General features: G+C 49.9%; 1 protein-coding gene across 1 annotated transcript; it reads left to right on the plus strand.

The window, feature by feature from the left end:
* Positions 1–36570: 36570 nt before the first annotated feature.
* Positions 36571–47832, plus strand: LOC133344819 (homeobox protein Hox-A10-like). The gene is made up of 2 exons (XM_061555036.1): positions 36571–37657; positions 43630–47832. Exons 1-2 carry the CDS (start codon positions 36589–36591, stop codon positions 43950–43952), a joined length of 1392 nt encoding a protein of 463 aa, XP_061411020.1. The 5' UTR covers positions 36571–36588; the 3' UTR covers positions 43953–47832.
* The last annotated feature ends 24257 nt before the right edge of the window (positions 47833–72089 follow it).

Genomic DNA, 72089 nt, shown 5'->3' on the forward strand with positions numbered 1-72089 from the left:
AGTCGGGCGCGTATTATTTGAGATATATATATGAATATATACCTGTTGCAAGGGGCCTCTCAATAGATAGACAGATAGAGAGATCATATACTTTATAGTTCGTCTTAGGCAGGAATATAATAAGTCCAGTAAATATCTCCCCTGAGGTGCACGTCTCGTGCGCAAGATTGTGGGGGTGCTTTTCTGACAAGAACGGCAAAGCAGAAAAAAAGCCTCCGCGAAAATTTCTCGTTTGTTGATAAAGTCAGAAGAGGTAGCAGATGAATGTGGCGCGCGAGAGCGATGGAACGCATGGGATTCAGCTTGTGGAATATGTCCACACGCGCAGCCCTTTTGCTGTATAGCCCATGGATACAAGCCTACAAGGCCGCGTGCCCTGCGCGTGCTGTCTGACACGAGTTCGATGCCATGATCAGCTGGTCACCTCCAGCCCCTTTTCTGTCAATCCACTGCTGGATGGGGGTTTGCCCACGCCGCGTGGGTAGTGGGGTTGTTTCACCATACTTCACCGCGACGTTTGCTAATGTTCCGCACCTCCGGTTAGCACGGTTGGCTACGTACGGTGCGAAAGAAGTTCAACGTGTATGTACTGCACATATAAATATGTCAACGGAAAATAAAGATGTCAATGTACGAAATGTTACGAAGAGGTGTAATATTTGTTATAACGTGCAACGTTGTACCCACGGCAATAGCACGGGAAGGATGAGTGCAGAGGCACGGATGCAATGAATGGGAAAATAAAAATGGAACAGGAAAGGGAAAAACGAAGAGAAAGGTTGGGAAATGAGAGGCAAATAGTTGGGAAAGGGACGGAGAAACGGGGACAAGGTGTTCGGAGAGAGATGAGAGTCGTGGGGTAGAAGCTACACGAGGTCCTCGACGCTTCTGCAGCACGGAGGAGCAGCGTCTGTTTCCACAGGGGGCGGGGACAGGGGTCGGATTCACAGTGGGTGGGAGTGGCCACATGGAAATCACGTGGTTTACTAGGGGCTTGAGCTAATTTTGAAATAGAGATGTTAGACGCTCACGAAGAATACTCTTAGGTTTTTCGGTAAAGTCACGTAGGTAAAAATTAAAATTAATAAAAGTAAAATAAAATAAAAATCACGACGTTTCGGAGGCAACACAAGCTTCCGTCTTCAGGTCGAACCGTTACAGCACGCTTGCTGTATCAAGTACATTTTATTTTTTATTTTATTTTACTTTTATTAATTTTATTTTTTTACCTACGTGACTTTACCGAAAACAACCTAAGAGTATGAATCCTTGCAGTCACGAAAGCTTCAAATCTAGAATAGCTCACGAAGAAGTTACGTAACACTGTGGATATATTGCGATTGCTTTTATTTTTGAAGTATCAAGATGGCGTTCATCTAACACCGGGTGAGATTCTGTTGAGCAATGACGTTGGCTCATGTGCAGCAACTAGAAGATTGCTCCATCGTGAGAACGAAGGGTTTGGGAGGCCTTCATCCAGCAGTGTACAGATCGTGACCGTTCATGATGAGGATGACAGCCAATTGAGTCAAAGGGCCGTATGCTTCACGACTCGGCTCTGGCTTTGCCTCCTACGCGGCTCCGTGCAGGGTTGAGTGAGCCATGAGCGGCTCAGTCAGAACTCGACTCAGAAGATCCTGAGCGTGCCTGGTGTTACCATACCCCAAGTGAAGCCTGCACTTGAGCCGGCTCACTTGACCCAGGGCCAAGTCTGAGCCAAGCCGCGAAGCCCGGGTCCCTCGTTTTAAAGGGGAATTTTTGGCTTTCAAATATAGTGTTGCTCAACACATCTATACACACAGGGACAATAAAGCAGTGCAAAACATACTAAAATAGTTATTATTATTAATAACTAGAAGCCAGCGCGTCCTTTAGAGTTGTCCATCCGTCCCTCCTTGCCTCCATATTTCTCGCCAGCCAGCCAGCGAGTGCAACTGTATTCAAATAATATCGTGGTACGGCGAGTACAGGTGGCCCATCAAACCCTGCCTTTTCCTTTCTCCGTGTCTCCTCAACCTGTCTCACGCTGTCTCGCTCCCGATCTGTCTCTCGTCGTGTCTGTTGCGTGTTTCTTCTTCGTCTGAGTCTCTCGACGTCTGTCGCTCTCCGTGTGTCTGTCTGTCTCTATCTACATCCAGGTTGAATGTTTTTTCAGCTATCGTGATCTTGGCGATTCTTATGGTTGTTTTGAATCCCGATCATCACCACCGTTGTCGTCAGCCATGGTCAATCCACTGCTGGATGAAGCACCTTTCCGCAGCCCTCGCCATCCCACGGTTGCGCCATCTCGAGTCAAATTGAAGAATCTGATTCTGATCTAAAATGTCTTACAGACTGCGGGATCAGCCATGGCTTTTGCTCAGATGTGGAATTGTCTAAAACTCACTAAGAACGGGTATTTGTGTCTCTCGCTCCTGGACGAGTGTGTGTCTTACTCTGTCTCTGTCTCTCTCTCTCTCTGTCTCTCTCGGTCATCTCTTCCCCTGTCTTTATTCTTAATCGATCTCTGTCCGTCACATGAAGAAGAATTACACTCACGGACCTTTTGTAAATCCCTTGCTGGATGAGTGCTTCCCCACCACCGTGCAACGCATTCGGTGAGGGGGGTGCGGGGGTTATTTAACCATACTTCACCACAATGGTCATTGTCGCTTGGCGAAAAGGGGGAGCATAGACGTTGGAGCATTGAAGTACAGTGAAACAACAGATATCGCTGCACTACCAGCGGTTGCCCACTGCACTCAGCCTCGAAGCCTATAACACCTGGTATGCACGGTGGCCGCCCCATCCCAAGCACTATCCAGGCCTAGCTCTGCTTAGCTTCCGAGATCTGACGATATTCCGGGCGACTTTTGGTTATATAGACGCACACAAACTTTCCGCTTAACCGCAATGCTTCCTATAACCGTGACAACAACAACATAAAATCTGCAACGGTACAGTCAGCAAGCAATTGCAGGGCCGCGCCTTTACCTATTGTCATAACAAAGACACGCGTGACAAAAGCAATAGTTTATAGTTCGCTCTCGCTTATTTATATATATATATATATATTATTTATCGAGTGTACAGGTGTGCGGCACAGGTACGTATATAGATCATCAATTCCAGGTGCTCGCTGTGTTTCGGTCTGCAGCAGCAGCAGCAGTCCCATCACGGACCGTCGCTTTTGCAGAAGCTGATTTTATACGAGGGTGTAACATTTCATAGCGGCAGTGTAAAAAACTATAAATCTTTTCAATAAAAATGAGAGAGAAACTGTCACACTACACGCGGCCACCTATATCTCATTTCAATATGTGAGGTGTCCATTACAGCGGGGCCGCGACTGCCATTCAACAAAGACAAATATCCCCCGTATAGCCTTTAACAGACTGCTGGGGCAAGTGCTGTTAGCGAACACCTATGAAGGCCGGCAAGACACACGAAGGGGTGGGTGGGCCAGCACAACGCTCGACCGCCTTTGTCTCCCGAGTAGCGATGTTGAAACACACCATACTAATATGAGGCTGAGTCGGCCTAGGGGAGGCCCAGGACGGGTTCAAATAATCGTCACTGTTGTTGGCCGTGAGCGGGAATCGAACTCGAGTCGCTGGGTTCGTAGTGCAGCGCGCTAACCACTACACCACCGCTCCCCTACATTCAACACACACACACCATTGCCCGTCTAATGTATTCAGGTGTGGATGATATATTTAATGTATATATAATTGGCAAAAACAAAAATGAAATAAATAAGAATGTCTATTATGTTGGTGTTTTATGGTTCTACCCGAAATGGCAGTTCTTTTTTTATTGGCGGTCTCTATTTTATGTCTGGTCGTGGTGGCAAGGAGGTGGGGATTAGAGTAATCACAACGAGCGGTGATCTCTTTACGTTTTGTAATTGTTATTTCCGTATTATTTTTCGGTAGCGCGGCCATTTGAGGCGAACTACTTGGTTAATTATTAGTGCGTAATTGATTTATAATACTATATATTTTTTTAAGTGGTCAGAACGCCGCGTGAGTAAAATGCTAACGTGTGCCGTATGTCCCTCCTCCACCCAACGCAATCACAACGCAATCACAACGTTGTCACGTGAACGAACGCACCCAATGTTTATACCGAATACAAACTTCACCCGTATAGCCTTAACAGACTGTTGGGGCAAGCGCTGTTAGCGAGCACCTATTAAGGTCGGAACGGTACATGAGGGGGTGGGTGGCCGGGCAACCACGCCCGACCGCCTTCGTCTCCCTATTTACACACGACACCAGGCCTGGAGGAGGCCCAGGACCGGTTCAAATAATCGTCACCGGTATTGGCCGGGAGCGGGAATCGAACTCGGGTCCCCGGAGTTCGTAGCGCAGCGAGCGAACCGTTACACCACCGACCTCCCCACGGGTTTGTATCGAGCACACGGACACACATTGCCATTTCTGCTGACGTGTCGATCTGAATCAATCGTGAGTCAAACCATTGGTCGCTCAAGGCCGCACGCGTGCGGGTCCACTGTTGTGATTGCCTCAGCCTGAGACAATCAGAAGACTGGACCCGAACGACTCCAAGCGATGTGGAATCTTCTGCCTGAAATCTGCTTTATGAGTTCAACCAATATTAATTGTTACGGGCTCACGTTTAACATTTTACATGTTGATTTGCTCTACTTAATAACGTCAACTGGGCAAACAGATACTGTACAGTTAAATGTAAACAATATCGGTATACCATATATTTACCAAATTCCAGCTACTATGTAAAACTTCGTTAGAATTTACATCCAGAAAGTGAAAATCGTGCCTATATGCGAAGTCGATCATATTGCGCATAGAATATGCGCATTAAATCTATTTAACAATGTGCCGATGTAATATTCGTATAAATCGCCCGTTGTATAAATTACACATTCGTGGTAGCTGAGTTGAGATATAATATCGTTGTGAGCAACCTCGGCACATCGGAGTTATAGTCTATCTTGTGTGAAAACGCGTACAGGCACACACACACACAGACACGCTTGCCAGCTAATTATGTGCACGTACATACGTGTAACATACATGGCACCACGGTTTAATGCTAGCCAGCCGAGCCTGGGAGATAAATACAAGAGAAAATCCGCACTCGGCATACCACATCGAGTATAAATGTATCAATGCCTGTGGCCACTCTGTCTCCTGTCCTGTCTCCTGGTCTCCTGCATGCAGTCTTCGCCAGCAAGCCGGGACACAGTGAGTAATGTAGGCCGACTTGTCAATACGATTGGAGAACCAGGCTTTGTATAAAAGCACAATCGTATATACGTTGTGCCTATAAATAATGTACGGATTATTTTATTTGAACTGACTTCCTCTAATCAATCCACTGCCGGTTGAAGGCCTTGCCCCACCAGGTATACACGTTGTGTGTGTGTATATATATATATACGGTAAATACATATTACATACGGCAATACGTGTTGTAGGCAATATTTAATATACTGTATTTTAAAAATAAAAAAACACGTACATTACGCAAATAATGTAACGTGTGATATTGTAGGCCGAATAATTAGCAACCCATTTGACGAGGGCCTTCCGCACGATGTCTCCGTCACGTGGGTTGTGAAGCCATACTTCACCACGCTGGTCAGTGTGCACGCGTCGGGTTGGGGCAGAACGATGTCACCCCAACTCGACACTTTTATATATATGTCTCTACATAACTATTTCTATAAATATTAATTTCTTATCATTCATATACAGCGGTCAATTCCTACATATAGTCATGATATACAGTCATTATATATAAGTAGCACGGTTGGCTACGTACGGTGCGGAAGAAGTTCAACATTATATACTGTATGTGTAGACTGTAATGGACCGAGAGCATGGAGGCACAGCGCGGTGGTTTATGCGCCGTTGCCGTACAGACGAAAAAATTAAAATTGTCACCCGGGCAGAGAGAGCCTCGCTGAGTCTCGTGAGCCTTATTCAGGAGGGTCCTGCCACGGTTTAGCAGTCTCGGGGACATTATTTCCAAGTGGAGTATCCTGCAGCTGCGTAATTTGCGCGACAGGTAACGTTCAACTTTGGTTCGTGACGCCGGCACACGATGGCTTAACTCTTGCAAATGACCTCACGGGATTCGTAACGACCGCTCGTGAAGCAGACGGCGCGTAGTTATCTTGTTCAAACGATTAAATATACCCGCGGTGTTAATCAGGGCGTCTACTCGAATTCGAACCGCGACGGTTAAACTTCGACGACGTAACTAGCTCCGGTCCGAAACCCATCGCATGAATTCATGGCGAGTTCCCCGTCCTCTTCATGAGATATGGTCAACATTTGTTTTGTGCCGATAATCGGACGAAAATGAACACTCACCGCTTATTGAATCGCATCGATGAGGATGTGTCAGAAATATTTGGTGGCGAAATTAGTTGCGTATAAATGGTTGCGGTGGGCACATTTAGCGTTGTAGATTAACTGTGAATCTGACGTTTTAAAGTACTTTGTAGTCAATGTTTGTATTGGCTGTGGAGGGGTGGCGCAGCGGTTAGCGCACTGCGCTGTTATGAACCCTGCACCAAACCCGACGACCTGAGTTAGACTACCCGGTCACGGCTAACATCGGTAGTGAGTGGTTTCTTTATATCAGAGGCCTTCATCCAGCAGTGGAATGACTGGGAAAGGCCTGTAACAATTAGTGCACAATGGTGCGAATGGAATGCGCTTTAAACATTATCGCCAAATTAGTTGTTAGCATGCATTATATGTATACTCTATGCTCTACATATAAAGTATGGAATAACAAAAACATGTACGTATAAACTCGAAACATCGAATAATAACTATCCCCGAAGTAATGTTACATCCTTAGTTTATTTGAACGCGTTATTGCATTGTATCTTTTAATTCATCCGTTTTGCCTGAACCCTTAGATGAATACGAATTATATAAATAACCTTTGATTGAATACAAAAGTTCCGCACAACACCCATATTAAATACATTTTCAATTCAACATTAGCTCGCAATATTAGACTGCTGGGATTGGTGGATCGCACCGAGATGGAGCCGTCGCTTGCCCTCGTGACACGCCCATCTGACAACGAGGCGCCTCTAGGATGCAGTACAGCAAGTGGGTTGTGTGTCTATACACATTTGACACTACACTTTCATCATATCTCCCGAGTGTGTGCTTTTCCTGTGATTCACACATTTCCTCCCGGACGCACTTAAAAAAAACCCAACCAACTCTTAAAGCGAACCAACTGGGCCAACAAAACACCAAATCGCCGCCACGCAGTCCCCTTCCTGAAGATCAGTCTCGAGGGTCCTGCGCGAGGCTTCGTGCCGGGCAAAGTGGATCCAAATTTCGATTTAAAGCTTTCGTGACTGCAGGGATTCATCTTCTTGGTTCTTTCGGTATAGTCACGTAGAAGCGAAATAATAAAATAATAATAGTGAGAATTATTTTAGTAAATTACATTATTTTATAGTACTTTATTATGTTTTATTTTTATTATTTTATTATTTCCCTTCTACGTGACTTTACCGAAAGAACCAAGAAGATGAAAGTGGATCCAGTGGAGCGTAAAACCATTTACGTCCCGTCACTTCGTGTCATCCACCACGCGTTTTGTCTTCGCGTCCGCAAAGGGGGCCGAACCCAGTGGTTTGCTGGTACACAACGTACACACGTGCACGCTCCATTACCCCGTACTTTCCAATCAGAGCCTTTAATTGCAGCCAGTGATAATTACAGCCCAAACGGCACGCTGTGGCGAGACATATTTTGGCCTCGCCACATCCTGCCTCGAGTTGTTGTTGTTGTTGTCCTAGCTGTATGCACACAGCATCCCTATAAACTCTGTTCATAGGATTCTAGGAATTTATAGCGTATAAGAATGTAGGATTGTTATGGATAGGCCGTTTTCTTGTATTTTAGTGGTAGTGCCTTACGCCGGCAATCTCCACACTCCAAGCCAGCCTGAGCAGCGTTCCAGAAAATGTCGAGTCAAGGCATGTCCATGCCACACCGACCATGGTGTGGGGGGGCGGGGTGTTTGTTTTACATACTTCAACGCACTGGTCAACGTGGGTTAGTGAAGTTGGGGGGGGGGGGGCAAGTCCGGTTCTGATAGATTTTGCTACTGATGTTATCCAAGGCCGATAATCGAACTCAGGTCGTCTGGTTTCTAGCGCAGCGTGTTAACCACTGTACCACCACTCCACCCTTTCACCCCCATATATACGGCATATGTATAATGTGGGAAAACGAGCCCCGCTTACAACTATTATAACATAAAACCTGCAAGTATTATGCCCCAATATACCTGACTTTAATATCTGAAGACATCTCATAATAATAATAACCATGATCATGAGTGACAGTCATTATCTATCCACTGCTGATTCAGGCCTCCCCATGCTGTCACCATCCCTCGTTACAAAAAATCCCTTCTACTCACACAGGAAGGCGTCACTGAGTCTCACTTCTACTCACACAGGAAGGCGTCACCGAGTCTCACTTCTACTCACACAGGAAGGCGTCACTGAGTCTCACTTCTACTGACACAGGAAGGTGTCACTGAGTCTCACTTCTACTCACACAGGAAGTCGTCACTGAGTCTCACTTCTACTCACACAGGAAGGCGTCACTGAGTCTCACTTCTACTCACACAGGAAGGCGTCACTGAGTCTCACTTTTTCTCACACAGGAAGTCGTCACTGAGTCTCACTTCTACTCACACAGGAAGTCGTCACTGAGTCTCACTTCTACTCACACAGGAAGTCGTCACTGAGTCTCACTTCTACTCACACAGGAAGTCGTCACTGAGTCTCACTTCTACTCACCCAGGAAGTCGTCACTGAGTCTCACTTCTACTCACACAGGAAGGCGTCACTGAGTCTCACTTCTACTCACAAAGGAAGGTGTCATTGAGTCTCACTTCTACTGACGCAGGAAGGTGTCACTGAGTCTCACTTCTACTCACACAGGAAGGCGTTACTGAATCTCAGTTCTACTCACACAGGAAGGCGTCACTGAGTCTCACTTCTACTCACACAGGAAGGCGTCACTGAGTCTCACTTCTACTCACACAGGAAGTCGTCACTGAGTCTCACTTCTACTCACACAGGAAGTCATCACTGAGTCTCACTTCTACTGACACCGGAAGGCGTCACTGAGTCTCACTTCTACTCACACAGGAAGGTGTCATTGAGTCTCACTTCTACTCACACAGGAAGGTGTCACTGAGTCTCACTTCTACTCACACAGGAAGTCATCACTGAGTCTCACTTCTACTGACACCGGAAGGCGTCACTGAGTCTCACTTCTACTCACACAGGAAGTCGTCACTGAGTCTCACTTCTACTCACACAGGAAGTCGTCACTGAGTCTCACTTCTACTCACACAGGAAGTCATCACTGAGTCTCACTTCTACTGACACAGGAAAGCGTCACTGAGTCTCACTTGTACTCACACAGGAAGGCGTCACTGAGTCTCACTTGTACTCACACAGGAAGGTGTCACCGAGTCTCACTTCTACTCACACAGGAAGGCGTCACTGAGTCTCACTTGTACTCACACAGGAAGGTGTCACTGAGTCTCACTTCTACTCACACAGGAAGTCATCACTGAGTCTCACTTCTACTGACACAGGAAGGCGTCACTGAGTCTCACTTCTACTCACACAGGAAGTCATCACTGAGTCTCACTTCTACTCACACAGGAAGGCGTCACTGAGTCTCACTTGTACTCACACAGGAAGGTGTCACCGAGTCTCAAGACTGTTTCAGGAGAGTCCAATTCCGTTTACTTCACTTTGGATTCATGTTGGAGGAACCCGGAGATTCGTAAAATGGAGCGGTGAAACTCAGCACTACCGTGTCCTGGGCACACCTCGCAAGCCCCAAGTTTACAACGGTGGCTAGTAGATGTTAACTACCTCGCCTGGTCTACAGGATGTCGTGTGTTAGATCATGTCCCTGTAGAGATGTTAACTACCTCGCCTGGTCTACAGGATGTCGTGTGTTAGATAATGTCCCTGTAAAGATGTTAACTACCTCGCCTGGTCTACAGGATGTCGTGTGTTAGATCATGTCCCTGTAGAGATGTTAACTACCTCGCCTGGTATACAGGAGGTCGTGGGTTCAATCCCGACCCTGACGCCTGCTGCTGTGTATTTGGAGTTTGCGGTGTTCTCTCCGTGGTCGCGTAGATTTTTCTCCAGATCCTGCAGTTTTTCCCACCACATCTACAAACGTGCGTTTAGAGTGTTTGGTTGGTATAAACTTCCGCATGATAAGCTACTTCGTTGAGCTATCATTTGTGGCCATGTCGCTTCTGATAAAAGAGAAATATAACTCAGTGGGCCTTACCTGGTAAAATAAAACAAATAGTTTAGTTTAGAACACAAGGCAAGCCTCAGTAGTCACTATTCTAAGGACTAACAAGGCTCAACCCTGGTGAGCTTCCGAGATCTGACGAAATCTGGTGATTAGGAAGTAGGCATTGAAATAACATATGTATCATACGTAATCATCTCCATCAGCCATGATCAATAGACTGCTGGATGAAGGCCTTCCCAAGCCGCTGTAATCTCTCACGATCCTGCGAAGTAGGACAATCTACCTAGTGCCTGCACACGAGCTGATTTCATCGCTCCATCTCCACGGTGGGCATCCTCTCAAGCGCGCGCTCTGCTTTGGCTGTCACTCTGTGGTTAGTCTCGACCACAGATACTCCGTCATTCCCAGTCACGTGTTCGACCAAAGCCAACTTTTCTCAACAGTCAATACGGATTCCTGTACTTGATATACATATAGCTATTACTATATATGTGTAACGGGTTCCGGAGACACTTGTAGAGGTAACTTCTTTATTACGATACAACACTCCAACACTCCAACTCTCCAACAGTCCTAATACTCTGTTACAGCCTAGGTACACAGCCTAGGTACACAGCCTAGATACTCTACTCTGGCTACGCTCTGGAACTCGCCCTCACAAGGTCGTAGAATCGGGAGTTCCAGAGTCCCACCTCTGGCTCTCACAGCATCCCAGGGTCTTCAGATGGCTGGTCGTGGGTCTTGGGTCTTGAGTTACAACTGGGCCCTGATCGTCCAGGGAGCTATCCTTTTATGCCTGGTCCAACGAGAGGTGGGGCCGTGTGCGCCACCAGACATCCCACAGAGCACACACAGCCCCCCCCCCCGTTGGTGGCGCCCAGAGGCTTAAGCGTCTGGATCCCCTGGGAACCCAACGCCCGGCGCCCAGAGGCTTAAGCGTCTGGACCCGCCCGGGAACCCAGATCCCCCAGCAGCCCCTCCCTTCTTATGTCACTACATATGCATTACTCTACATGTGTAGCGTGTTGTATCGAGACACACACTGCAGTTGGAGGCAACACGTTTATTCCAAAACCCCAACAGGGCTAACCACATAAACGTACACTGGGTTAACATCTAAGTGATAGCTACACCAATTTACTATGTGAGTAGCGGATTAACGCCACGTACGGGTCAGCCAGGGTACATGCTGCCTGACCCACGGTGCCGAGCGAAGACCGAAGACCCGGGACGACGACGACGAGACGCGGGACCCCAAGATGATCCTGCAGACGAGCCCCGATCCCTCTCGGGGCTTCCCCCTTTATCTCCCTGGCCGCGGCCTCGGCCACGCCCCCTTCTGGATCATGCCAGAAGCTCTCGGCTCCCTGTCACGTGTCCCTCGAGCCCCCTATGGTACCGCTTGCGACCCTATCTCCAGGACTATGCTCCCTAGGGCCTGCTCGCATGCCACACTCACTCCGCCCCCCCCCCCCCCCGAGAGAGGTTGCGGGTGCCCAGCCGCACTCCTGGAGTAGTGCTGGCGCTAATTGTCTCGTGACATCATTAACGTCACGACACATGTGTTGCCTTGTGTATGCGAACATATGCGCAACAATGTTTGATCTCGACAGGCCCCACGTTGTTCGTGGAGAGCTCTTGCCAATAACATCGGACAACTCGGCAGAATTTGTTTTAACCGGCCGCAACCATGTTGATGAGACTTAGAAAAGTTGAAACCGGTCGTGGGTTGTTTGAAGCGAAGGCAAAGATCCCCCACGTGTGTGCATAGCTTAGGTTGTTAGGCTGTCGGGACAGGTTCTGTTAGCGACTGTCTATGAAGGCCAGAACACCGAGACGATGGGCCTAGTGTGACCAGTACCAAGGTCGGTCACCTCTGTCGATGTTTAACAATAATTTTAGGCTGAGCCGACTTAGATGAGGCCCGGCAGCAGTTTAGATATCACTCGCGTGACCTGATCAGAATCGGAATTAGGAAGGTTTTATTCGCCATGAAAGTTTGCACAGACAAGAAATTTACTATGGCAGGAAGGTGCATACATTCAACATGTAGGAATCTTAAAACTTAAATAAGTGGTATACAGTCTAACTATACTAAACTTACAAAGTCTAACTAATACTAAGGGGCTAAAGTATCTAAAATTGTGAATAAGTGTACAATATAAAATGTAAACTAGCCGTAATATGCAAGCTTAAAAAAATGTTGTAAATATGGCAAGGTGTAATTTTGTAGATAAAATGTTAAAGTAAGTGTAAAAGTCATTTTAAGCCCTTGGCCTTGCTGAAGAGGCCAACAGCGGATGGGAAGAAACTGTTTTTATGACGTGAGGTTTTGTTCCTGATGGAACGCAGCCTTCTGCCGGAGGGGAGTAGCTGGAATAGAGAGTTTCCAGGGTGAGAGGAATCGGCCACAATCTTCCTCGCTCGCCTCAGGGTCCTCGAGGTGTGCAGGTCCTCAAGGGTTGGTAGATTGCAGCCAATCACCTTCTCAGCAGTGCGAATGATACCCTGCAGTCTGCTCTTGTCCTTGGCAGTGGCAGCAGCGTACCAGATGGTGATGGAGGAGGTGAGGATGGAGTCAATGATGGCTGTATATAAGCGCACCATCATTGTCTTTGGCAGGTTAAATTTCTTCAGCTGCCGTAGGAAGTACATCCTCTGTTGGACTCTCTTGATAAGGGAGCTGATGTTCAGTTCCCACTTGAGGTACTGGGAAAGAATAGTGCCCAGGAAGCAGAAGGACTCCACATTGTTGACTGGGGAGTCGCACAAGGTGATGGGGGTGACTGGGGCTATATTCTTCCTGAAGTCCACAACCATCTCCACGGTCTTAAAAGCATTAAGTTCCAGGTTGTTCTGGCTACACCAGGTCACCAGGTTGTCAGCTTCCCACCTATAGGCAGACTCTTCCCCATCAGAGATGAGCCCAATGAGGGTGTTAGCCCGCGGCCGGGAAATCGAGCTCCGAATGCCGGATACATAGCGTAGTTGCGCTAACCGCTATGCCACCGCTGCAAATACAAAGACAAAGATCCCCCGTGTGGTCTTAACAAGCCCTTGGAGCAACAGCACATGTGCTGTTAGACTGTACCTTGTCTCTCTCTCAAATTTAGCAATCTTTGGAAGAACGTAATCAACCAGATAGGGTGTTGATTGTTATGTTAGCCGACTATCTGTTTTGTATTGCATTACATTTCTAAGTTCACTAGGTTTGTTTTCTCATGCATTCGTACCTGATGATGATGATTGCATGTGTTGCAATCGAAACGTCATATGCTATTATTTAATTCATTTTAATTTCTACGTGGCTTTACCGAAAGAACCAAAGAGTAATTTATGCAGTCACGAAAGCTCCAAATCAAGTTTAGACTGTACCTGTGAAGGCCGATACCGCAAAGAGGGGGTGGGTGGCCAGCACAACGCCCGGCCCACCTTTGTTAACCTATTGGCCATGCTTACACATTACACCTGATACTCATTTGAGGCTGAGTCGACCTAGGAGAGGCCCAGGACCGGTTCAGATCATTGTCACCGGTGTGGTCCGTGAGAGGGAACTGAACTTGGATTGCTGGGTTCGTAGCGCATCGCGCTGACCGCTACACTACAGCTTCCTCTGTGTTCTTGTTAAAAAATACAAAGGCAAATATCCCCCGTATAGCCTTAACATAATTTTGGGGCAAGTGCTGTTCGTTAGCACCGAAACGCACACACTTACACTCACACGATCATTAGCCAAACATCCCAATGCAGGACGCTCATTCAACAACAGCCTTGATATTAAGAGATGATTTCCGTAATAAATAAAACATCCTCTATTATGTCCTTGTTGCATTGTAATTCAGACACTCTAATTAGGGCAATTGTACGAGTTTGTGTAAATAATGACCACTGCTCTCAGCGGGCTATTATTGGCCGGCAAAAAGAGAACTCGTATCTACCACTGGACCCGTGCTTAATCTCCCTCTCTCTCTCCCTCTTGTATCTCGTTTTGTTATCGTCTCGTCTGCATTATTGTCTCGTCACTTTGGGCCTTGTTTGGCTCGTGTCCCTGGCTCCCGTAACCTGAATGTCGAACTTCGATACCATTCGCGATATAAATCGAAAATAAATGTGTTAAATAAATCGGTTACCACGCGCTACCATTCTTCTCACGTGTCGTGACTCGGCGTCGGTGCAAAAAAGCTTCACAGCTCATCGGATTCCTCCAAGGATAAGTCAAGATTCTGTTTCTGAAATGTGAATTATGAATCTATGAATCCACGCGTTGCCACGTGTCTCATTGGCGCGAGTGTTCCAACGTGAAATGCAGCCTCCCAACTATTCATACGCCCATTCGGAACACACGAAAAAGCTGGTCAGTAGAAAACATTGCGAAGATGGAATTCTCATCAGACCCCTGTGGTGTCAACAAATGCAATCTCCCAACTCGTTTCATCCGCTGCATATTTTTGGCCTCTCTTTGCACGTGGTATGAAGAGAGTTATTTCGCGAAAGGCCGCCTGATATATATTGTTTTTATTTATTTTAAGGACAGAGTGTTGTCGGGTATTTTGTTGTTCCTTCATTGTGTTTGTGCACCACTGCAAACGCAGCCGGAGCAGCAAATATTTCGTATACTCGAAAAAAATATCCGATGGAATCTCAATCGCGATGGGGTTTCCAGGATAGATGATAAATAAATGACACAACCATCATCATCATCGCCGGGCTACTGCCGTGCGTGGTGTACAGAGGGTTGCCATCCAGAGATAGATCACCGGTTCGATTTCCCGGCTCGGCGAATGAAAGTGGTGCACGTTTATTAAATCCCCTCGCGTCTGTGTGTGTGTCCACGCAGGACGAATGGGTTCACCATAGTTGGTGGTGAGATGTTAACTCCTTCGCCTGGTATGCAGGAGGTCGTGGGTTCGACCCTGCCCCTGACGCCTGCTGTCTATTTGGAGTTTGCGGTGTCTCTCACCCCGTGGACGCGTGAATTTTTCTGCGGTTTTTCCTTCCACATTAAGAATCATACTTTTATAGGATTTGGCTGCTATACATTTCCGCATGATAAGCCACTTCGTTGAGCTACCATTTGTGGTTAGGTCTCTTCTGAAAAAGAGCTATGTAGCTCAGTGGGCCTTGCCTGGCACAATAAAAATAGTTTTAGTTGATCTTCTTGGTTCTTTCGGTAAAGTCACGTAGAAGGGAAGTAATAAAATAATAAAAAAACATAATAAAATAATTCTCACGACGTTTCGGCCACAACGCAAGCAGCAGTCCTCACCTGAATTATTTTATTATGTTTTATTTTTATTATTTCATTACTTCCCTTCTACGTGACTTTACCGAAAGAACCAAGAAGATGAATCCGTGCAGTCACGAAAGCTTTAAATCGAAGTTTTAGTTGAGTTGAGACTGGCATGTCACGCGTGCGGTGGGGTAACGTAGGGCTACACCCAACTTCTTTCGGACCCGTCTGTCCAGCGTAGAAGAGCAGACCCAACGAATGCCCTACCCAAGGAGTTTTTAGCAGAGGCCCCTTTCGCCAACAGCGGCGTGAACGACGCGACTGCAGCGCTGCGCCTTGAAACCTCATCACGAGCAGCCGCGGCGATGATCAATCAGCGTCGCGTGCGACCGCGTGGATTTTCGCTTCGAACGTCGTCCGCCACCGCGGGAGGTCGCGGGGCCCTCCTGCACGCGAGCAACGAACTCGCAAATACTTTGGCCTCCCTGGCGCGAGAGGCCAGGAGTACGGCCCGTTTTGTTCTGATTATTCCTCTTCCATCACCCCCTCCCCCACCACCCCCTCCCCCACCACCAACCCCAACCACCCCCCTCCCCAACCACCTCCCCCACCACCTCACTGGCCAGTCTCGCTGTCGACATCAGCCGCAGGAATGTCGCTCCCTAATGAAGAATCGGGCAACTGGCCCCCGCCGAGGGCTCAATGCGTGGAGCTCGCTCAATGCGCGCTTCTGTCCACAAGACGGCGCGGTGGTTTTTTTTCTTTCTATTTTAAGGTTCGCGTGCGCGGGGCTCTGTTCACCGCTCATTCAAGTTCACGTTGAGTCTCGCTCGCAAACGGACTGATACATACAGTCTATTAAATACGTGCGGAGCGCGTGTGTGTGTGCGCGTGTGTGTGTTTATATGCCCTCGCGTGCGTAAATCACGGCGTAATGGATTTTTTTTTTCTGTCTCCCACCTGGATATAAATACAAGTTCCATTCATGCGTTGTTTTTTTATATCTGAGTATACCGTATATATATATACATATCGCGTGTCAAGCTATAAAACGGGTTTCTTTTTTTATTCCCCCAAGTTGAAATATGACAAGGCACATCTGTACCCCATTACAAACTATCGTGGTTTTTGGTGCGGTGGTGCGGCGGGGGGGTGAGAGGAAGCGAGCAAGGGCTGTTGTGAGACTTTAAAACGGAACGTCGAGGAGACGTTACGCACAGTCGAGGCCTCTGCAAGTCCGCTGGAGGTGGCTTTGCTCCCTCGCTTCAGTCGCGGCTCACAACCGGCGCACTCACTCGGTCACGTGTGTCAACAGCTGAAACGTTTTACGGGGTATTTTATTTTTTATATATTAATACTATTACGGTTACATAAATTACATAAATTGCACTTAATTTGGGACGATAATTTTGCGTGTTTAAACAAGCGTGCATGGTTATATTTTATATGCAGTATATATATATTAATAAACACACAAATGTGTCTTCTCCTGTAATCATAGGAGACGGGAATAGAATGTGCCCGCGGCGTTATTCAGACTTCGTCGAGCGTCAACGCGCGTTGTTTAAAAACAGTGGGGCCCACCTCGCTTGCCGCCGTGTCGCTGTGCTGGTTGTGGATTCAGGTCGAACGTCGCACACAAACGACGTCGGCCCACCACAACGCCCTCTGCCAATTTCACACGTGCAGCGCCAGTCACGTAATTACGCCACGCACACATATATAATAACAATAATGCATGTGTGCTTGCAAATACATATGCGCATGCGCGTGTTAGCGTGTGCACACACACGCGCGCGCGCACACTTAAAGATCTCGCTGGGTACGTACTAGAGAGACTGTTGGGGTAGCGCGTTTAAAGAACATGACTTTCACATGAGGGTTGGTGCGGGCTATGCCACGGCCCTGTCCCCTCCCACGGTGCTCAAGGAGGTATCCTCCTACTCGTCCATGGGGTTGATTCGACGCATGGCAGGGTCGTAACCGGTTGCGATATAAAATCGCCGCTGATGTTAGGCCGTGGTCAGGGAATTAAACTCGGATTGGCCTGGTTCGTAGCTGAGTGTGCATCGCCACTTTGCTCACCTGTCAAAGACAAAGATCCCCCGTATAGCCTTGACGTTTGTTGGGGGCAAGTCCTGTTAGCTCGGCACGGCGTACAAGCGCGCGTGTGGCACAGCACTACGGCCGTCCGCCTTTGTCTCCCTCGTGCCGATGTTTTTTTTTTGTCACACCGCTCCAGGTACCCAATTTTAGGCTGAGTCGACCTAGGGGAGGCACAGGACCGGTTCAGATAATTGTTCACCGGTGTTGGTCGTGCAAGGAAATCGAACTCGGCTCCGCCGGGTTTCGCGGCGTGGTGCCAGAACCACCAAACTCCAGCTCCCCATCAGCTCTCTCTCTCTCTCCGACTCCCTCGCTCGCTCAGAGGCTCACACCTACAGCAAGCAGCCAGGAATATACACACGCGCTGTCGCGCACGTGGCGTCGTCTGGACAGAGGTGCACACTTGCCGCAGAATTTACAATAATTAGATAGCTACTGGCGGCATAAATAAGAGCAGTTTCTCTGTTTTTATTCTTTTTTGAGCGCAGTATTCACTTTAACTCAGCCTTTAACGAGTGCTGTATATTAGCCGAATTTGCTTCTGGCTCGTATATTGCCAGAGCGTGCCCCTATCTGTGTGCTTGTATGTATGCATTTATATATGTGGTTCTGGGCCTAGCCTAGGTCGGCTCAGCCTCAGATGACTACCCAGTGTAAGTGTACAGATATCTAGATTTGAAGTTTTCGTGACTGCAATGATTCACATGCTCTTTGGTGTTTTCGGTTACGGTTCCACCTGAAGACGGAAGCTTGTGTTGCCTCCAAAACGTCGTGATTTAATTTAGTTGTTTTTCATTTATTTATTTTTTACCTACGTGACTTTACCGAAAAAAACAAAGAGTATGTAACAGATATCACCATGGGTGGGGAGAGACAAAGGCGGCCGGGCGTGGTTCCGGCCAAGACACCTCCGCGTGCCGTGGCGGCCTTCATAGGTGCTGCTCGCTTACAGCACTTGTCCCTACAGTCTGTGAAGGCTATACGGGGGATCTTTATCAGTGTATGTATTCATACTGTACGTGTGTAATATGTGAAGTATGTATTATCTATGTCTGTGTGTACGTGCTTGTCCTAACATTATACGTCGGCTACAAGGGGTTCATTTTGCCTGTACGTATCGGTATATGTATGATTCATAGGGCCTACGTATCTTTTAGTATATGCTTGTGTGTATTAACATTTGTACGTGCACATGTATTCATGTCTTCGTATATATGCTTTACTATACTTACGTGTAATGTAGATGTGCATGTACGCCGCAAATAGATGGACTGTATGTGCATATAGTACATGTATACTGCACATCATGTATGGCATGTATCTGACTGTAGGTATATGATTTATTGTGTAGTGCAGAAGGGCATTGCGCTACGAACTCGGCGACCCGAGTTCGATTCCCGCTCGCGGCCAACAACAATGAGGAATATCTGAACCGGTCCTAGCCCTCCCCTAGATCGACTCGGCCTTAAACGAGTACCCGTTCCGGTGGGTAAACATGAGCGCTCTTGGAGACAAAGGCGGTCAGGCGTGGTGCTGACCCATTCGTGGGCCGTTCCGGCCTTAATAGGTGCTCGCTGACTGCACTCGCTCCAACAGCCTTTGATTAACGTGCTCCTCCGATGAGCGCGGTTGGCTACGTACGATGCGAAAGAAGTTCGGCATATATACATCAACACGCTTAGATTGTGTTAGTGTCCATACGCAGAGTGTAGCTTAGTTGGCATGACGAGAGGCACATAAAACGTACGCGCGCGTGTGTATGTTATGTAAAAAAGTGTGGAGCGGTGATGTAGTGGTTAGCGCGTTGTGCTACGAACCTGGCAACCCGAGTTAGATTCCCGCTCACGGCCAACACCAGTGACGATTATCTGAACAGGTCCTGGGGCTTCCCCTAGGTCGACTCAGCTTTAAATTAGGACCTAGTATGGTGTGTTTCAACATCGATACTAGGGAGACAAAGGCGGTCGGGCGTGGTGATGGCCACCTACCCCCTCGTGTGCCGTGCCTGCCTTCATAGTTGCTCGCTAACGGCACTTGCCCCAAATGTCTGTTCAGGCTATACGGGTGATCTTTGTCTTTGCAAGACGGTAATCATGGCCAGTGTCGGCGATTCCACCACTGCTCGCCATCGCTTCCTTCCTTCTGCTAGAATTCACCGTCGTTGCGTGTCGCCCTGTAGTCGTTGGTGTTTGGTCGTCTCCGCAGCGTTACCTCTAAAGTACCACTTATTCCAAGTTACGTCTCCCCCTTTCACGTCGTTTCACAAAATGCGTCGTCACTTTATTCACACCGCTACCTGATGTGCGTCGCCTCAACCCCACACTTACGTCGCTGACAGCAACATCCGTCCCACACTTACGTCGCTGACAGCATCATCCGTCTCACACCTACGTCGCTGACAGCAACATCCGTCCCACCCTTACGTTGTTGACAGCAACATCCGTCCCACACCTACGTCGCTGACAGCATCATCCGTCCCACAATTACGTCGCTGACAGCATCATCCGTCCCACACTTACGTCGCTGACAGCATCATCCGTCCCACACTTACGTCGCTGACAGCATCATCCGTCCCACAATTACGTCGCTGACAGCATCATCCGTCCCACACTTACGTCGCTGACAGCATCATCCGTCCCACACTTACGTCGCTGACAGCAACATCCGTCTCACACCTACGTCGCTGACAGCATCATCCGTCCCACAATTACGTCGCTGACAGCATCATCCGTCCCACACCTACGTCGCTGACAGCCACATCCGTCCCACACCTACGTCGCTGACAGCAACATCCGTCTCACACCTACGTCGCTGACAGCAACATTCGTCCCACACTTACGTCGCTGACAGCATCATCCGTCCCACACTTACGTCGCTGACAGCAACATCCGTCCCACACTTACGTCGCTGACAGCATCATCCGTCCTACACCTACGTCGCTGACAGCAACATCCGTCCCACACTTACGTCGCTGACAGCATCATCCGTCCTACACCTACGTCGCTGACAGCAACATCCGTCCCACACTTACGTCGCTGACAGCATCATCCGTCCTACACCTACGTCGCTGACAGCAACATCCGTCCCACACTTACGTCGCTGACAGCATCATCCGTCCTACACCTACGTCGCTGACAGCAACATCTGTCCCACACTTACGTCGCTGACAGCAACATCCGTCCCACACTTACGTCGCTGACAGCAACATCCGTCCCACACCTACGTCGCTGACAGCAACATCCGTCCCACACTTACGTCGCTGACAGCATCATCCGTCCCACACTTACGTCGCTGACAGCCACATCCGTCCCACACCTACGTCGCTGACAGCAACATCCGTCCCACACTTACGTCGCTGACAGCAACATCCGTCCCACACTTACGTCGCTGACAGCATCATCCGTCCCACACTTACGTCGCTGACAGCAACATCTGTCCCACACTTACGTCGCTGACAGCCACATCCGTCCCACACCTACGTCGCTGACAGCAACATCCGTCCCACACTTACGTCGCTGACAGCAACATCCGTCCCACACTTACGTCGCTGACAGCAACATCTGTCCCACACTTACGTCGCTGACAGCAACATCCGTCCCACACTTACGTCGCTGACAGCAACATCCGTCCCACACTTACGTCGCTGACAGCAACATCCGTCCCACACTTACGTCGCTGACAGCAACATCTGTCCCACACCTACGTCGCTGACAGCAACATCCGTCCCACACTTACGTCGCTGACAGTCACATCCGTCCCACACTTACGTCGCTGACAGCAACATTCGTCCCACACTTACGTCGCTGACAGTCACATCCGTCCCACACCTACGTCGCTGACAGCAACATTCGTCCCACACTTACGTCGCTGACAGCAACATCCGTCCTATCCCGTATCCGTCGCCTCTCAGCCTTCGCCTCCACCTACCACCCTGTAAATTGCTCAAAACAATTACGTCGTTTCGATATTCGTCGACGAACCTTTCAGGAACGCATCCCCGACGTAAACCGGGATATGTCTGTACTTCTCTCTGACACTGCGCTGGTGTCACTGCTACTGCTGGAGGGGAATCTCCTTTGTCAGCGCTACGACTGGCCACGATCCGGTGTACTATCATGTCGATGCACGATACATACCCGTCTATATATATTCAACAGTGTCCATCTACTCCTGGATTAAAAGACCTCGCCAACGCTTTGTCGGCGGTACAAGGTTTGTTTGGCCATACCTCACCGCGCTGGTCAATGCGAGTTGGTGGTGAAGTATGGGGAAGGCTAAGGGACTGGCTTGGGTTTCACTCGCCACTGATGCTTAGCCGTGGCCGGTGCTCGAACTCAGATTACCGGTTCAGGGACGAGATGGGATAACCGATGCGTCCCACCGCTCCACCGCATGTCACCAAATATATATTTTGAGAATTGTACCGCATCCAATGAGGTCACCGCATGTGATGTTCACCGCGGGTCTGGGATGTTTAAAGACGAAGCAGTGCTCGCCTTCTTCACACGCGTGCGTGTCTTTTCGAGCGTTACAATCGCAGAGACTGCGGAACTCGCCGTGTTTATATTTTTCCACGGAAAATGTCAAGATCAACATTTCTTCACGAAGTTATTTACGTTTGCCCGAACGCAGCGAGTGGGTAAAACATGCACGAGCAATGTTTAACTCATCGCCCTACCACCACCATCACCGCCAGCACCATCATCGTGAGCAGCTGTGGCAGCAGCAGAATTCTTAAATATAGGTTTTTGGGTCAGATCGTGTTATTTATAAATGTGTCGTAATCCTCCACCACCCGACAGGGCCAAACAGTAAAACATGTGTCACGTTTTTCAAAGGACAAAATAATTCACTTATTTAGCCCACCGGTCTGCTGATGAGAGAATCAACAGCGTTTTAAAATTGAGTAGTACAACGTTTTGCTGATAATTACAATCAGCTTCATCGGGCAAGAATGGTGAAGCTCTCCTGTTGCTTCTGGTTTTAAATAGAGCAGCAGCAGGGTGACGTCATCATTTAATTCAATTCAATCTGGTGCAGTGATTCGAGGCAAAGAGGGGGAGGCTATTGTAATTATATAGATTGGTAATCATTCAATTGTTATTCATTGGTGTTTGTTTCTCTTATAAAGAATTGTAATTGCATTTATTTAATAATACGCTTCCAGGCCGCACTAAGGGCTACGACACATTTATAAATAACGCGATCTGACCCAAAAACCTATATTATGAATAATATTGGTCGCGAAAGCCTCACACGTGTTAAAAATCAGCAGATTTCAGTTATCATCTATCCACTGCTGGATTAAAGTCGACACCCATCGCCGTCCGCTGCGAAGCCACGAGGGTTCGTCTCACTGCTGCACATCAGCTGATCTCGAATCTGCAACTCGGCAGCAGCGGTCGTCCTCTATTTGCGAGTATTCTCTCTCTCCCTTCCTCAGGTGCCACTCAAGTCACCAGTTCCGTCCGTCGGCCAGCGACCTACCGGGGCAGGACGTTGTCCCGCACAGGGCCACTGAAACCTTTCCTGATTCCGACGTCAAAATCGACGCCTCCGATTCGTGCCCGTTGCTTGATCCGTGGCCCGCTGGTCTCCGTCTATCAATTCCGAGGGTGCATCATCTCTCCACGCTTCGCCCACGCTCCGTTTTCCTCGCCGGTGTCCATGCCTCTGAGCAAGAGGTCACAGCTGGCAGTAGGCACCGGTTGAAACATTTCCTCTTCGGACACATTGGGGAAAGTATTATGTTCCGATTCGCACGGTTGGCCACGTACGGTCCGAAATGAGTTCAGCATACACACGTAACATTTTCATTGTCATGAGCAACTTTCCCAAGCCCCCCAATCCTGCTGCTGTTACTATTAGCGAAATAAAATGCGCGATTGCGTTTCTGAAAGTCTATTTACAGCACAAATCACTGCTACCATAGGCACACTTCCCGTGAACTGCACCCATTGAATTCCTCCTCCCATGTTGAGGAATCTATTTACCAGACTGACTATTTCGTCTCATCCACGCTGCGTTCAAACGCCACACTGTAGGTCACAACAACAGGCTCACCAACTAACTCACCCACTCGCTCGCCCAATCGCTCGCCCACTCGCTCACCCACTCGCTCACCCACTCGCTCACCCACTCGCTCATCCACTCACTCATCCACTCACTCAACCAAAAGACAAAGATCCCCCGTATAGCCTTCACAGACTTTTGGAGCAAGTGCTGTTATCTCTCCGGCACAGCACGCGAGGGGGTGGGTGGACCAGAACCACGTTCACGGCCACCTTTGTCTCTCTAGCGGCGATTCTTACGCACGGCACCAGGTACTCATTTGAGGCTGAGTTGAGCTAGGGGAGGAACCCAGCACCGGTTCAGATATTCGCCACTGTCATTGGTCTTGAGCGGGAACCGAACTCGGATCGGCGGATTCGTAGTGCAGCACGCTAACTACTGCGACACCCCCCTCTTCCCACACACACACACACATGTGTACGTACACACACGCGCGCGCGCGCTTACAAAGATCGACTATAGGGCAGAAGCGAGCAATCCTGCAAAGGACATTAATGCGTCTCCCCCAGCGTTAATGCGCGGCGCGTGATGCATATTCAAGCCACGCGTCAGAGCGCCGGTGAGCCCGAGTCGAGGCATCGCCGCGTCGGACCCATAATACATCGCTCGAAATATCTCTCTATTTCGTTGATTTAGAAGAATTCATTTGTATTCCGCGGGAGCGTGGGCCGGCCGGCAGGAGCGTCGTAAAACAAAACAAAAAAACACACGACACACAGTCTGCGTGCGTTCAGAGCGAGCGAGACGTGCGGTAAGCCACTGGCTCTCGGCATGCACGCGCGCGCGAGCACATGGACGCGAGCGGACACGCCGCATGTTTGTCTCGTGTGTGTCGTGTATGATATCAAAGGTCCCCCGTATAGCCTTAACAGACTGTAGGGGCAAGTGCTGTTAGCGAGCACCTATGAAGGCCGCAACGGTACACGAGGGGGTGGGTGGCCAGCACTACGCCCGACCGCCTTTGTCTCCCTAGCGGCGATGTTTACACACCGCACCAGGTACTCATTTAAGTCTGAGTCGACCTAGGGGAGGCCCAGGACCGGTTCAGATAATCGTCACTGGTGTTTGCCGTGAGCGGGAATCGAACCCGGGTCACTAGGTTCGTAGTGCAGCGCGCTTATGGGGGATCTTTGTGTATGATATGAAAGATGAAATCCATTGCAGGCGTTGCTCTATCCACTGTCGGATGAAGGGCAGTGCTTCGTTTGAGGGCGGAACAGGCCCGGACGCAGTCACTCGCATTCATCTCGCCGTGGTTGGGAATCTTGGGTATACCAATAACAGGATTGTTATGGATTGTTGCAATGTGTACTCTGGTGGTAGTGCCTTACGCCGATAATGCGTACTCCAAGCCAGCCTTAGGCGCGTTCGGGAAAACATCGAGTAAAAGGCATCCCCATGTTACGTCGGCTATGGGGTGCTTGTCCATACTTCACCGCGCTGGTCAACGTCGGTTGGTGAAGTTGGGGGGGAAGGCAAGACCGGTTCTGATGTCTTGCCACTGATGTTAGCCGTGGCCTAGAATCGAACTCCGGTCGCCTGGTTTCTAGCGCAGCGTGCTAACAACGGTATCACTGCTTCACCCCTTCACCTTTACATATATAATCATATGTAGCATGTGTTTATACACATAACGTTATTGCACTCCGGGCCATCGTGTTGTAAGCTGGTGTCAGATGGCACTCATTAAGTCGCGGAGTAATCATAACACGTTGAACCCCCTGGCGCACCACGGGAAAGGGGAGCACGGCAAGTCCGCGTTCCGTTATAACGCGGAACGTGCACCGCTATAATGCGGTTTCTGAGCGGTTGCCGACGAACATCCTTCCTGAGCTGCGCGGCTGAGCGGGTACGATACAGGACGTGGAATGATTGAGTGACGTGGCGGCGTGGCCTCAGTGATCTGTCCCACCATCTCACTTCTGGGCGACCGGATCGCGTCTCGCCAAACGTCATCGTCACATTGATTTGCGAGGAAATGGGTTTTCGCCGAGCGCGTTTTGTTCGCTTAACACCGCACGTTCCAGGAACGCACCTGCAGCGTTTAGCGAGGACTTACTCTCGAGTCAAGGATGCAATGCACGGGTGGGGGTGGGGGGAGGAGAGAAAGGAACGGGAAGGGAAAGAAGTAGCATGGGAAAAAAGAGGAAAAGGAACCGAAAAAATAAACCAAAAGATTCGCAGGAAATGACTGGAGCAAAGTGTCGGTGGTGAGAGGGTGGTAATGATGAGAGGGGAGGCACGAGAGGGAAAATAGAGAGAAAGAGTGAGCAGAAGTTTTCTGTACGGAGTCGGTTTTCAAAGGGGGCGGGGATTGTGACTAAAATCAGAGGGGGGAGCGGGGGAGGTGGCACGCACACGAGTCACGTGATTTGCAGGAGGCTTGGGCTCATTTAAATACAGGCAGACCTCGCTTAGCGCTCAAGATGCGTTCCTGGAGAAGTGAGCGCTATAACGAATCGACGCTCTACGAGGTCTGCCTGCACATCCATATGAGAGCTAGGGCTTGCACAGTGATGGTGAGGGTGACAGTTTCTTTCAGCGCAGTCAAAAGAAACACACGCGTGAACACACATTGGGGGATTTATTCTATTTAATCTCATTGCGCCTTGCGTGGCTGAATTATCATGGTAGGTAAAAGCACGAGTGAGCGGACCTCCGTTCTCTAGGTGACGAGAAACCCAATGGAAACGTTTGCAGAGGTGCGTCATTGTTGTGGTCACGAGGCACGAATATGAGTCTCCATGGTGTGGAAGTGCGGTCCATACAATGTAAGAGGCTCTCGACGGCAGCCTTGGCAGCAGTGAGCATCGATGGGCGTACTGATGAGCCCTAACAACGAGGGAAACCTGTCTACAGTTTATTTTCTTGGTTCTTTCGGTAAAGTTACGTAGAAGGGAAATAATAAAATAATAAAAATAAAACATAATAGAATAATTCTCACGACGTTTCGGCCACAACGCAAGCAGCCGTCCTCAGGTGACAGACCTGTTCTTCACCTGAAGACGGCTGCTTGCGTTGTGGCCGAAACGTCGTGAGAATTATTTTACGACGTTTCGGCCACAACGCAAGCAGCCGTCCTCAGGTGACAGACTTGTTCTTCACCTGAAGACGGCTGCTTGCGTTGTGGCCGAAACGTCATGAGAATTATTTTATTATGTTTTATTTTTATTATTTTATTATTTCCCTTCTACGTGACTTTACCGAAAGAACCAATAAGATGAATCCCTGCAGTCACGAAAGCTTTAAATCGAAATTTAACGGTCTAGAGTTGTCTGTTTGTCTCACTGCGCTTGTCGGCTCGTCACGTTTGCTCAATTCATTGATGATGACTTCATAAGACAAGGTGACCAAAATGCACCAATTCGGGAACTTGTTGTGCAATGCTTTAGACCGACGGCCTTTTGTATACACACGGCGCACGCACGCTTTGTGTTATTCACAATCAGTTCGGTGTGTCTACACATATAAATAAAACAAATTGTATTACATCGCCATTTGCTGATGACACTCAGAAGGTCGAAACCAGTCCCGAATTTTGCTCGCTTTAAATGCCGCTTGACTTCATCGGTCTTGAAAGCCGTGCGTCGGGCGGTAGTTGTCTTAATGTATTGAATATAAACTTGAATTATATATAACGACGGCCTTTGAACTTCTCACATACGCTGGGTGATATGCTACAGGATGTAAATTACTTAAATTGCATTATTATCGCTACGCTAGTGGGGGGGGTGGTTACGACTCTTCCTCTGCTGTTCATACGGCCTTCCGAGTAAATTCCGATGTAAGAATTTCTTATCTACATCGGCTTCTAATTAAAGGTGGCTTTTAGAATATATATCCGTCCCCTTTGCTGACTGAATATGCACGTACATTAGTGTACTTGGAATACACATCGGATCACAGCTACTGCACACGCACGTTTCTAACGCATTACAATATAATGCGTCGGATAACATCGTTGTGCTTTTGTGTATAAACGTATAGGCTAGTCAGTGCAATGTGCGATAATTATCGGTGCTACTCGCTAACAGCACTTGCCCCAACGGTCAGCGAAGGTTACAAGATGGGGAATCGTTGCCTCTGCTCTGAATGTGTTTAGTTTTGCACGTGTGTCTGTGTGTGTGAATGTCGAGCAGAGCTGAGTGTGCTGTAGTGAGGAGTGGACTGTCGTTGTGATGAGTATACTGCATAGGTGAGTGCTTTCAGCACTACGTTACGAACCCGTCAACATCGGTTCGATTTCCGACGACGGCGAACATCAGAACTGGTTCTGGACCTTCCCTTTATCGACTCAGCCTTAAAATGATGGCCGCTACGGAGTGTAAACATCCACGCGGGAGATACAAAGGCGGTCAGGAGTGGCACTGACCACACCACTCAATCGTGTTGCCCATTCTGATGGGCCTTACTGAACAGGTGCTCGCGAAGAGCACTTGCCCCAACAGCCGATGAAGGCTATACGGGGTGGGGGGGAACCTTTGTCTTTGTGTGTTCCACGACTTGCCTTCACGGCACGCTTAACCCTGTCAAGGTTAACCCTGTCACAATTAACCCTGCCACATAGGGATCGTGTTTGCCGATGTCTCCGTCATTTTTTTGTCGCGATATGGGTTTTTTTCATGAACAGTGCATCACACACGTGGTGCATCACACACACACGTGATGCATCACACACACACGTGATGCATCACATACACACGTGGTGCATCACACACACACGTGATGCATCAACACACGTGGTGCATTACACACACTGTGCATCATGTGATGCATCACACACACGTGGTGCATCACACACACACGTGATGCATTATACACACGTGGTGCATCACACACACGGTGCATCACACACACGTGATGCATCACACACACGTGGTGCATCACACACGCGGTGCATCACACACACACGTGGTGCATCACACACACGTGATGCATCACACACACACGCGGATCATCACACACACACGTGGTGCATCACACACACACGTGGTGCATCACACACACACGCGGATCATCACACACACACGTGATGCATCACACACACACGTGATGCATCACACACACGTGGTGCATCACACACACACGTGGTGCATCACACACACACGTGATGCATCACACACACACGTGGTGCATCACACACACACGTGGTGCATCACACACACACGTGATGCATCACACACACACGTGATGCATCACACACACACGTGATGCATCACACACACACGTGATGCATCACACACACACGTGATGCAACACACACACACGTGGTGCATCACACATACACGTGATGCATCACACACACACGTGATGCATCACACACACACGTGATGCATCACACACACACGTGGTGCATCACACACACACGTGATGCATCACACACACACGTGATGCATCACACACACACGTGATGCATCACACACACACGTGGTGCATCACACACACGCGGATCATCACACACACACGTGATGCATCACACACACACGTGATGCATCACACACACACGTGGTGCATCACACACACACGGTGCATCACACACACACGTGGTGCATCACACACACACGTGATGCATCACACACACACGTGATGCATCACACACACACGTGATGCATCACACACACACGTGATGCATCACACACACGTGGTGCATCACACACACACGTGATGCATCACACACACACGTGATGCAACACACACACGTGGTGCATCACACACACACGTGGTGCATCACACACACACGTGGTGCATCACACACACACGTGGTGCAACACACACACACACGTGGTGCATCACACACACACGTGGTGCAACACACACACACGTGGTGCATCACACACACACGGTGCATCACACACACACGTGGTGCATCACACACACACGTGGTGCATCACACACACACGTGGTGCAACACACACACACGTGGTGCATCACACACACACGTGGTGCAACACACACACGTGGTGCATCACACACACACGTGGTGCAACACACACACACGTGGTGCAACACACACACGTGGTGCAACACACACACGTGGTGCATCACACACACACGTGGTGCAACACACACACACGTGGTGCATCACACACACACGTGATGCATCACACACACACGTGGTGCATCACACACACACGTGGTGCATCACACACACACGTGGTGCATCACACACACACGTGGTGCAACACACACACACGTGGTGCATCACACACACACGTGGTGCAACACACACACACGTGGTGCAACACACACACACGTGGTGCAACACACACACACGTGGTGCAACACACACACGTGGTGCATCACACACACACGTGGTGCAACACACACACACGTGGTGCATCACACACACACGTGATGCATCACACACACACGTGATGCAACACACACACACGTGGTGCATCACACACACACACGGTGCATCACACACACACGTGGTGCATCACACACACACGTGATGCAACACACACACACGTGATGCATCACACACACACGTGGTGCATCACACACACACGTGATGCATCACACACACACGTGATGCATCACACACACACGTGGTGCATCACACACACGTGGTGCATCACACACACACGTGGTGCATCACACACACACGTGGTGCATCACGCACACACGTGATGCATCACACACACGTGGTGCATCACACACACACGTGGTGCATCACACACACACGTGGTGCATCACACACACACGTGGTGCATCACACACATGGTGCATCACACACACACGTGGTGCATCACACACACACGTGGTGCATCACACACACACGTGGTGCATCACACACACACGTGGTGCATCACACACACACGTGGTGCATCACACACACACGTGGTGCATCACACACACGTGGTGCATCACACACACACGTGGTGCATCACACACACACGTGGTGCATCACACACACACGTGGTGCATCACACACACACGTGGTGCATCACACACATGGTGCATCACACACACACGTGGTGCATCACACACACACGTGGTGCATCACACACACACGTGGTGCATCACACACACACGTGGTGCATCACACACGTGGTGCATCACACACACACGCGATGCATCACACGCATCATCGTTATAAAAAATCATTCAGTCACGGGCGCTCCAGTGACGTCACTTGGGCGCCACTTCCTTTGCGTTTTCATACAACTCGACTGCAGTGACGTCACCAGAGCGCTCTTGGCTGTGATATTGAAGTCTCGTTGTTGTCGTTGTTGTTGTTTCTGCGTCTTCGAAGACGTTTTGAAGTCGTGTCAGAAGACCCCGTGGACGTACAACTTGAGCGCTAACATGTGCGAGAAAATGTAAACTCGTTTTATTTCATGTTCGAGTAATTTTTAAAGTTCGTGCTGTCATTTATTCAAATTTAACGCAGACGGCCGAGATTTTTGGTAATTGATACCCTTGTATTGCTTCACGAAGCGCATTTTTTGTTGTTGTTGTCCCCCAAAGCCTCCGTTGTGTTTATAAATGCGTGTAATGAGCCGGGTTGAGCCGTGTTCATTAGCGGAGCCGATTTCACGTCGGGGGAAAAACGGCCTCAACCCCCGTCCCGTGGCGATGGAGATCTCACCGAAGTTTTCAACGAAAATTCCAACTCAAATCAGAGAGTTCAACGCCAACACGTGAATGGGTGCTCAGGATCAACGTATTGCGCGCAGCGCTCGTGTGTGTGCGTGTGGCGTTGGTCTAATATTGCACGTCGTATGTTCTATGTACTACAAAGACAGATATCCCCGTATAGCCTTAACAGACGGTTGGGGCAAGTGCTGTTAGCGAGCACCTAAGAAGGCCGGCACGGCGCGCGAAGGGGTTGGGGGGCCAGCACCACCACGCTCGGCCGCCTTTGTCTCCCCAGTGACAATGTTTACACATCGCACCAGGTACTCATTGGAAATTGAGTGAACCTCAGAGAGGCCCAGGATCGATTCATAGAATCGTGACTGGTGTTGTCAGTGAGCGGGAATCGAATATTGCACTCCATACACACACACACACATATATATAAAACACATAGTACTTTACTACACAACAGAACACAGTACACACACACATTTTAAACGTATGAATGTCTACGTGGAAACACGTGCGCCACAAGTACACTCACACATCACCCGTATTTAGCGTGCATGCGTTACGATGAATCAAGCAATGCGATGTCATGTATGGAAATTGTGAGCTTCTTAAACATCAGGTATGACTGCGCGTTTTTTTTTAAAGTAATATTTTACACGTGTGTATTTATATATATATATAGTATTGGGTCACGTACTTCGGGCTCGCGGCGTGACGGCCTTCATCACAGGTGCTGTCACCCTGCGAACAGCAACTTTACCCCCCAATAATGTCCGTTGGGGGCTATCCGGGGGATTTTTGTCTTTGTGGTTCAGAACAACAACAACAACATCGTCGTCGTTGATGTTACGGTCACTAAGCGGCCGCGTGTTTACCGATGTAGTTTTCTCTCATCTTGTATCCTTTGCTTATCGCCGCTGCTCGCGACGTTAATAAAGGACTCGCGTCTGCCGTGCTTTTTAAGCGCAGCTACAATTAATTACTGGTGGGGAGAGAGAAAAAAGGGGAAGACAGAAATCCAACTCCACCGCATTCACCGCATTATAATGGATATACTCTTCGATTTAAAAGTATATCCATTATAATATACTTTGAGGACGGCTGCTTGCGTTGTGGCCGAAACGTCGTGAGAATTGTATTTTATAATGTTTTGTTTTTATTATTTTATTATTTCCCTTCTACGTGACTTTACCGAAAGAACCAAGAAGAAAAATGGATATACTGTTTAACGTTGACTGACGTTTCGGGCGATGCTCCTTGGTGATGCTGCTGCTGCTGCATTGGCAGCGGTGTGCAAAAAGCATGATTAACCCCAACAACTTAAGACGTCCGCCAATAATAACAGCAGCACTGTGTGTGGCTTTTAAAATGTTATTGTATATAAAACGGCAACGTTACTGGCAACGGCCCTTCTTCACGGCACGTAAATTGGTCGCAGCACACGCATGCTATGAGGCAGAATCGTTGCCCGAACCGTCGCTTGTTAGATATTCTATTTCAAACGGCACGGAGGCGTTGGCGAGTAATGTGTTGAGTTTCTTCTTCGCACAGGAGCGCGAGCGAGCGAGAGAGAGTGATATAAATTTTGGACATACAGAGGTGACCGACTTCAACTAAAAAAAGGATTTCGCAGTTTGGCACCGTGGTTTTCTGATTTCGAAGGTTGGCAAATTGGCGCCGCCGTCCCTTCTCTGAGCAGACGACGGTCGGCCAAGACCCGTGGACGCCACTGCGCGGATGACGGATCAATTCCCGTGAGAGATGCAATCGGTGCGCGGTTTTTCTCGGCGTGGCGCACACGAAGTGGTTGCACTCACATAATGCCCGTCCGTCAAGCTGATGGGATGTGTACAATAAAAAGTGTATGTGGGTGTGTGTGTTGTTTTTTTTACACGTGGAGGGAACGCTGTGTGAAGGAGCAGACGTCGTGTTGTTTGCTTGTGTATATATATGTAGCGTTACTCATATTCTCCGCTGTGACGCTAATGGTTGTGTTTTGTGTTAATTGGCCGAGGGGTCGGGTTGGTTATCTGAGTTACCGAGCCAGATTTACACGAATGAGACGCTCGTCGACCTGAGTGGATAACACCACGCGTTACAGGAGTGCAAGAAATCACGCGTGTTAAATATTTAATACCCAGTGATGCGGTAGAGATTCTTATTATGATTATTGGGATGTTCTGGGCCGATTGCGTTTAGTGAAGACTATTGGATAGTTTTTCTGCGGTCTGTAAATCACATTATCGGTCCGAGGTCTTCTGTACCGTGTATTATGCGACTCCGAGCGTTGTTAATACATGTTTACATATATTTCCTTTTCGTTCAAAATTCTATACAGACACGGTGGGTAAGTATAACACGTGTACAACATGAACAGATGATTGTTTTTTTATCAGTCTAAAATACTTTTGTGAGTAAAATTATTTAGTCTGCAAAGTGCGTGTGTGTGTGTGTGTTGGGGAGCGGCAGTGTAGCGGTTAGCGCGCTGCGCTACGAACCTGGTGACCAGATTTCCATTCCCGCTCATGGCCAACACCAGTGACGATCATCTGAACCGGTCCTGGGCCTCCCATAGGTCGACTCAGTCTCAAGTGAGTACCTGGCGCTGTGTATAGTAAACATCGCCACTGGGGAGACAAAGGCGGCCGGGCGTGGTGTGGCCCACTCGTGTGCCGTGTCGGCCTTCATAGGTAGCTCGCTAACAGCACTTGCCCCAACATTCTGTTAATACTATACAGGGGATATTTGTCTTTGTTGTACATAGAGGCCTGCATACTTCTCCTGTACATATATCAGTACTGTGCAGTTGAAACTAAAAGGTTTATTTTATTTGATTGAGAATCGGCAATTTGGGCGCTTTAAGGCTAACCAAATATACACACGGTGTAGTATAAATAACAAGATTATCCTAAGACATTACGAATATTAACTTTGCTCGACAGTAAGGAGGCCAGGCAGCCGAATTATCGACCACACAATTTCTACCTTTCACGATTGGCCGACAACGGAAAACAACCTTCTTTTGAGTTTTACCGTAAACAATTAATGATCGCAAAAGCAGCAAAACAATGGCAATGGTCCTGAATAAAATATCGCGCCGTGCAAATGGATGCCGAATTATGTAGGCGTTGTCGTGTTGCTGTTTAATTCGCCGGCGGCGCGTGTGAACGACTGTGATGTGAGGCCTCTGACATTCGTGACATCTTCATCCTTGGCCTGCGTGACGGACGCCGACGCTGCGTCTGTCGAATCGAGGCGCGCGAGTTAGAGACCACCTCTAACTCCTTCCTACCTCTCACTCCATCCCCTCTCATCTCATCCCCTCGCCTCTCGTATCTAACTCCATCCCCCAGCTCTCATCATCTCATCCCCTTTCTGCTCACGTATCCTCTCATTACATCCCATATAGCTCCTCTCATCTCGTCCCCTCTCTGCTCACGTATCATCTCCCCTCTCTTCCTTTCTATCTGCACATCTCACAGCGTTTTCCTCTCTTCCCACCTTGTCAACCTCCTCCTTCCCCCGTCTCCTCTCACACCCCCCCCCCCCCCATCTCTTTCGCTCCTCTCCCGCCTCAACCACAAACAACAACAACACAAACATGCAGAGAAGGCCACGGCAGGCGCCTCGCCGTGCGTCCGCGGAGCGGCTGGTGGTGAGGCGCTCTCGCTGACGGAGACAATGGGAACGCTGGGAATTATCTCTAAATAATTATCTCTAAATAATTTAATTGACGCATCGGGGGGGGGGTACGGCGGAGGAGGTTGAAGGTGTCGGCGGGCGTGGCAATGATTGAATGGAGTGAAAGGTGTGGAATTAAATTAAAACGAGACGAGTGTGGGTTGTCGGGTGTACGTGTGTATGAAATGAGTACCTGGTGCGGTGTGTAAACATCGCCACTGGGGAGACAAAGGCGGTCGGGTGTGGTGCTGGCCACTCACCCCCTCGTGTACCGTTCCGGCCTTCATAGGTGCTCGCTAACAGCACTTGCCTCTACAGTCTGCTAAGGCTATACGGGGGATCTTTATCTTTATACGTGTGTGTGCATTGCACTGGTGTGTCATTTTATTTAGTCGCAGCCGCGTGCTGATTGGGAGCTATGCGCGCTCACTTCTCGCTCATACGCGTACATAGTGGTGCTGTTGTTGCTGCTGTTGTTGCTGCTGTTGTTGCTGGTGTTGTTGATGATGTGATGCTGCCGTCGTGCGCGTCAAATATTATTTATAGCTAAGATCAAAGACTGCGATTGAGATCTGCAAAACGAGATCATATCACCATCTCTTTAAAAGCAATGAAGATACACGCACATCCAACACACACACACACATAAACAACACGTACACACACACCCAACTCACATACGAAAGATACACGCATACACACAACACATTAAACAGGTCACACACCCAAAACACATACGCGACACACACAACCGATAAACACAAACACCCAAAGCAAACGCCCACCCAACACACAAAGACACGTAAACACATACGCAACAAACACGAAACACAGATCGCCCGCGTAAGTCCTTCGGCAGAATTTTGGGTGCAAATGTCGTTCGAGCGAGAAGACCGAAACGTTGACCGAGATGTCTGGAGGGCTCACGACCACGCCAGGCCACCTTTGTCTCTCCCGGCGCGCCGACGTTCACACAGCGCGCGTGGAAGTCATTCACGACCGAGTCGGCCCTAAGGGGGCATAAGACGCAGAACCGGTTTTAGACATTCGCCACTGATGTTGGCCGCGTGTCGGGCCCCACCGCGGCTGCGTTTAGTGACGGAGCGGGCTCACGACCCATCGCCTACGACGCGATCCGTCGAGTCGCGCTCTCACCACTGCGCGCCCTTACGACGCACTCTTTCGCCCGCCCGCCCGCCCGACCGCCCGGCCGGTCGTCTCACGGCTGTCACACAGCAACAGTCGAGTTGGGTGGGGGGCGTCGCCGTGCCTGGTGTCTCTCCCTCTCTCTCTCTCGCCTTCAAAATAAACAATGCGAAAATTCTCCCCAAATCTGGCTCGGCTAGCGAAAGAGAGAGGAGCGAGAGAGAGCGCGCGCGCGACACCTTCCGATGACGCGACGCGGGGTGGTGGTGGTGGAGCAGGAGGAGGAGGAGGAGCAGGAGGGGAACGCGGGGTGCGCGCGGCGCGTCTCGCGGTGTCGGCGCGATTGGCCGGCGCGCCACGTGACGCGGCGCGAGCTGCCTGGGAGGGGGGGTGGGGGTTTAGTTGTCCCCTCTCCATGTGCGAATGTTTTCTTCGTGAGCCATGTCGGCGTGGAAGGCGCCTCCTCCTCCTCATCCTCCTTCTCCTCATCATCCTCATCATCTGGCCGGAGCGCTGTGCGGCGTGGCGCACGCCATGGCGTCGTGCACCAACGGCGCTGGGATCGCCAACTCGTTCCTCGTCGACTCGCTCATCGGCGCGGGTCGAGCCGGGGAGGTTTACTACGGTGGTGGTGCTGGTGGTGGTGGCGCTGGTGGTGGTGGTGGTGGTGTAGCAACAGCTGCAGCAGCAGGAGGATTAGGAAGCGGACTCTATATGGCCCACGGCGCCGGTCACCTGCAGGTTGGTTACGGCTCCGCACAAAACTGTGGCCTCGTGCAAGCGCTGTCGAAGCGTCACGATGTTCCACAGCACGCGCACGGTCTACATCATCATCATCACCATCATCCTCATCATCATCACCAGCAGCAGCAACATCACCACCACCACGGGCACCACCAGCACCACCAGCAGCAGCAACAGCATCACCCGCAGCATCAGCAGCAGCATCAGCAGACGGGCTCCCTGCACCCTCACGCGTACGCGAGCGCAGCCAGCGACGGCTGCTCCTGGGTGGAGTCGAGCCGCGCGTGCGGTCAGCTCCAGGAGGCCTCGCAAGGGCCCTGCTCCTTCTCGCACGCCATCAAGGAGGAGGCCGCCTACTGCGGCGGCGGCAGCGGCAAGGGCGAGACGGACTTCGCGCGCTCGCTCGCCTCGGAGCCCGCGGCCGCTGCGGCGGAAAGCCCCGGAGTGCCCGTGCCGGGATACTTCTACCTGGGCCAAGCGTACAGACCGTCGAGGGACTCCTTCGGGCTTCTGCAGCACGAGGAAGAGGACACGGCGGCTGCGGCTGCTCCCTCGTCCGCGGTGGCGGCGGCGCCTTCGCCCGCGGGGAAGTCGGCGGCCGAGGAGGAGGATGATGGGGAGGAGCGGGAAGAGGCGGCGGGCGACGGAGCGAGTCGGGAGGCGCAGCAGCCGGAGAACGCGGCGGCGGCGGTCGAGGTGGCGGCGTCACCCGGACGACTCATCATGGTCGAAGCGGACGGGAGATCGGGGAGCAAGGAGGCGGGAGGTGAGGAGCGCGATGAGATGATGGGTGGGCCGGGTGGTGTCTCGGACGTTTGGGGGGGCGGGGGGGTGTAGTGGAGGGGGACCCGCACCTTCTCCGTATAAAATGCGACAGCCGCACGCAATTAATGCGGAGGGAATCGCGTCGCGCCCTCGTTGATGTTTTATGACGGCTCCGCTCGACGGGGGCGTCATGTGACGCGCGGCTTCTGCGTGTGTCACTGTGTGTGTGTTGTCTTTGTGTGTGTCCGTGTATGAGTTGTTGTCTTTGTGTGTGTCCGTGTGCGTGCTGTTGTCTGTCTGTGTCTGTGCGTACGTGGAGCGGTGGTGTAGCGGTTTGCGCGCTGCGCTACGAAAACGGCGACCAGAGTTCGATTTCCGCTCGCGGCCACCAACACCAGTGACGATTATCTGAACCGGTCCTATGCCTCCCCCCAGGTCGACTCAGCCTCAAATGAGTACCTGGTGCGGTGTGAAAACACCGCCACTACGGAGACAAAGGCGGTCGGGCGTGGTGATGGTCACCCACCCTGTCGCGTGCCATGCCCGCCTTCATAGACGCTCGCTAACAGAACTTGCCCCAACAGTCTGTTAAGGCTTTAGGGAGATCTTTGTCTTTGTTTGCAACCATTACTACACCCCGCTACTTATTTCAACCACTACCATCTTATGTGCATTTTAAAATATATAATTGTTGTAAATCCCCTTGGATTAAGGCGCTATATACATGTATAAGATGAGATGTCGAACAGCACTTGCAGACAAAGCTTGCCCCAACAGTCTGTTGAGGCTATACCGGGGGTCTTTGTCTTTGTGTGTCTTTATAGGTAGTGGAAAGCGGCAGTGTCGTGCGTAAGCGCGCTGCGCAAGGGACCTTGCCACCCGAGTTTGATTCCCGCTCACGGCCAACACTGTTGACGATTTTCTGAACCGTTCCTGTGAGCCTCCCCTAGGTTGACTCGGCCTTAAATGAGTATCTGGTGCAGGTGTGTAAACATCACCACAAGGGAGACAAATGCGGCCGGGCGTGGTGATGGTCACTCATCCCATCGTGTGCCGTGCCGGCCTTCTTCATAGGCGCTCGCTAACAGCACTTGCCCCAGCAGTCTGTAAAAGGCTAAACGGGGGGGTTTTGTTTGTTATCTTTGGCTTGGTTAGCATCTTGTCTATCTGTGTATCTGCACGTTCGTGTGTGGTTTGTGTGTTTATGTTCGTCTGCGTAAGAGAGTATTATTTTTTTATTGTGTGTGTTGGCTGCCTATGTGTTGGCGGCCGCGTGTCGTGTCGGCCTGTGTGTGTGGTTTGTGTTGGCGTGCTCACCCGCTTTAATTATATTGTCAAATGTGCGCGCCCGCATGAAACATGACAATACATTTGCAGAACTCAGTCTATATTATTATTATCATATAACATCAAATTCCAACGCAGAGATTGCTGCGTCAGCGCTTAAAGCTGACGTGTATTGCATTGCACGTGTGCATTTTTGGAGACTGTGAAACCTAAGATCGTATTCTTAGGTTTGTTCTAAGATCGTTACTGTGAACCTATTCCAGTGCGAGTGTGGCCATGCAACACCCACTATGGACCGCATAGTAAGCCCACAGAAACACATAGAGACCCTTAGAGACACACGGACATACATAGAGACACACGGAGATATATAAAGACCCATATAGACAGATAAGAACACATAGACATACATTTAAAGACACTCCGCAGCAGTACAATTGTGGCCATTCAACCCACACCATGGATCGTCGAGCAAACACCACTGTAGCCTGCGCTCCTTCGACGGAGGAGGAGTAGCAAAACGACACGAACTCTTGCAGCCATCTCGCCGTGACCCAGAAGTCAGCAGCAAACCTCCACATCAGCATCGCGACAGCCATCATCGTACGCAGGGATAAAACGACAATTGCGACGTCGCATGATCTTGGCGGTCGAGGGCGACTTAGCGAGTGAGAAATTCACCCATCAGTGGATTGAGCATGGCTGCTGCTGCTGTTGACGATGGATGATCGATAGTTTTAAACTGGAAAGGACAATTATGCGTTCTCTGCACGGACGGGATGTGTCGGGGCGTCGGGTGTGGAGGAGGAGCGGGCCGGGAGGTTTTTGGCTGCACTCCACGTATTGTGTGAAACGTGAATTACCGAGTGAATATCGTGGACTCGACCGAGTGATTAATAGCAGCAGAGGAATAATTTCAGTGGTGCAATTTGATTTGTTTAAAAAAAAACCCTCACTGAATCGCAATACTTTTTCTGGAGGGTCAACTCGCCACCGTGGCAGACGCTATTGGAGTGTCTGCCACGGTGGAGAGATGTTAAATGCCTCGCCTGGTATACAGGAGGTCGTGGGTTCGATCCCGACCCTGACGCCTGCAGTATATTTGGAATTTGCGTGCTCTCCCCGTGGTCGCGTGGTTTTCCCTCCACATCTCGAAACGTGCGTTTCGACTATTTGGCTGCTAGAAATTTGCACGAGATCAGCCCCTCCGTTGAGTTATCATTCGTGGCCAGCTCGCGTCTGATAAAGAGCTACATAGCTCAGTGGGCCTTACCTGGTCAAATACATTTGTTTATTTTAGTAGTAGGAGTTTGACAAATGCCACGTTTAAGGGGTGTTTAGAGGGCCCACGCATTCCTCCGTGTATATATCCACTTTGGAGCGGTGGCAGCGTGGTTAGGGCACTGCACTATGAACCCCACTAACTCAATGAGTGGTCCCGGCCACGGCTAACGTCAGTGGCGAGTAAGATGTGAACCGTGACGCCAGAATGATGCCCACAACTCCCCTTCTTGAAGTGGCTCCGACCAGCGTGGTTGAGGTATGGTCAAGCAACCTCCACGGCCGACACGATGTGGGGAGGCCTTCATACAGCAGTGGATTGGCAAGTCATGGAAATATTACGTAGGTACTGCATACGTGTTGTGTATGTATAGCCAACGTTTTGGCCCACGGGCCTTCTTCAGGATATGTTGCGGTTTATAGCTGGAAGGCACATATATGTGTGTGTTGTATGTATATGCAAGCGTGTATGTATTACATTATTCCTGCTCGAGTGATGTTCGCACGACGCATGAAAACACACATTGAGTGAAAACTATGTAATTTCGACGTTTCGGACGACTGATGTTCTTCAGAAAATATGATTACGTTTGAGACAATCATCGATCCTCTTACGTGATCTCAGAAATATACCGTCTTAGATATACAGTGTGCTTCAAAAAAATGTGAACACTTCGGAGAATTTGCAACAACACCACAAGAAATGTGCCTCCGGGCTCTGGAGACCACCTGGAGAAGATTCCAGGCATGAGTTAACGATGATGGCGAACACGTGGAGACTCTTTAACTTTTTGAAGCTTTTAACATTACATTTGTTATCATGTTACAGTGTATTATCCGTTCTTTTTCCATTAAAAACGATAGTCCCATATAATTGGTAAAAAAAAATTTGAAAATGTACTATGGTTATTAAAGTCTATATTTTTGCATTATCAGTGGCCGAATGAATAACACAGCAAATAAAACGAGCCACCACAGTGATGTAATGGTTAAAACACTGGACATGCAATACGGAGGTGGCCGATGCAATGCTACCTCCCGGCGCGGCAGCTGACAAAATGTGGGAGAGTTTCTGAAACCCCCCCCCCCCATCGCTTCCTGTCCACCCAGCAGGTCGCGAAGTGTGGTGGGGGGTGACGTGTGGGTATTGCCCACCTCTTCCAAGGCGCCTGGTCAGAATGGAAGAGTAGGCCAAATACCGCCTCTGAGCTCCCTTGAGTGGAGGCCCCTTGCACCAGCAGTGGCGTGAGGAAGCCATTGGGAGGGCTGCACCGTTGCCTTTCAACTTAGAAACAATTGCAAATGTGCCAGGGGGTGACACACGCCGTTTGTACGATCGCGCCTGCCAATCGGTGAATTCGTTACGACAGTTTACCTGGAAACGAGTATCGTCTCCTGCCGTTCAGGACAGGTCATCGTTTTGGCAGCCCTGGTTTGTATCTGGGTTTGAAGCTTTCGTGACTGCAGGAATCCATGCTCTTTGGTTCTTTCGGTAAGTCGCGTAGGTAAAAATTAAACAAAATAAATCACGACGTTTCGATAGCAACACAAGCCATCGTCTTCAGGTGAAAATCGCAGCAGAAATCGCGGCTATCGTGATTTTCACCTGAAGACGATGGCTTGTGTTGCTATCGAAACATCGTGATTTATTTTGTTTTATTTCTACCTACGTGACTTACCGAAAGAACCAACGAGTATAGCCCTAGTTTGTATTGTCTAAAACAGTGGTCCTTAACCTTTAGTGCAGCCTGCAATCCCTTTGGTTCTCATTCGATATTTTATATGTATAATGCTAATAAACACGTAGGTTTGGTGAGACAAAGTAGTTGTGTTTACGTGCTTGTGCTTAATTTGTGTTTTCAATTATTTACCTTCTAACAAAAAATCTGCCTCGCACCCCCATCTCGTACCCCCAGGGCGTGCGTGCACCCCAGGTTAAGAAGAACCACTGCTCTAAACTAAACTATAAACAAAACTATTTTTTTATTTTACCAGGTAAGGCACCACTGAGCTGTACAGCTCTTTTTCAAAAGCGACCTGGCCACAAATGACAGCTCAGCGAAGTAGCTTATCGCGTGGAAAATGCACAGCAGCCAAACACTCGAAACGCATGTTGTTGATTCTAAATGTGGAGAGAAAAACCCGGAGGACCCGGAGAGAAATCCACGCGACCGCGGGTGAGAGAGACACCGCAAACTCCAAATATATAGCAGCAGGCGTCAAGGTTGGGTTCGAACGCACGACCTCCTGTAGACCAGGCGATGTAGTTAACATCTCCGAGCCATCGTGGCGCCCCGTCGACTAAAACATGGAGACTGCGTGTTAAGTGCTTATGTGCTCAGGCCTGTGCACGTATGTTTGTGTGTGCATGTGTACAGGCCTATGTACCTATTTGTGCGTGTATTGGCCTGTGTACGAATGTTTATGTGTGTTGGCCTATGTACGTATGTTTGCGTGTGTTTGCAGGCTTATCTACGTATTTGTGTGTGTAGGCCTATTTATGTATGTGTGTGTGTTGGCCTATGTGCGCATGTTTGCGTGTGTTTGCAGACCTATGTACGTATATATGTGTGTAGGCCTGTGTACCTACGTATGTTTGTGTCTGTGCAGGCGAATGTACGTATGTTTGTGTATATGTGTGTTGCAGGTCTATATACTATGTTTGTTTGTGTGTAGGCCTATGTAGGTATGTTTGTGTGCGGGCATACGTACGTTTATTAATGAAATTTGAGACTCGGTCACGCTTACTGGAATAGTGCATTATTATAATCATAATTGTACGTATTATGCACCATTGTTGCAGTTCTATGTATCTCCATGTTATGCCTTTGTTCGGCCTGTGTAGCACCGTATGTGCATTGCGGAGCAGTTGCCTTTCGTTCGATTCCAGGCCACGGCCAGTTGATATCAGAACGGGTTTCTGGTTCCCATTCACCAACCCGCACTGGCGAGCGTGGTGAAGTATGGTCAAACGGCCCCCATTATAAGGACACTTGTGTCGGTGTGGTTTTCATCCAGGGGTTGACCAGCTAGCCGTCAATTATTATTATCACCATAATGATTCAGTCTTACAGCATTATTATGCATTACGAAATACGTGTATGCATGTGTGCACGTGGACAGTACCTGGTGCAGCGTGTAAACATTGCCACTAGGGAGACAAAGGCGGCTAACCGTGGCGCTGGCCACACAACCTCCTCTTGTGCCGCCTTGGCCTCTGTCTGGGGAATCTTTGTAGGCGCTCGCTCACAGCACTTGTCCCAAACGTCTGTGAAGGCTATACGGGGGATCGTTGTGTCTGTGTGTGTAAATATGGTCAGCACCTTCGTCGTGATAACGACGGCTTGTTAATCTCACGACGGATCTTCTTCCTGTCTCCTCCCTCGCACTGTGTCCTCCGCTCAGAGGAAACACCCAGAGCTCCCATCATCAGCATCATCAACAACAACAGCAGCAGCACCAACAACAACAGCAACGGCAACTGGATGACGGCCAAGAGCGGACGCAAGAAGCGCTGCCCCTACACCAAGTACCAGACTCTGGAGCTGGAGAAGGAGTTCCTCTTCAACATGTACCTGACGCGCGAGCGGCGTCTCGAGATCAGCCGCGGGGTCAACCTCACCGACCGACAGGTCAAGATCTGGTTCCAGAACCGGCGGATGAAGCTCAAGAAGTTGAGCCGAGAGAGTCGCATCCGTGAGCTGTCATCCGGATTCAGCTTTTCCTAGTCGCCGGTGTTAATGAGTGTGGTGATAACACTTATGATGATGATGATGATAATTATTATGATGTTGATGTTGTTGTTGCGATCGGTGATGTGTTTGTATTGTGTCGGAGACAGCTGCGTGAAGAGAAGTCTGGTAGAGTTCCGATTTTTGTTTGAACAATATAAAAACACACGGTAAATAGATTATTTCAGTCCACGATGATAAAATCCAAACACAAGCTCGAGGACAATTTTATTTTTTATGTTATTATTTTCATTTCCCCTCTTCAAAGGAACGCATATTGCTGATGTCATTGTTTTATTGCAGTATTCCGAGGAGCGACTGTGTGATGATGGTGGTGGCGACGGTGATTGGCGGATGACGCCACGTGTGGTTCATGATCACGTGCACACGAAGACTCTGTGATGTTGCGTTGGCTCTTGGGGGGGGGGGGGGGGGAACAACCTCAACAACACGAAGTGTCAATGCAAACACGAGGCAGAAGAGACCTCGCTGTATATTTATACTTATAGACGTGTGCCGCTACGTAACGTTTAATGTAACGGTCGGAGCCTATTTGTAAATGTCGTTATCTCGCGTTGATCTTGTTTTATTAATATAATTCTATGTGCATGACGTAATCTCCCTTTAATGATGTGTGCCTGAATGGCTGGTGACATATATACACGTTTTACCTGTGTGTGTGTAAAAATGTGTGTGTGTGCAAACATCAGCACTGGGGAGACAAATGCGGCCGGGCATGGTGCTGGCCATCCACCCCTTCGCGTGCCGTGCCGGCCTTCATAGGTGCTCGCTTAACTGTACTTGCCCCAACAGTCTGTTAAAGGCTATACTGGTGGATCTTTATCTTTGCTTGTGCACTGCGCTCTGAGCCAGGACAACCACGGTTCGATTCCCGCTCGCTGCCAAATACCCGAACCGACCGTGGGCATCCCCTAGGGTGTCTCAGTCTCAAACGAATACCCTGGCAGGGAGTGTAAATATCACCAACATGGCGGCCGACCAGGTGTGATCAGAACCACATAACCTCGTGCCGGCCTGCAAAGGTGCTCGCTAACGACAACACCACAGCAGTCTGTGTCTGCTGTATGTGTAGCCATACCTATATATGTGGGTGTAAACACACGGATATATTATATTATATAGATTAGAAGAACAACAGACATTGTTTGCTGACGTCACTAACATCGCTTGTGAGTTCGGCCACGTGATGTCTGGCATGCTCACCGACAGGATACCACGGGACTCATCCAGGTGTGATAGGTTTGACCTGACTGAGATGTTGATGCCACACCCGCACGCATGAACACAGACATGTGAACACGTCTGCACACACACACCCATGCATACATACACACACATGCAGTGTACTCTGCACGCATACGTGTACACACAAAGACACGACAGGTGTCGGCACACACTTATTCACGCGGTTATGTAAATATTAGACGTTTGAACAACAAATGCATAAAGTGTACAGCGACGACAGTGGCGTAAAAGCACAAATTAAGCGTTTAACAGTTGTGATTTTGTTTGGTGGGGGGGTTTAGTGTAGCCCTTGTATCGTGCGAACACCCTAACGTACATACATACAAATGTTAATGTATATATTGGCGCAATCAGGGCCGTCTAGAGCGGGGGGGGGGGGGGGGTGCGGGGCCCGGGACAAATCCCACACCGTGCCCCCCCGCCCCCTCCAACGCCTTAAAAGTAAACCGGAAGTGTAACATCTAACACTGTGACGTCCAAACGCGCACCCCCCCCCCCCCCCCCAAAGCTCGGGGCTCAGGGCGGTCACCACGATTTGCCCATACGCTAGGGACGGCTCTGGGTACAATATAGCCCCGCACTGGGTTCATATTGTGTGTGTATTGAGATGAATATGCATGTGCGTATACCGTACTAGTATACACCAGTGGCAGCCTAGCGTGGTTTGCATGGACCCCCCTCCCACTCTACTTCCCTGCCCCCCCCACCCTACCCGGACCCTTGTCCAATTCTTCCACCTCCTCACAGCCTCGGCGCCAGCAAGGAGTGGAGTTCCTTCCGGGGCCGTGTGCCCACGTGCGCAGTTGAACCGCCCTACACAACTCGCTAGCTACTCCACAAGCATTTCCGCCACCACCGAGAACAACAAAGCACACACGCGCGCGCGCAAACATCTGTTGATTCAATTGTAACTGCCGAAAGCATCCCTTGCCGACGAGGACTCGCGTATTGTACAGATTTGGGGGGGGGCGTAATTTTCACGAGTTAAACGCATTCGCCAAAAACGAAGGACAAGCAAACGAATCGCGTGCGTGCGAGCGTTTGAACGAGTGTCAGTGAAGGGTGTCGCACTACGAGTGTCCACAGTCTTGATGGTTATTTGCCCGAGAGGTGGAGTTTGGTGGGTCCTTCCGTGAGAGGCGAGCGGGAGCTGTCTGTAAAGCCAGCGAGAAAGTGGGGGTGGAAGGGGGGGGGTCCGGCATGGTGAGGGGTGCCAACAAACTTGCTTCTGCCATTGGCGACAAATTGCCTGCGAGGCTGATGCAACGACTGACTGTTGAGCCTGGATTTAGTGCACGCATACTGTAGGCTGCGAGACACTCTTCGTGACTCGGATGTTACGACATGTTAACAACATGCTTGGGACACGTCCGTCGCCTTCGTTGGCCCCTCGGTTGGATCTTTATTTTCTGATACATTTTGCTGCGCAGAGTTCACAGCAACAAGTCTTCTAAGTTGTGCGAATGCAGCTTCAGTAATGGGGAGGGGGGGGGGTGTAAATAACTTTGAAATTAAACATTTACCTTTTACCTTCGCTCATACACAAAAAACAGCTCTTTTTCGGCCCAACGATGTAGGCTGTGTGTTGTGTCAGCGAGTGAAGCGTATCGTTGTTTTTGTTTGTTTTAGGACTGAGGTTAGCCTAGGTTCGTAAAGAGGCCTAAGCAGGGCAAAAAGGAATTGCTTCTGTCCTCGTGCGAACAGCAATGACGTCATGGGCCATTGTGACGCTGCGGTGCAGATTGCTGCCCCCTAGAGGCACCTGCAGCCGTTGTTGGTAGCTCGACACGTGGCGCGAGCCCCGGGACAACGAAGGCTTTTTAAACACACGTAGGCCCTCTTGTCCCACACCCAACTTCAATATTTTCGAAGGAAGCTAAATGTTTGCCCAGGCTTAGTGATATTATGAGCACATAGAATTACCCTCACTTCTGTTTACACTACATTATAGGTACCCGTGTGCATTGTCTGCATGCATTTGATATCGGATATATCATAATCTAATACGGAATATTCGCTTAAAAAAACCAAAATGTGTTTATATATATTCGTGTGTGTGCGCGCGCGGGATGTTATAATACATGTCAAACGCTGTGCTTATCGATTTAGATACGTGTTGGTATACGCGAATGAATGTAATAAAATGCAGTTTAATATAACGGTAATTACAATAAGAATTGCATTTATACGTGAGTGTTTTATATGCGCATGCTGCGCGCACACAGGCCAATTGCTGCTTTTGCGTAACAGAGCTCAATGCAAGTCATGGTGAAGTACAAAATTATATATATAAACAAAAGCATAAACACAATAACACACAAACAAAGCCATCTTTTCGATGCATGACAATTGTATATGTGTACATGAAAAAACAAAACAAGTTCCATTTTGTTGTTGTTGCCACCAGATATTTAAGATCTGAAAGAAAAAAAAATACACGCATCCGGACAAGCGTTTTTGCAAATGCATATTCCTTCCACGCAGTTGTTCAAGTCGAGAGGACTTTATTTCGGCTGTCACGTTCTGCTGTCTATGCATTATCGACACACGCGTAACGCACTCCAGGCAAGATGCAACTATCGCCAGCGTGTCTCTTGGCCGCACATGGACACTTCTGTACTGTGATGAAATAAAACAAAATTGTTGTAAACCGCCTGGTCTCATCGGCTACGGTTGCCCCCTCTGCGTCACGGTTGTGGTCAACTTCGATCCTAACATTGTAACTTCGCTTGAGCTCATTAATTCCTTGATCCAGCAGCCCCCCAAGTGCGATCCTCTTCTTGAACCTGGTCAAGGTTCAATAGCTTTTAAATTAAATGTTTTATTCCTGATGTCGTGGCAAGAGCGGAGTTTTTTTGATAGGCCGATATGATTGTCTTTGGTTTACTCAACATACGCGATGCAAACACAGCGCGTTGTGCACCGAATCTACGGCTGCCGTTCAGTCTGCCACTCAAGTTGCTCTATTCGAACTCCTGGTGAGAGACCATTTAAGACGACAGCAACGTTTTTTGTGTATCATTATTATTTTGCCCTGGAGAACTGGGGCAATAACGAAAAGCTTAAATAACATGCAATCGCAATATAAAAAAATATGCAAAAACATTTTACGATTTAAATAATGGTAACAAATCGAGTTCATTACATTGCTGGAGTTAGGTGTTGTGATGAGTTAAGTGTTGCGATAAACTATATACGGAGACAAATTGCGGAATATAGTTGTCTCGTGTACGTACCAGTGAGTCTCATATACTGCAGAGACGAGGACTTATAAACAATTTAAACTGCGTATGTAGTTGCACCTTTGTTAGTGACTGCGTGAAGGTCTCATGTAAGGCTGGCAATGTTATTGGACGTCTGTGAAAAGGAGCTTAACAGCTCATCGGATTCCTCCAGTATAAAACAAAAATCTTCATATTCTTACTCTAAAAACATGTGTGGATATTTGTGCGCGTTAGTATAGAGCTGGGACATCCGATTATTTAAGTAGTTGATAACTATAGCGATTATTGGTTATATTAATTTTGAGTAATTGGATAACACGCAAATAATGACATTTTTAAACGATCTGCCTCCCACGTGTTCTACTGGACGGAAGGTGATGGGCGCGGCTTAATGATGTCATTCGCCCTATCGGTCGCGTCACACTGGGCATGGCTCGTTCTCGGGGGGTTTCCCGCCTTCTGGAGGCAAGATGCGGAGGCAACCGCTACTTCTAAAGCGACTCGAGCAATCGATCCCAAAAGAGAGTAATCGAATAAACATTTTCATGGATTCATCGACTTCATCAAACTAATCGTCCCGGCTCAAAGTTCACATTTTTAACGATCCGTGTGCTTGCCGTGTCTTCCCTCGCGGCAGTTTGGCACAGATGTACAACTCGGATTATATCGATCATATAGCAACATATGCGGTGGCACAGATTATGAGCTGGTTAGTGTGGTACTGACGTTCAGACTGGGATTCATTTCAGGTGTTTGAATACCCTGGGTGCATATGTAATTACGTCTGTTTATGTTAAGCATCAATTGTGGGGAGCGGTGGCGGAGTGATTAGAGCACTGCGACCAGAGTTCGATTCCTGGCCACGGATAACACGTGGTGTATATCTGAATCGGTGCGAGGCCTCCCTTAAGGCCTACTCAGCCTCAAATGGTTGCCTGGTGCGGTGGGTAAACATTTTAACTGGGGGCACAGAAATACTGGAAGAGGGCTGGCGCAGTGACAAGGGCACTGCGACAACCAACCCAACAACCCAAGTTCGATTCCCGACCACGGATGACGTCAGTGGCGAGTGGTATCAGCATTAGACGAGTACCTGCTGTGGTTCATATTCTTAGGTTTTTTTTTAATGAATCCTTGCAGTCACGAAAGCTTCAAATCTAGAACCTGCTGTGGTGTTTAAACATTATGACTGGAGAGACAAAGGCGGCCGAACACGATGTTTACCCACACCACCTGGTGCGCCATCCCGCCCATAATAGGCACTCACGAACAGCACTTGCCCCAAGAGTCTATGTAGGCTTTACGCTTGATATCTGTCTGTGTTCATGTTTGATGTGTTCATGTATGTTTATTGTGTGTAATTATATGGCTATGTATGTGCGTCTTTGTGGGGACCGGTCGTGTAGTAGTTCGCGCGCTGCGGCACGAACCCAGCGACTCGAGTTCGATTCCCGCTCACGGTCACCAACACCAGTGACAAATATCTGAACAGGTCCTGGGCCGGCCCTAGGTCGACTCAGCCGCTAACGAATACCTGGTGCGGTGTGTAAACATCGCCACTGGGGAGACAAAGGCAGCCGGGCGTGGTGCTGGTCACCCACCCTCTCGTGTGCCGTTCCGGCCTTCGTAGGTGCTCGCGAACAGCACTTGCCCCAGCAGTTTGTTAAGGCTATACGGGGTATCTTTGTATTTCTGTTGTGTGCGTAACGTGTTGATATATACATGAAGTTCAGAATAAACCTCACCTTTTGCTAGTTATGTTCCAGACGTAAAATTATACAATTACGATAAACCCAATACTCGACGATCAACACATTCCCCGAGGAGGATAAGTACCTAACTTTTAAATTGTATTAAACAAAATTCGCAACTAATTGTATGCTAGGTAGACTCACAAGAGTGATGGGTGTTGATTGATATGGACGCCAAGGTTAATTGATGCACTTGATGCACTTTCCAGCTTAACTTTGCGTTAGTCGTGCCAACGCGTTCTCGATGTGTTCATAACGTAATGTTAGTTCGGCAGGACAGACGTAATGATTCTGAACGATGTATACCTGCTGTATTTTAATGGACAAATGGAACCCGCCATGGCATGCGTGTGTTTTTATATTCATATATATACTATAGGGAGTGTAAAGACAATTTAACAAGTTTTATTTATAATGTTTTAATTTTCGTAGAATGTATTTTTCATGTTTATTTTGGTTCAACCTGTAACTGTAGATGGAGTCATACAGTATATCGTACTTTTAGATATATTTATATATATATTGCCGTACACGAGGCCTTCAGTTTAAAATCTATGCATTATTGATGAGTTTTCCATTTATGTGGGTCACTAAACGCCACGCATGCGCACATCAACACGGACATACACACACACACATACAGAGATACGCATACACACATACATACACACAAAGACAAAGATCCCCCAGTATTAACAGACTGTTGGGGCAAGTGCTGTTAGCGAGCTACCTATGAAGGCCGACACGGCGCATGAGTGGGTGGGTGGGCCACACTACGCCCGACCGCCTTTGTCTCCCTAGTGGCGATGTTTACTATACACAGCGCCAGGTACTCATTTGAGAATGAGTCGACCTAGGAGAGGCCCAGGACATGTTCAAATAATCGTCACCGGCGTTGGCCGTGAACGGGAATCCAACTCGGGTAGCCGTGTTCATACCGCAGCGCACTAACCGCTACACTACCGCTCCCCACACACACATACACACTAATCACAAAGACATACGTACATACACACCACCAATATGGCAAAATACGCGAAAATACACACACATTGATTCACATACAACAGCAAGTAGCACCTATGAATGCCGGCACAACACACGTGGGAGCGCGTGACCAGCACCACGCCTGACCGCCTTTGTCTTCCTGACTCGACCTAGGGGAGGCTCAAATGCGTGAGCGGGAATCGAACTTGGGTTGCTGAGTTCGTAGCGGTGAAGACGCTGCGCCACCGCTCCCCACCAGTGCACACTCGTAACACATCAAGATATATATACACACACAAGCATACACTAACTAACAAAGACAACGATTCCCCGATTGCCTGAACAGATTGTAGGAGCAAGTGTTGTTAGCGAGCACCTATGAAGGCTGGCACGGCACACGAGTGGGTGGATGGCCAGCACCACGCCCGGTCGCCTTTGTCTCCCCAATGTAGATATTTACACACCGCGCCAGGACCTCGTGTGAGGCTGAGTCGACCTAGGGGAGGCACAGTACATACAAACACACAAAAACACCAACAGAGATAGCAGCAATAACACGCACACACACACATACAAAGAGAGGCGCCACAAACGCCAACTTACACACACAATCACACAGACACTAACACAATAATACTTACATATATACACACGCACATCAGCATTCAGAAACACACGAATGCACGACAACACAAAGTTCCCCCGCATAGCCATGACATAGTCTTGGGGCAAGTGCTGTCAGAGAGAACCTATTAAAGCTGGCATGGAACCCGAGGGTGTGGGTGACCCGGACCACGCCTTTGGCTCCCAAGTGGAAATGTTCGTACACCACACCAGATACTAATTTGAGGCTGAGCGGACCTAGGGGAAGATCCCACGACCGGTTCAGAGAATCGCCACTGATGTTGGTGGCCGCGAGCGGAAAAACGAACTGGAGCTGCCGGGTTTGTTGCGAATCCGCCACGCGACCGACCCCCACACTAAGAAGAAACACAAACACACAAACACGATTATACACCGAGAGACACACACCCACACACAGCAACCCACAAACACAATCATGTACACGCAGAGAGAGAGAGAGAAAAATACCCACCAACGCACATGAAACATCATTCACGCAGCCAGCAACAGCATCAGCAGCAACACGCACACTTACACCTTTAAATTTCCCTTCTACGTGACTTTACCGAAAGAACCAAGAAGAAAAAACACTTACACCTTGTGAATAAGGCACAGCGCGTGTCGTCAGCAGGGGCTATGCACGCGTTCCACAGTGCGCGGTGATCGTACAACCCGAATCCTTCTCTCGCCTTTAATCCGTCCCCCCACCACCACCTCCACCCCCCCCCCCACGCGTGGCCTCATGTGCCAAGATCGTGCCAGCCGAGCAAACGTGCACACTCATGCAGATATCGCTCCCCCTCTGACTTTTATTGCGTGATTTCTTTTTTTCATTTTATACCGTTGACCACATTTCATAGCAAGCTGTAACGAGCCTCTTAATTGTTTTGATTTATATATCTGTAACGTCTCTGTTACTGTGGCGCGCTGTACGGCCAGTGAGTTTGACGCGTCCCGGAGTGTGTGTGTGTACGTGTTCTGTACGTCATTGTGTAAGCGCGTATGTGTGTTTACACATGCACAGTGCGGTGCAGCGGTGAGCGCTACGCTGCGCTACGAACCCGGCGACCCGAGTTCGATTCCCGCCCACGGCTAACACCAGTGACGATTATCTTGAACCGATCCTGAGTCTCCCTTAAGTCGACTCAGCTTCAAACGAGCACCTGGTATGGTGCTGTAAACAGCGCCACTAGGGGGACAAAGGCGGCCTGGCGTGGTGTTGGCCATCCACCCCCTCGTGTTGGCCTTCATATGTGCTCGCTAACAGCTCTTGCCCCAAAAGTCTGTTCAGGCTATAAGGGGATCTTTGTTTTATATACATACACACATCTCAGTCAGTCATCTCAGTCAGTCATCTCAGTCAGTCAATTCATGGAAGTGTCCGTGACCTCCTGACAGAGAGCCTTCGGCATTTCACGAGGCCTCAAAGTGCACCTAGCCTGGCACAAGTGATGTGGTGACGTCACCGCAACTTAGTGACGAACGACGGTTGTTTTGTGAGTGGGGAGTGGTAATTATATTAATTATAAGCGCGCTGCGCTACGAACCCGGCAGCCCGAGTTCGATTACCGCTCAAGGCCAACACCGGTGACGATTACCTGAACCGGTCCTGGGCCTCCCCGAGGTCGACTCAGTCTCAAATGAGTACCTGGTGCGGTGTGTAAATATCGCTACTGGGGAGACAAAGGCGGCCAGGCGTGGTGTTGCCTACACCACCCCCTCGCGTGCCATGTCGATCTTCATCGGTGATGGCTCACAACACTTGCCCCAACAGTTTGTGCAGGCTAAACGGGGAATTTCTTTGTAAGGTTCGCATGAACACATATCTACTAAGTATGTGCAGGGTGGGCCAAAAGTTATTTTAACAAGTAACATAGAGCTATTGAATTTATTTTAACAATTGTCCAAACTGACTTCCATTAACCTGAATACATCCATGCATTATCTTTTTTTAATGCATTTAGGACCTTTTTTTAAGATTACAGCTGCCTCGAAATTTGTTTTAACTCGTTCCACAATTTTCTTAAAATTTTGTAAATGTCATCTGCAAAGGAAGAACAAGAAAACGATATTAATGTTTACGAAACATGAACTTTAAGATAACAAAATATATCTAAAAGTGTTTTCATGCCAATGTTAAAACTAATGAGTCCTGAATTTCGGGCCACCATGCATATCCGTGCAGATACAACACGTGGGCGATACGTGATGATAAAGATAAAACAACGCCACTATTCTGGCGTATTATAGTTTATATTTCTTTTATTATTTCCCGAATAAAATGCTCCACTTAACTAAACAGCGCGCGTATACATACGTAAGTAAGTATATATATATGTGTGTGTATACGTGCATGTTCCGGCTATTGAAACTAACATGAATAATACTGTCCTTATAATATAAACGGTGACGTTTCGGGTAATGGCCCTTATTCATAGCCGAGATCAAAGTTAGCCGCAGAAGCACACCACCGTTGTGATACCTGCGGAGAACGCGTGAGTGACAGCGAGCAAAGCGTAGCCGTGCGTGCGGAATCATTCATCTTTACCACACACAAAAACCAGGGACCCTTAACACTTACAAAGACAAAGATTCCTCGAATAGCCAGCCTTTAATAGACGATTGGGGGGAGGGCGGGGCAAGTGTTGTTTAGCGAGACACCTATAAAGTCCGCCACAGCAACACGAGGGGGATGGGTTTGCAAAACCACGCCGGGCCGCCTTTGTCTCCCCAGTGTTGATATTTACACACACACGCGCCAGGTACTCATTTTAGGCCGTGTCGACCGAGGGGGGGAGCCCGGGACCGATTCGGATGTCGGCGCACAGAGTCGCCGCTGGAGTTATCTCTCCGTCTCACCGGTGTCTGTGCGTGTGTGGGGTGGGGATACGGGGGGTGGGGTGGGTGGGGTGGGGGAGAGACATCCTGCCGGGAATAAAGACGCCGGGAAATTCTAAAGAGCGCTCTCTCGTTTTAAAGGAGAGAGGCGCTTCCTTCGTCCGACAAAAAATAAATCTCCCGAAAAACCTCTCGGATCTTCTTCCGTGGCCCACGGACGCCTCCTCTCGGCAGTAATTGCAGTTAAACGTGATTTAAATATCGTCTAGACGGTGGCAATTTGTCTGGTCCGGGGAGCTGTAAACAGTGCCGGAGAGAAAGGGAACGGTGCAAGGGATGGGCTGGAGGAGACGGTGATGGTGGTGGGGGTTGTGGGGTGCGGCGATCGGGTGCGGAGAGAATAGATGGTGGCGGTTGTGGTGGTGGTGGTGGTGTTGGTTGGTAGGTGGGTGGGTGGGTGTGGGTGGAGACGGGGTGGGGGGGTTTATTACAGAGCTCGGGTTTATGATGTGTACATGCATGCGGAGGGCTCTGTCACTGCTCAAGGGAGGCAGATGGCCGGAGCGAGGTTGCGAGTGGCCGCGCGTCTCCGAGACTCGGCGACGCTGAAGGCGCGCGAGACGCCACGAAACAACCAAAAACTCATTTGAAAAGTGCTGGTCGTTGGGAGCTGTCGTAGTCGTAGCAGAAGAAGTACGCGGCAAAAGACAAAGTGAAGGGAGCGGGAGGAGGAGGGGGGGGGGGCGAAGGAAGAGGAGCGATGGAGTCGCACCACTCCACGACGCTCTGGGAGTGCCTGGCGCTGCCCCGTGGGAGAGCGTCACAACCGCAGGTCAGTGACGGCGCGCTCGCTCTCTCTCTCTCGCTCTCTCTCTCGCTTGCTCCGCTCTCTCCCACTCACTCTCCTCGGCGCCACTCTCCGCTCTTCGCACTCGCAATGCCTCGGCGTTGTAAACGTTGGATGTAGCGCTCCGCTGCACTATATTCCACCCCGCCCCTATCACCGCTACCCCACCACCGCCACCATCAAACCCAACCCTAACAATCCCCCACTTGCAGACACACTCTCCCTCCCTCCCTCCTCTCCCTCCCTCATTCCCTTACACCCCTCCCACCCAACCACTATACGACCACCACCACCACCACCACCGGAACAACACAACAACAACAACAACAGTCTCCAACACCCACCAAAAACCATCGCCCCACCCCCACAACTGGCAACCTCGAATGTCGCGGTTTGATGTCGAGCACCGGGGCGCATTGCGCACGCGGAATTCCCGGAACCGCCGCGTCTCTCTCCATCTCTGCCCCGGTGATTGTTCACCTCCAACCGCAGCTCGCGGTGCGCGTGGTGTGGGGAGCGGTGGTGCAGCGGTTAGCGCTACGCTGCGCTACGAACCTGGCGACCCGGGTTCGATTCCCGCTCACGGCCAACACCGGTGACGATTATTTGAGCCGGTCCTGGGCCTCCCCTAGGTCGGCTGAACCTCAAATGAGTACCAGGTGCGGTGTGTAAACGTCGCCACTGGGGAGACAAAGGCGGCCGGGCGTGGTGCTGGCCACCCCCCCCCCGTGTGCCGTGCTGGCCTTCATAGGTGCTCGCTAACAGCACTTGCCCCAACAGTCTGTTGAGGCTACACGGGGGATCTTTGTCTTTGTTGGTGTGTGTGGGGCTCTGTGTGTCTGGCGGGCGGGGAGCACTGTGTGTGTGTGGAGCGGTAGTGCAATGGTTGGCACGCTGCGCTACGAACCCAGCGACCCGAGTTCGATTCCTGCTCAAGGCCACCAACACCAGTGACGATTATGTGAAGCTAGGACGACTGGGCCTCAAATGACTACCTGGTACGGTGCTATAAACATCGCCACTAGGGAGACAAAGGCGGCTTGGCGTTGGCCACACACCTCTTTGTCTGCTGCCCCGACCTTCATAGGTGCTCGCAAACAACATCTGCCCCAACAGTCTATTGCAGGCTATACGGGTGATCTTTGTCTTTGTGCGTGCGTGTACGATGGGGAGCGGTAGTGTCGCGGTTAGCGCGCCGGGGCTACGAACCCGGCGACCCGAGTTCGATTCCCTCTCACGGCCACCCACGGCACTGGGCTCCCTCTATAGGCCAACTCAGCAAAACCCCCAACGCGTAGCCCGTGTGAAGTGTGCCGTGCCAGTAGTTCATAGATGCTCGCGAACAGCACTTGCCCCAAGAATATGTTCAGGCTATACGGGGATATTTGGCTTTGTCTTGTGTGAGAGCCTCGCTCCTGTTGTCCTGTAGCGCTGACCAGCGGCTATGCACTTGCACCTTCGCTCGCGACGAGATTCCTCGCCGCGGTATTATCTAACCTGCGTCCGTCATTTCGAAATGCGTGTTACATATTGAACATGCTATTTTTCGATTTAAAGCTTTCGTGACTGCAGGGATTCATCTTCTTGGTTCTTTCGGTAAAGTCACGTAGCTTAAATAGTCGCTTCAAGCCTGGGGCTTGTCATTCAGACTCTGTCTCCTCGACAGACCTGTTCTCCACCTGAGGACGGCTACTTGCGTTGTGGCCGAAACGTCGTGAGAATTATTTTATTATGTTTTATTTTTATTATTTTATTATTTCCATTCTACGTGACTTTACCGAAAGAACCAAGAAGATGAACATGCTATTGTCACACGTGCGGTATTTCATCAGTCCCCGAGTCGGTTCACAAGCCGGAGTCATCGCCTCTCCGTGCGTCTCTGGCATGTCGGTATGTGCCACCACTGTACGGCACCTGCCTCTTGCAGCAGCTCCCACACCGACAGCCTCACACCGATCGTCTTCTACGCGATGAGTTCCGTTGCGAGCTGGAGGCGAGAGAGGGGGGGCGTGAGAGCGATGGGGGCGAGGAAGAGCGAATGATGCGAGGGTTAAGGATTGTGGACAGAACGAGCAGAGAGTTCTTCAACTGCGTCCGATTGCACCCAACACCTCCTGCGTGGTCTGATATATATTCAAAGCACTCGAGGCAAGGAAGCAAACACTCCACCCCCCCCCCATACCTCCAGTAATCGACACCGTGCGTGGACGAGTGGTTGGGTCGGATGGGTGGGGATGAGTTGGGTGATTGTTTGGTTGAGTGGGGGAGTGATTTGACACTCCCGAATATCACGGAAGATTGCCGCTCCCTCCGAGGCATCACCCATCATCACCCCCCGATTCCTTCCGATTCCCTTTGGCCCCTTCTCCCTCCACCGCTAACCTCCACATCGACCCCTCCCACTCGGTCCCCACCTCCACCCGCCAAACACTCAACCCCACCCCTTCACATCCGCACCGCACACGCCCTACTACCCCCACCCCACACCCGCCCACTCTACCCCCGTTCCCCATCAATAGTCGCCCGCGGATATTCTTCGATCTGGTTACGTAACCAGCGCGCGTGCGCGCTGTGACGGGGGGAGCAACGCGATCGATCTTCAGAACGAGGCGGCCGTGGGGGAAGGGAGAGGCGGGGGATGAGCACGTGACGACGCGAGGTGGTGGTGGTTGTGGTGTTTCCGATGGAGGCGGTGGTGGTGGTGGTTGTGGTGTTTCAGATGGAGGCGGTGGTGGTGATGGTGGTTGAGGCGGCGGCGATGGAGGAGCGGGTCGGGGTCACGTGGAGACGGCTTGGGGGGGATCGTACTCGCGCGGCGACTGATGAAACCCCCCCCCCGCGCAGTGTATTTCACCTTTGATCAAGCCGACGCGATTGTTCCATCATCTCATCTATTATTAATCGCGATAGCAATTCGGTGTCAACGCACGTGCAAGAGCGCCCCGTTTGACGAGGCTCTCCGTCTCTGCATTGTCTCCTTGCTCCGCTTCCGCCGTGCCGCTCATCCGCTTTGCAGCTTGCGCCGCACGCCAGCACGTCGCTCCGTCTGGTAGACGACGGGTAGACGTCGGGTCGACGTTTGGGTTGACGTCGGGTCGACGTTTGGGTTGACGTCGGGTCGACGTTTGGGTAGGCGACGTTCGTCGTCGACGGGCGACTTTTGCGACGCGAGGACTCATTCGCTCGTTATTTCGCGAGGCGGAGGAAAAGCTACATCGTTATTGTGGTTGTTATCACAATGATTATAATCGCAGCGCATCCGTGTCTGTGTGTGTAGTCGATGCGAATAACCGATAGCGCACGCGCGATGGAAGAGAGACGTCTGGCTCGGGACAACACACGCGCAGCGCGAGTCGTCTGCCGTACGTGACGCCGGGAGGTGTTCGATGGTAGCCGCGCCGCGCTGCTGTTACTGCTGCTGTTGATGTCGCTGCTGCTGTTGTCGGTGCTGCCGTTGTTACTGCTGTTGCTGCTGCTGTTGCTGCTGTTGCTGCTGTTGTTGTTTCTGCTTCTCGTGCTGCTGCTGTTGCTGCTGTTCTTGCTGCTGCTGTTGTTACTGTGGCTGCTGCTGTTGCTGCTGTTGCTGCTGCTGTGGCTCCTGCTGTTGTTTTTTGTGGCGTATCGGAGGAGCGTGGAGCAGAGCCGTGATGTGCGCACTGCAAACAGGCAGCGGCCTGCATTTCTAACGCTCAACGTGTTCCGGGAACGCTGCGATATAGGCCCGCCTTGGAATAGATATTATCGGCGTAAGGCACTACAACTAGAACACAAGGTACGCTTTTATCCGTAATAATCGTATCGGCTATTCTAGACCTATCATCATATTAAGATGTGTATGAATAAATACAGCTGAGCATAACACTAAGGCGAGATGGGTGCGGCTGGTGTGCCAATTTAATTCCCGGAAGAGCGGTCCGGACCGTGCCGTCTGAAATGAAGCCCTCGTGGTGGGGTTACGTGGGAATTTGCGATGTTGCTGTTCATTCGCACGTCCACGCGTCGACATCGCCCTTGCATTTGCACGCGTATGTTCACCTGAATGTTAATATTGCGTCCATATCAAATACGCATAGACACATCCACCCCACACACACACACAGGCTCATAACAATAAAAACTCACTCGCGTGCATACATCCCTGCACACACGCACGTACATGCACATACACGCACACACTGACACGCACACACTGACACAACAACAAACGCCATTCGCCGCTGAGTGGCGGTGACGTCACCACGGCCCCTTTGTGCCAGGCTCGGTGCACGTTCAGCATAAACACAATCGTGCACACACACACACTCTGACTCATATAGACACACGCACTCAGACTCACATACAGACAGAAACACACAACACACTCGGACATCAACAACAACAACAACAACAGCCGCCATTCGCCACTACGTGGCGGTGACGTCACCACGGCGCTTGTGCCAGGCTGGGTGCACACTCAGACGCAGATTTACGCACGCGCACACATCCATTGATTTACCGCAACATATCTTATCAGTGACTTCTTTGCACGAAGACCTCCGTCGCGTGGCACTTCATCTTCCGTCGTCTGAAACGAGACTCGGATCGGCAAATTCTCCCACTCTCCCCCCCCACCCCTTCTCTCTCTCTCCCGTCGTGTGGTCTGTTGTATCTCTCCTCCCGCGTCTCCCGCGTCGTCTCCCTTCGCGGGTGGGCGCCTCGAGTCTCCCCACTGCAGCTGGCTGGTCCGTGGTCTAGGTAGTTTCATGTTGTTGGGGTTTACGCTCCAGATGTCCGACAGCAGAAAACTGCCCGGACCGCGCCAGCCAATAACGGCGAAGGCGACCTCCTCCCCCCCTCCTCCCCCCCTCCTCCTCCCCCCCCCGGGAGCCCCACAGCCGCCCTCTGTCGATGACTTTGAGCGCCGCGCCCCAGACCACTCCAATGCAAGAGACGCAGAGAGAGAGAGAGCATCAGCGATCGTTACCCCATTCCAGCCATCATCCCACACACACACACCCGTGATGACGACGATGATTTCGTAAGGTTCACTGAAGAGCAGCGATTGTAGAGTCGGTTCGTGTGTTATTTGGACGTTCAATTGCTTTATTCTGAGAATGTCGTTCATTGAAGATACACCCACCGCACTCACTCGCCCGCCCGCCCGACACATCTCCTCACTCACTAAACCCACTGATCCACCCACCCGTCCACCCACCCAGTCACCCATAGCATCCACTCACTCATCCACTCACCCATCCACTCACCCATGCACTCACCCATCACATCCCCTTACTCATCCACCCACCCAGTCACCTACGCAGTCACCCACCGCATCCACTCACCCATCCACTCACCCATCGCATCCCCTTACTCATCCACTCACCCATCCACTCACCCATCCACTCACCCATCCACTCACCCATCCACTCACCCATCGCATCCCCTTACTCATCCACCCACTGCATCCACTCCACTCCACCCACTCACCAACCCGCCCACAATCGTGTATTGCCACGGTTGCACACCATGAGATCGTCCTTTACTTCCCGTGTGTGAGTTCGGTATGAGCACCACACGCAACGCATCCATCCTCCGACTCACGCGCTTGCTCGCAACACTTCCTCGCGAGACATTTAGTTCGCTCAAATCGCCAAACGAGTGACGGACACACACACACACACCCTTGCTCGCACTCTCACTCGCTCACTCGTATACTGACATACGTACTCGCTTACCCGCCCGCACACTCAGTAAGCAACTCAATCGAACAATACGTCGTCACGCGGTTACATTGCTTCGCATGATGGCAGCAATGCTCTCACGAGCGAGATGCCAATGTCGAGGTCTGCTCTGCGACGAGAGTGCTTCAGGCGAGGGTTGGTGGAGTGTTGCCGCTCCTCCGTTCAAGGAGCGCAAACCACAGTGCACGGTGTTCTATTGGCAGGGCCGGATTAAGATGTTCTAGGCCCCTGGGCTACAGGTACTGCGAGGCCCCCAGTAATATTTTCAAAAGGAAAACAAAGTTAAAGAAAAATAAAAAAAAATATTTTTCACAAGGCTAACAACAAATAAAATTGAGCATTCACAAATGAAATCACTTTTCACTGCATCTCTGGAGGCCCTTGGGCTGCAGCCCCCCCACCACGCCTTAATCCGGCCCTGACTATTGGCTCCATCGTTTGGCTCGCACGGCCGCAGACGCGCCACGACTGTGACTCGCGTCTTTCATTGTCCATTTACGAAGGAGATGTGCCGATCGGCCTGCTGTGGATGCTCTGACGCGGTTGATGGCACACGGCACGCGTACACGAAATCAATACACGCGCGCACGTGCACTCATTTATCGACCGGTCCACACAATCGCTCGCTCATCAACATTCTCGCCGACTCGCTGGCGAATGCATTCACACTCGGCACGCGGACTCTTCGAGCGCTTGCGGGTTTCCATTCGGCCTCGAGTGCAACCAAATGCGGTGCTCAAAACAAGTCGGATTCGTAGAACACGCGCAAGATTTGGCCGCGACGGTGACGGAGAGATTCTGCGAGCGCGGCGTGGGTCTCGGGCCAACATTTGGCCAAGGGAGCCGCGACCAGCCGACCAACATGGGAAGGAATATCTTCGTGGTTGCTGTTGTTAACAGTCGTTGGATGAGCGCGTATCATGCACGGTGTGTGTACACGTAACCTGTCGCTTTGGTGTTTAGCCCCGCGTGAATGTTACTTCGATGGACTATGGGCCACACTGCAATTGTGCACGGAGCTGGCCACACTGCTCCGCGCTTCTCACGAATGCAGTTGGGTGACAAGGAGAGGAGAAAGAGAGAGGAGAAAGAGGAGCAATTGCCACCCACATTGCGAGCAGTGAATTGGGATCGTAGGCGCTGTTTTTTTATTGTGGGGTCTCTTAGCGGGCGGATGACGGGGTTTGATAGCTCGATAGACAGAGATCCCCCGTATAGCCTTAACAGATTGTTGGGGCAAGTGCTGTTAGCGCGCGCTAACAGCACTTGAGGCTGAGTAGGGGAGGCCCCGCAGCAATGGTTGAGATAATCTTCAGTGGTGTTGATTGCCGTGAGCGGGAAATCAAACTGGGGTTGCTTGGTTCGTAGCGCAGTGTGCTAACCGCTACATTATCGCTCCCCGTAAATAATACGCACACCACACACACACACACGTGTAGTAGACCTGGCACAGTTATCATCTGTCGACGAGTACCCTTTTGATTAATAATTATGTAACATACTTTTAATATTAAAGTATTGGGGATGGGCGGGGGAGGCACAGTGAGTTAATGCATCGCACTACGAACCAGGCCGCCCGAGTTCGAGTCCTGGGCACGGCCAAGGCGCCAGTGGCGTGCGATGTGTGGACAGGTCCTGGGCCTCCTCCTCCTCCTCTTCACCACAACCGCATTGACCAGCGCGGTGAAGTATGGACACACGCTCATGATTGACACGCTGTGAGAAGGCCTTCGTCCAGCAATGTCTTGACTGAGAGCAGTATATCATCATTATTATTATGAAGTAAATGTAGGCACTTTTTTGGGATGTCGGTTTGACGCAGTGCATGTAAATGATGTATTAACCATCAGCAGCCATGGTCAATCCACCGCTCGATCCAGCGATGATGCAAACTGTCCGTCTGTAGCCGATTCTATCCCTCCATCTCCTCCTCGGTGGGCCGTGCTCTCTGGAACGCGGTCAATTCGCGATTCTGCACTGTTGTTCTTATTTCTGAATGATGGGGAAATAAAGATGGGGGGGGAGGAGGTTCTAAACAATCTAAACGAAACGGCCCAAACGCCTCGCATCTGCGTCGCCTCTCCCAGTCACCGCCTTGTTGTTGGGTGATCGAGGCCGCGAGCACATTTTTTTCTGGTTTGTGTTCTTGTTTGTTGTCACGTAGACATCCAATTAGAATAATTGACACTTTACACGCACACACATACAAAGACAAAATATCCCCCGTATAGCCTTAACATACTGTTGGGGCAAGTGCTGTTAGCGGGCACCCATGAAGGCCGGAACGGCACGCGAGGGAGTGATGTCGGCGACACAACGCCTGGCCGCCTTTGTCTCCCCAGTGGCGATGTTTACACACCGCACAAGGTGCTCACTTGAAGCCGAGTCGACCTAGGGGAGGCCTATGACCGGTTCAGATAATCGTCACCGGTGTTGGCCGTGTGCGGGAATCGAACTCGGGTCGCCGGGTTCGTAGTGCTGCGCGTTAACTGCTGCTCTGCCAAAGACAAACGCACATACACGCGACTCCTCTGTATCCGCAATGTATGTGATTTTGCGCTCAAATAAACACGTGGATTCGCTTACGCACGTGACCATGTTTATATGAATACTATATCGTGTATGGGTTTTTTTTAGACGCACGATCTCGTGTTTGCACGTGTACATATAAAGCCATGTGTGTGTGTGCACACGTGCCTTTGAAGAACACCACAGGGCCGAAACGTCAACATGTGTATTTTCCGTGTAGCTGACATGAAACACGTTGTAACGTTAAATACAGTAACGCAGGATAAGTTCACTGAACCAACAACGTTACGTGGGTTATAATCTATACCCCTGTATTTCTAATTGGTTCGTATTAAGCGGTAACGGCTGAATTAAATTTATATATGTTTAATCAAATACATAATTCCACATATTTACTATTTTGCATACATATCAACATTGACACACATATACACACATGCTATACCGTTACAGTTTTTGGTGCCCTTTAAGTTCGTGTAATTTTGTCTTGCAACAATCCACTGCATTGATATTCGAACAATGCACTGCAGAGTATACGATACCATTGCGAAAACTCAAGTCTAACCATTGCATATTGTAGGTATCCACGGTAGGGTCCCGATGCATCTTGTAACAGTAACAAGAATATCCATAATAGGTCTCTTTTTTGTGTTAGATCGCGTAAACGTGTTATGGGTAATACTGGTCGCGAAAGCCCACACGTGTGAAGGCATCCCTCCGCCGTGTTGAGGATCATGGCAGGGGTGGCGGCGTTCGACCATACTTCACCACGCTGGTCATTCCGGGTTGACGACGTTTATGGAGGGGGACCAGGACTTCTGTGTCAGCGTCAGATATCGCTCGCCACTGTGTCTCAACCGTGGCCAGGAATCAAGCTCTCGAGCTGCGATAACCGACGACACGCCAGGCGCACTGGGTACATGACATCATAATTCTACTAATTGTGTCGTGTTAATGTAGTCACAGTTCGCTAAGCAGAGACCCTCAAAGCAACACCGAAGCTGCCAACCACGAGAACAACGTGTCTATGTTAATTGCACAATAAGCGTGCGTAAGGCTTTTTACAAAAATAATTAAAATCACTATGTTATTTATTGAATTCGGTTCTGTGGTGTACTACACGTGGTGGCTAGGACCAGGCCGCTCTGCTCCCCAGAGGTCATGCACGTTCTGGCGACGCGCCGTGAGCTTGGTACATTGATAATACCTCCACTCTCAGCCGTAGTAAGAATAGTATTATTACACTGCTAACACCCGCCCCCCCGCCCGCCACCTAAAAAAAATAACCAGCTTCGGGTGAGCACCACAAGTTATAGGAAGTGGATAAATATACTGTGCGTTCTAAGTCACCTGTCAGACAGGTTACTCACGCGCTGTAGATTCACATGCCGCTTTGCACGTGGCGTTAAAGTGAGTCTTATAGTGTCGGCGCAGCGCGAGGAGACATGCCAGATATGTATATGTTAAGACGTAGAATATACTCCGAAACGGTCAGTATCACGCGGCGTCTGAATAATAACAATCGATTCTACTTGACGAATTTTTACTCTGTTTCGCATCGTAATTTTACTTATATATCGCAGAAACCCCCCCCCCCCCTCCTCTATTAAGCTGATCTCTCTGCCATGACGAAGGCCCGTGACCCAAAACGTCGTATATTATACACGTGTTTCATCTTGTTCTTCTCCTTCTAGGGTAGTGTTATTAACGAAGTGTGTGAAGTTATTTTGGTATACTGCATATGGTTAGGCAGCACTTGCCAACACAGTATGACGAAACATTGCATTTAATAGCGCCGGTTACTTTTAATATTTATTATTCATTTAATATATCTTGTAAATTTATAGTACGTGTGTGTTCATCCTCAGCAGTCGCGGTATTAGTATGATTTGTTTAATGAAAATATATAAATGCGTGTGATACAAATTACGTGTGTATGCAACTCTATAATGATGCATATTATCAGCAAACACATACACCTCATCGCACACATACCGTTTTACTTAATCTATAGTGCATACTATATTACAAAGCAGCTATGCAATCACGTTTATTAGCAATATATGCACACATGCAAACACACGTTACTGCGTACGCACATACACGGTGCATGTATAACAGCGTCATTTAACTACGGCATAAATGTATGTGCACAAGGATATACCAATATGAGTATATATACATTTAGAAAACTTAGCCACACAATACATTGTATAGACTATATATATATGTGTGTGTATGTCGCACTCCCTTTGAGTAATTTGTTATTTCTGGCAATGTAAGGTTGGATCGTAGAGCGAACGTAAATCAAAGAGACACAAGCGGCCGTGATGCTATAGGTCTCGTTCCCGACATGACAAGTGGCCAGAGCGACCGGTCAGGGGACATGGGAGCGATTAGAATCTAGTGTAGGTGTTCCGGCTTTTGATTCTCTCTTTTTTTTTACTTTATTCATAATGGGAACGGGGTTGTGTATTTGCAGACGTAATAGCGTCGATATTCATCCACGTGCCATCCCTCCTGTCGAGATAAGACTTCTACGTTTGCAAAGATGTACGAAGCAATGGGGTGGGAAGATTATTCTATGCTAGGCTGCCTTTAATACTTTTTATCTGAATGGATCAATAATCTGCTATCAGTGGCAAACGTAAATTCATAGTTGAAGTCACGTAGAAAGGGTTGTGCGTTGCGTAACCACGACACCCGTAACACTCACTCACGCTGCAAAGACAAAGCTCCCCCGTGTAGTATTTCACAGGTTGTTGGGGCAAGTGCCGTCAGCGAGCACCTATTGAAGGCCGTGGCGGAACACGACGAGGGCAAGAGCGCCTTTGTATCCCCAATGCTGACATATATATGCACGCCGCAGTGGGTACTCATTTAAGGCTGAGTGCACCTAGGTGAGGCCCAGGGCCGCTTCGGATATTCGCCACTGCGGGAATCGATCGACCTGTGCAGCCCGGCGCGCTAATCACTGCGCCACCGCTCACTCACACTAAACGCGCGCGCAGACACGCACGCGCACGCGCGCACATCCACACTTGCACGCAAACACTCAACCGTGAAGAAGATATCCCTCTATAGCTCTGCGAGTGTCACCCAACCACACTCCGGAGTCGAACTTCGAGGGGCCAACTCCAAAGGCAGCGTGGTGGGAGTGGGGGGGGTGGGCAGCCTGTGCACACGTCTCAAGGTCGAGTCGGCGTTTCCGGATAACGGATTTCCGGTTCGAGGTCACGTGACGCGTGAAAATGGACGTCGACAACGGGGGGGGGGGGGGGGGGTGCTGGTGGGTGGGCACGATGTGGCGGGCTATGTGGGCATTTCAGTGGGCATTGTAGTGGGCTATGTGGGCATTACAGTGGGATAAGGGCATTGTAGGCTATCTAGGTATTTCAGTAGGCAGTGGGCATTGTAGTGGGATATGTGGGCATTGCAGTGAGCATTGCAGCGGGAAACGTGGGTATCGCAGCGGACTATTTGGGCATTGCAGTGGGCATTTCCGTTGGCTGAGTGATCATTACAATGGGCAGTGGGCATTGCAGTGGGTTATGATAATTTCAGTGGACATTGCAGTTGGTTGTGGGCATTGTAGTGGGCTGTGTGGGCATTGTAGTGGGCTATGTTGGGTTCTTCTCAGTCCGGGCAGTTTCGTCTTTCATGTGACACAACATGAGAACTGTACAGTATTCAAGACGTGATCTGGTGGTGATACTGCTGCTGTGTTGGGCAAAGGTGCACAAACAACAACATCAAAAAACAACTCAACACGTCCGTCTACAGCACTGCGTGTCCTTGAAAGGGGAAACAAATATATAACGGGTGACGTTTCGGGCAATGCCCCTTCTTCATTTGATGTGCTACGAAGAAGGGTCGTTGCCCGAAACGTCGCCTATTACGTATTTTTCTGTTTCCCCTCTCAAGGACGCGTTGTTATAACGGTGCGTCGAGTTTGGGGAACTCCATTCGGTGGTCTCAGCAGTCGCTCGATGAGCATCGTTCTGCGGCAATGCCTCGCAGTCGAGGATGATCGTCGCCTCTTACTTGCCGACGTCTCTCGCGTGTGGGTCCCAAGGAGGGCCCACGTGGCCAACTGCCCCCATCCCCAATCCCCCGTGTGTCGGCGCCCAAACGAGAAGGCCGGAGTGGTCGGTTAACGCGACGAATCGATTGCACTTCATGCGACTCTGTCAACGAGTTACAAAAATTATTCGATTTGCGATAGTAAATTGGCACGTGTACTCAACTGTACACCTGTGCGCGCGCGCGTGTGCGTGTGTTCGATTCCCGTTAACCGATAACAGTGGCGAATATTTGAACCGGTACTGGGCCTCCCCTTGGTCGAATCAGCCTCATATTGCGATGTGTAAACATCGCCACTCGGGAGACAAAGGCGGCCGGGCGTGGTGCTGCCCCCCACCCCCACCCCCTCGTGCGCCGGCCTTCATAGGAGCTCGCTAACAGCACTTGCTCCAAATGTGGCTTAAGGCTAAGCGAGAGGGAGCGAGAGAGATGAAGAGCTCATCACGAGACGCAACAATTCTACGAAATCTCTCCATTGTAAGCGGGTTGTTTTGTTTTGTTACACTGACCACATCGTCCTCGTATAATTAAGACCCCCCCCTCTCTGCTCTCTATTGTTTTGCAGTGACGGAGGCGCTATTCCATGCAATTTTAACAGACCACGTGTTTAGAAGCACGCGTACATTTGACGATAGGTTTGCGTGTTGTCACATTGTCTTTGGCTGTCAAGCCTGTGATGATATAATCTGCGGCTCGCGTGCTTAGCGGGTATTGTTCGGGACGTTCATATACGGGGATAAGTTGTGCGTGTTGTTTTGTGTGTGTGTATCTAGGTATGGGTGTGTGTGTTTTGCCGTGTGTATCCATTGGGAGCGGTAGCGTAGCGGTTAGCGTGCTTGCGCTGCGAACCCGGCCACCCGAGTTCGATTCTCGCTCACGGCAACCACCAGTGACGATGATCTGAACCGGTCCTGGGGCCTTCAACCTCTAAATGAGTACCTGGTGCGGTGCGTAAACATCGCCACTGGGAAGACAAAGGCGGCTGAACGTGGTCCTGGTCACCCACCAACCTCGTGTGCCGTTCCGGCCTTCATAGGTACTCGCACTTGCCCCAAAAGTGTGTTTAGACTATACGGGGAGGGGGCAGATCTGTCTTTGTATTGCTACATTACAGCAGTGGACTGAGCATGGCTGCTTATGATGATGATGATGACGACGAATGTGTAAGGGCAAATGAATTAAAGCAAAGCGAATGAGCGCTGAGAGTTTGTCAGTTCGTCCGAATACACACCCACAGATCAGCGGCAAAACCAAGGCCTTCGTTTCATTAGTTAACTTCGACTTTTAATAGTGAGGAGGAGGAGGACGATGACGATAACAATACTGACAATCGTAATAATGTAACAGCAATTCTAGATTTGAAGCTTTCGTGACTGCAAGGATTCATACTCTTAGGTTTTTTCGGTAAAGTCACGTAGGTAAAAAATGTAAGTTAATAAAAGTAAAATAAACCAAATAAAAAAATTCACGACGTTTCGGAAGCAACACAAGCCTCCGTCTTCAGGTGGAACCGTCACAGCCACGACAGCTGTATCAAGTAGAGAGAATGTAACAGCAGTATAGCAATAATCGATGTCATCGATGGTTCGTGAAAGACCATGAGGCCTACGTGTATAGGCTAAGCAATCCCACATCACCAGCCATGATCTATCCGCGCCTGGATGATGTAGACCTCCTCAATCCACGTGGGCATATTTCACGCTCCTCCCCACGCACACGAGGGATGCTTTTTGAGTCGCTCCATCTCCGTGATGCACGTCCTCTCTGCCCTATTACCACCCCCTTGGCTATATATAATATATATATAATCTATATATATAGAATGCCCCGATATACATCGGGCTTACTTTATACGTGCAACGTAAAAGAAGTTAAACATTCACATACTACGTAACGTGCGCGTTACCGTGGGTACAACATGTCACCTGGCATGTCAGCTTTTAGCATGTACCAATTGTAATGGGTTTCAGCGTATTAATGATCAAATAAAGCAAATTTAAGTTTTAACCCGAACGTCATTGAAGGAACACAACTTTAATTTACGGGGCACACCAACGGGCTACTCACATTGATGTTGTTGTTGATTACCGAGTGGCGCTGAGTAGCAGTGAATAAACGAGTGCGTGGTTATTGGTTCCAGTTGTGCGACGCCACCGAATTCACTCGAACTGGCTGTGGGCACGGCTCACACCTCTGCACACCGCGGTTCGCGTGCGGCGTCCGCTTTTTACGACGACGACAACAACAACAACAAACATATACAGTCTAGACATTTAGAAACCATCGTCGGGACGCTGTACATATTTCATTTTTTATTGTAAATTCACGGAAAAAAATCCACGGATAAACGCTTATATAATTCGCCAAAATGCCTACTGATATATATGTATATTTTTATCAAATCTCCAAACGCCTTCACAGTTGCGTGCGAATAACGTTGTTGCATGTTTACCAATTTGAAAGACGCGTTGATTTATGTATCGCTATCATATATCTTTATCTGATGTTCGTATATATCACTCCGAACGCATGCTACATCTGCTCCTGAGCACGTGTGTTTATCATGTGCACCGTACGTTTAAGCGACGTATTCGTGATATGCTCGGCCGTGTAACGTTTTTGTATATACCAACCGCTCGTCCGATACCCTGCAGCATGTGTGCAGTGCGTGTGTGTATATACATTGGTGGAGGGTCGCGAAAGACGCCACTGGGCACTTGGAGGCAGTCACCCTCCGACAACAGCTGAGGGCAGAGGAGCGACGCTCACAACAACGAGCGGAGCGCCGGGCGGATAAAATTCAGCAAGTTGGCAAAGCAGGGCGTACAGCTAGGTGCATCTACCAGTCATCTCAGTCCGCCAACCCATAGCACCAGGGTCTGTCCCCCGTGACCTGCCAGCGAGCCTTCGACACTTCAAGTGGCCTCAAAGTGCACCTGGCCTGGCACAGGCGCTGTGGTGACGTCACCGTCACTCAGTGGCGAATGGCGGCATATACAGAGGCATTACGATGCACCGTTGACAACAAGGGAATCCGCTTCGAATGTCCACGCAATCTATCGGCTGTGCTCTGAGAATGGCATTACGATGCACAGCGCCGTTTGCCAAGATCACCGTCCCTGGTTTGTGTTCACGAGGCAGGTGGGTCGCGGTTGAACTTGATAGCTGGAACTGTGCGCACGTGCGTGGCGAAAATTCGAAGCTGCACTGGGACTCCCCCGGGTCGACTTAGCCTCAGATTGGGTACCCGGTGCGGTGAGTAAACGTCAGCGTTTGTGGGGAGGCCCGGTCGTGATGTTGGCTATCAACCCGCACTTGTGCGGCGGCGCTGGTGTTCATAGGTGCTCGCTAACAGCACTCACTTCAACAGTGTATTGAAGGTTAGATTGGAGGTCCTTGTCTGTATCTATGTGTATGAGCAGGTGTGTGTGTGTGTGTGTGCATGTGTGTGTGTGGGGAGCGGTAGTGTAGCGGTTAGCGTGCTGCACTACGAACCTGGCGACCCCGGTTCGATTCCCGCTCACGGCAAACACCAGTGACGATTATCTGAACCGGTCCTGGGCCTCCCCGAGGTCGACTCAGCCTCAAATGAGTACTTGGTGCAGTGTGTAAACATTGCCACTAGGGAGACAAAGGCGGTCGGGCGTGGCGCTGGCCACCCACCCCCTAGTGTACCGTTCCGGCCTTCATAGGTGCTCGCTAACAGCACTTGCCCCTACAGTCTGTTAAGGCTATATGGGGAATCTTTGTTCTTTGTGTGTGCATGTGCACGTGTGTGTGTTTATATCGGGGATCTTCATCTTTGTTTCTATCGATGCTCGCTAACGGCACTTGCCCCAACAGTCTGCTAAAGGCTATATACGGTGATCTTTGTATCTCTTGTATGTATACCCTGCGTGTGTGTGTGGACCTCCTCTAGGTCGACTCAGCCTGTGTGTAAACATCACCACTGGGGAGACGAAGGCAGTCGGGCGTAGTGCTGACCACCCAAACCCCTCTCTCGTGTGCCGTACGGGTTTCCATACATGCTTACAGCACTTACCCTAAAAGTCTACTAAGGTTATATAAGAGGGATCTTTGTATTGGTGTGCGTGCGTGCGTACGCGTAACGTTCGTCTGCGTATCCGTGCGCCTTTCTCGCGAGCAGCATTCGCCTCGACGCTATAGCAGAGGCTACACGGGGGGGGGGGGGGGGTCTTTGTGTATACTCGTCTTTTTTTGGAGTGTGCACGCGTTCTCGATGCGAGCGCGCGTGTGTGTGTGCG

This window comes from Lethenteron reissneri, chromosome 20 (assembly GCF_015708825.2).
Source record: "Lethenteron reissneri isolate LAM-NWPU_2019-01 chromosome 20, ASM1570882v1, whole genome shotgun sequence".
NCBI classification, from domain to species: Eukaryota; Metazoa; Chordata; class Hyperoartia; order Petromyzontiformes; family Petromyzontidae; genus Lethenteron; species Lethenteron reissneri.

What these genes read in the sequence shown, in the direction of transcription:
- LOC133344819 (XM_061555036.1), top strand. Translation starts at nt 36,589, where the DNA reads ATGTCGGCGTGGAAGGCGCCTCCTCCTCCTCATCCTCCTTCTCCTCAT. An exon ending in GGGGAGCAAGGAGGCGGGAG is followed by an intron (nt 37,658 to 43,629) that starts GTGAGGAGCGCG and finishes TCCTCCGCTCAG; the next exon opens with AGGAAACACCCAGAGCTCCC.